Here is a 72,089-nt window from a genome sequence, read left to right as displayed (position 1 = left end):
GGCTAGCTCCCACTTTAACAATGCTCGTCTTTCTCACTTTCGCTTTCCTTTTTGAAAAGTTTTGGGTTGACCTCTTTATTTTATTTATTTTTTGTTTTTAAACTATATAAAATCACTCAACAGAAATAAATGACTCTCTAAAACTTCCGGGTTGTCTCCCTGGCAGCGCTTTCTTTAAAGCCATTAAGATAGGCATATAGTGCTCAAGTAATGAATCCACCCGGATCCCAGGGTATATCAAAGCCAATTTTAATTTAGAATGATTTGTAATTTAGTAGTGAGCACAAAGTAACATATATCATGCAACAACAAAGTCTAACTCTCTTCCTATGCATCGATCATGTCATAAAAGAACAATTCATGCACACAAAGTAAAGGCCAATACATAGTATAAGCAGTTTCTTGCAATTTTATCATATTGGAAACATAGAGAGGTGACAGTATAGTTCCTCTCTCATAATAATTGCAAGCAGGAGCTGAAAGCACATGCATATTATATTTATCAAAATCATCATGTGTAGTAGTAAAACGCAACCCATCAATATAATCCTTTATAAGCACAAACTTCTCCGATATAGTGTAGTCGGGAGAATTCAAAAAGATAATAGGACTATCATGCGTGGGTGCAATAGAAACAATTTCATGTTTGACAAACTATAGCAAGTTCATCTCCATAAGCATAATTCGTATTGGCATCTTGGCCACAAGCATAGCAAGCATCATCAAAAAGGGATATTTCAAAAGAATCAATGGGATCATGACAATCATCAGAGCAATCATCCTCCGGTAAGCACGAAGGGAAATTAAACAATGTATGAGTTGAAGAGTTACTCTCATTAGAAGGTGGGCATGGGTAACTAACCCGCTCTTCCTCCTTTTGTTCTTTGTTCTCCTCATCATCTTTTTCATCCAATGAGCTCACAATTTCATCAACTTCTTCCTCCATAGACTCCTGCAAAATTTTAGTCTCTTCTTGGACAGCGGAGATTTCCTCAATAAATGCATCAATATCGGCATTATATTCATAATTATCATAGCAATATTTAAGTATAGCAAAATTTTCAGGTCTGTAGATAGCATCATCAAGATTTTCACACGTTTTAAACAAAGATTAAATTTCATAAGCACCCATAAAAGCAACAAATTATTCTGTTTGTTCCACATCATAGTAATCATATATACCATTAGCATAAGAAGCCAAGGTTTCATTATCATTAAATTTGCATGAAAAGGAAAGGTGTGGAGCCTTCATCCTAGAGCAACAAGTATAATCATATCTCAAGCATAGTTGCCTAGCATACCAATGCAACATATGAATTTGATCCCATAATAGTTTCCCTTTTTGAGTCAAGCGATAATCCCTAAAGTATTCACGTTGAACCAACGTGTCTCCCATAACATAATTGAATGGGGTTTTCTCAGGATTATCAAAGTAGTACATAATATCTTTCACATAATGAGCATAGAGGGTTTTAGGAGGTTCCCCATCTCCATGAGTAGCAAGTACACCTAATTTTTTTGGTATTTTGTGTTCAATATCCATAACTAAAATAGAGAACAACTTAGAACAGCAAATAAAAATTACTTAGTGATAAAGAAAACAAGCACACACGAGAATATTCACCCCACGCTATGACTCCCCAACAACGGCGCCAGAAAAAGGTCTTGATAACCCACAAGTATAGGGGATCAATTATAGCCTCTTTCGATAAGTAAGAGTGTCGAACCCAACAAGGAGCTAAAGGTAGAACAAATATTCCCTCAAGTTCTATCGACCACCGATACAACTCTACGCATGCTTGCCGTTCGCTTTACCTAGAACAAGTATGAAACTAGAAGGACTTTGTAGGTGTTGTTGGATAGGTTTGCAAGAATATAAAGAGCATGTATATAAAAAGTAGGGGCTGTTTAGATAAAGAAGAAATAAAGTTAGTTTTAGTAGAGAGCTTTTTATCACAAGAAAGTTATTTGTCCATAGGCAATCGATAACTAAACCGGTAATCACTATTGCAATTTTATTTGAGGGAGAGGCATAAGCTAACATACTTTCTCTTCTGGGATCATATACACTTATGATTGGAACTCTAGCAAGCATCCGCAACTACTAAATATCATTAAGGTAAAACCCAACCAAAGCATTAAAGCATCAAGTCCCCTTTATCCCATACGCCACAACCCCCTTACTCGGGTTTATGCTTCTGTCACTCAAGCAACCCACTATAAGCGAATCATGAACATATTGCAACACCCTACAACGGGAATCCCTCACGCTTGCGCGACATGGATGGCACAATAGGACATCACCAATAATAGAACATGCCACTCAAACCAATCACGATCATCAATTAACCCATAGGACAAAACGGATCTACTCAAACATCATAGGATAGCCATACATCATTGGGAAATAATATATAGCGTTGGGAACCTTGTTTACGTAGAGATTACATCGGGTAAAATAGGGGTTACACCGCTGCATAGAGGAGGGAAGAGTTGGTGATGAAGGCGGTGAAGTTGTTGGTGTAGATCGCGGTGATCATGATGGCCCTTGGCGGTGTTCCGGCGCCACCGGAAGCAAGGGGGAGAGAACCCCCCTTCTTCTTCTTCTTCCTTGACCTTCTCCCTAGATGGAAGAATGGTTTCCCCTCTGGTCCATGGCTCCCATGGCATAGGAGGGGCGAGAGCCCCTCCGATATTGGATCCGTCTCTCTGTCTCCCTCTGTTTCTGCGTTCTGGCATTCTGCCCTTTCACCATTTCTTATATATCCGGAGATCCGTAACTCCGATTGGATTGAAACCTTCGCCAATATTTTTTCCCGAAAATTAGCTTTCTTGCGGCCAAAGAAGAGCAGCAACCGCCTTACGGGGTGCCCACGAGGGTCAGGGGCGTGCCTGCCCCCTGGGGGCGCCCCTGCCTTTCGCCCCCCTCGGGCACCGTCTCGCATTGATTTTTCTTCCCAAAAATCATAAATATTCCAAAAATATTCTCTGTCCATTTTTATCCCGTCTGGACTCCGTTTGATATGGGTTTTCTGTGAAACATAAAACATGCAACAAACAGGAACTGGCACTGGGCACTGGATCAATATGTTAGTCCCAAAAATAGCATAAAAAGGTTCCAAAAGTATATGGAAGTTGAATAATATTGGCATGGAACAATAAAAAATTATAGATACGACGGATGCATATCATCGTGCAGAGGCGAAACGCCCCTTTAATAAAAATAAATGAGTTTCCCCGGCAAGCTACCTTGCCGGCGCCCTCTGTGCCTTCCGGAGAGTCACACCTACCAGGTTACACACGCAGGGTCCAGCCCCCCGCAAATCTCTTTTTACCAAAGGTTACTGCAACCACCCCGACCGAAGCAGCGTTCGAGTTGGGGATGGGAGCACCTAAGTCTTAAACAGAGTGGCAAGGTTTTCTAATGCACAAGTCACAAGTTACGAACATGGATGGGAAGGAGAGGAAAGGGGATGACATGTCGGGCAGTCTTCTCAATCTCTTATTGGAGCATTGTCACTGCGGCTGAAAGGAGGAGAGGAAAGGGGCACGGAATCTTGGCGGTCCCCCAGTACCTGCTAGGATCTAAGGTAGCAAAATATCCTGGACAAACATGCATGCATACATATATGTACTTAAACATGGAAACTAGCAGGAAACTGTACATACTAAAATTTATCTGACTGCGCACAGGGTCTGCGCCTGGCTCTGCACATAGGGTTACATGCCCTGTCGGCAAGGTTAGTACAAAAGGGGGTTGTCGGGGCTCCCGGCAACCGCTCCTTACGGTAAAACTTGTGAAGATGTTCGATATTCCAGGAGTTGCTCACCGGAATGCCATCTTCAGTCTCCAGGCGGACTGCACCGAGCCTGGTGACTCGTATTACCCGATAAGGGACTTCCCACTTTGGCGTCAACTTGTTTGAATTCTTGGTGGACTGAACACGCCGAAGAACAAGGTTGCCTTCCTCAAGGCTTCGGGCATGAACCTTGTGGCTATGGTAGCGGCGCAAAGCTTGCTGGTAGCGAGTGGCTCGCACAGCAGCCCGAAGACAATCTTCCTCAAGGAGCGTCGCCTCATGTTGGCACAACTTCTCTTGCTCAAGCTCATCATAAGCGAGCACTCAAGGTGACCTGTATATGAGCTCCATGGGGAGAACTGCTTCTGCCCCATTTACCAGGGCAAAGGGTGTCTGGCCAGTGGCTCGATTTGGAGTCACTCTGATTGACCAAAGAACTGTTGGCAATTCATCAATCCAGCATCTTCCACACTTGCACAACCTGTCGAAAGTTCTCGTTTTGAGGCCTCGCAACACTTCAGCATTTGCCCTTTCCGCTTGGCCATTGCTTCTTGGATGATCAATAGAAGCAAAGAAAACTTTGCTGCCAAGGTCTTGGATATACTGCATGAAGGTGCAGCTCGTGAACTGTGTCCCGTTGTCGGTGATGACTCTGTTTGGCACACCAAAATGGCAAATGAGTCCCTTGAAGAACTTGACAGCCGACTGTGCTGTCACCTTTCTCACTGGCTCTACTTCTGGCCACTTTGTGAACTTGTCAATCGCAACATGTGAGTACTCAAAGCCCCCGACAGCACGGGGAAAGGGGCCCAGTATGTCGAGCTGCCAGACCGAAAATGGCCAGGAAAAAGGAATTGCTTGAAGAGCCTGGGCTGGTTGATGAAGCTTCTTTGAATGAAACTGGCACGCTTCACACTTGGTTACTAGTGCCGTTGCATCCTGGAGGGCAGTGGGCCAGAAGAAACCTTGCCGGAATGCTTTGCCGGCAAGGGCTCTTGACCCTATGTGGGAGCCACATATGCCTCCGTGTATCTCTGCCAGCAGCTCCAGTCCGTCCTCCCGAGGAATGCACTTCAATTTCATGTCGTTCGGTCTCCTTCTGTATAGGACATCATCCCCAAACTGCTACATGCTGGACCGATGGGCTACTTTTTAGGCTTCTTCCTGCTCCTCAGGGAGCTCCCCTGTTAGGAGGAAACGAACTGTATGTTGCACCCATGCTGGAGCCTGAGGCTCGACGAGGAGGACTAAAGGCATGTCTTCTGCCACGGGGCAACCATCTCTACGGCAAAGGCTTGGGGCCCCACCAGAGGCTGCTGCTCCCTGGGAAGCTTGGGGTACCCGGCAACTTCCTTGTCGGTGGCTCCTGGGAGCTCAGCAGGAAAGTACTTGACGGGACCCGCTTTCCTTCACTTGTTCTGTCCTGCTGATGGTTCAATGGATGGCTGAGTTAACTGAAGCACAAAGGTACCTGCTTCCACAGGTAGCTTGAGGGCAGCGTGCTTTGACAAGTCATCGGCAATGTTGTTCTCTGCTCAAGGAACATGCTTTGCTTGAAGACTGTCAAAGCGCTCTTCCAACTTCCTCATTTCATCCATGTAAGCCTCCATCAACGGGATATGATAATCCTTGTTGACTTGTTTGACGACAACTTGTGAATCTCCTCTGACAATAAGCTTCCTGATTCTGAGGTCCGCCGTGATCCTGAGACCAACAAGCAGCCCCTCATACTCTACGGTGTTGTTTGTGACCTCTCCCGGGGAAAATGCATCTGGACTACGTACTTGAGGCGCTCCCCGGTGGGCGCGATGAGCAGCACACCGGCACCAACACCTTGTAATGAGAAAACGTACATAATCCAATGAATATTTGCCTCTTTTCCAGGAAGGGTGGTTTCTTGAACTTCTTCGTCGGGCGTGGATGTCCATTCTGCTATGAATTCTACCAAGCTCTGCTCTTGATCGTCAAAGTACTTTCAAACTTCAGCCCAAAGCTCGACAGCTCCAATGCGCACTCCACAATCCTCTCAGTTTCATCTGGGTTGTGCAAGATTCATTGCAACGGGAGGCGAGTGACGACGGTGATCTCATGTGCTTGAAAGTAGTGGCGCAGCTTTCTTGAGGCCATAAGAAGGCCAGAAAGCAACTTCTGCATTCCAGAATACCTTGACCTAGCCCCCTGCAAGAGGGAGCTGACAAAATAGACTGGGTGCTGCACCACCTTCTTCTTCTGCCTTACTTTGCTTACTTGCCCAAACTTTGTCTTGCTGGAACCAAACTCTGCCGGGGGTTCTGCCTTGCCCGCATCGAGCCCTGTCGGCCCTGGTTCCTCACCCGATGGCCTTGCTGCCGCTGTTGCCTCTTCCTCAACTTCTCTCTGCGCCACCAGCATAGCACTGACCAGTTGATTCGTCGCTGCTAAATATAGTAGCAATGGCTCTTGTGGTTTGGGTGCGACTAGTATCGGTGTAGAGCAGAGGTACCTCTTCAAATCTTGCAGCGCTACCTCTGCCTCCGGAATCCATTTCATTGGACCCGCCTTTTTCAAAATCTTGGAAAAGGGGAGGGCATGCTCAGCAGATTTAGAGATGAACCTGCTCAAGGCGGCAACACAACCAGCAAGCCAACGGAAATCCTTGACTCGCCTGGGTGCCTCAATCTGCTCAATCACTTTGATCTTGTGGGGGTTCGCTTTGATTCCGCGTTGAGACACAAAGAAACCGAGAAGTTTGCCGGATGGAACACCGAACACACACTTCTCTGGGTTGAGCTTGAGGTTGATCTTGTGTAAATTCGCAAGGTCTCTTCGAGGTCCTGCACGAGCGTAGTCCTGTTGCATTGTCGGCCCTTCTTCGCCGGGGCGACGACGTCTTCGTCTTTAGAGTTACTTCCTGCGTCAGCATCCTCGCCGGGGTACTTTCTCCGTTCCTCAGCTTGGGCACATCTGTCGGCCAGAACATATAGTTCAGCAACATCCGCAACCTTGTTCATCGCCAGCTCCTTGCGCATCTTACGATTGCGCATGTTCTGATGGAACACGCTGATGACAGCGGTGGGATGAACATCGGGGATGTTGTACTGCACATGGCTGAATCTCTGTATGTATATACGCAAGCATTCGTCGTCCCTCTGAGGGATCACATGCAAATCGCTTGCCTGGCCAGGAGCTACATCGCCACCCGTGAAGGCACCAACAAACTCGTGGCACAGATCGGACCAATAGGAGATGGAGTCTATCGGCAAATGCATCAACCATGACCTGACGTTGGGCTTGAGCGCCAATGGGAAATAGTTGGCGAGTACCTTGTCGTCTCGTGCTCCGACAGCTTGCAGCATGATGGTGTAAATGCTCAAGAACTCAGACGGATGGGTCTTGCCGTCGCACTTCTCCGGAACCTCCGGTTTGAACACGCGGGTGTTGGGCCACTGGAACTGCCACAGCTCATTGGTAAATGCTGGACAAGTTATTGCATAGGGCAAGTCGCCAGCGTCCCCCGGTGCAGGCCTATATGTAGTAGGCCTAGCACGCCTATCAGATTGATGACGTGCCTCCCATCGCCGCTCGATAGTGGTCCGGGTGTCTTCCTTGAGCCGCTCTCGAAGAACTTGACGTCGGTCACAATGCGCCCGAGGGTCAGACGACACCATGGACACGTTGTCGCGGGCGTCAACCCGACGGGCCGGCCGCGGTGGAGGGGAGTGCATCGTGGTTGCGACACATCCAACCCTTCCACTGCCTATATGCGCCGGCTCGTCGGCGCAACGCCGCGAGGGACTTGCTGTCGGATGTTGGGTTCCGGCAGACCCTTGAGGTTCAAACTCTGGGGTGCGTGTGAAGATCTTCCCCCTACCAATCCACGTCCGAATACCACGCGAGAATCTAAGCTAATGATGAACAACACAAGGGACACAAGATTTATACTGGTTCGGGCCACCGTTGTGGTGTAGTACCCTACTCCAGTGTGTGGTGTGGTGGATTGCCTCAGGGGCTAATGATGAGCAGTACAAGGGGAAGAACAGCCTCCCGAGAGGTGTTCTTGAGCAGGTGTGGTGTTCTCATAGGAAGGGATTCGATCCCTGTTGGCTTGGTGAGAACTTGATGCCTTTCTACTGTGGTGGCTATCTCTATTTATAGAGGCCCTGGTCCTCTTTCCAAATATTGAGCGGGAAGGGCGCCAACAATGGCCATTTTGAAGGGGAACATCTAGTACAAGCTATCCTGACTAAAGTTGGTCTTCGGCTGCCAAAGGCACTGGCGATGACGCCGTCTTGGGCTCCACGGTGACCTCCATGCTGCCGGTCTACTGGTCTTGGTCTCGTTGCACCGAAATGGTAACCTTTGCCTGATGCCTCGGTACTCCGCACCTCTACTTGCCCCCTTTGAACCAAAGAGGAAACAAGGACACTGTGCAGGCGGCGCCCGCCTGGTCTCGATCGTCATGGCTTGCGTCATGGGCACCTCGCGAGGTACCCTTGCCTTGATCTCTCCGCCTCCTCGCGAGCCTGCCTGGCGAGGCCGCTCCTAAGGAAGCTTTGCGTCATCCGCCCCGCGAAGCTTGGCCCCTCGTGAGGGTCTTGATTTTGTGTTGATGAAGATGGGCCGTACTGGGCCACCACTTGAGCCACGCCGCAGTCCGCATGCAGGCAAGTCTGGGGACCCCCATTCCCAGAACGCCTACAGTAGCCCCCGGGCCCAAGGCGCGCTCGGACTTGGCTTAGCAGAGAAGCGAAGGGGCAAGTGCGGAGTGCCGCGGGTCCCAACAACCTGCGGCCTTGGGCGTCATGTGGCGGTTAATTGGACGTGGGCGTCTCCACTTCCCCACGCCGCCTCAGCAACTGCCCGACTGACAAAAAGGCTGGCTTGGGTTAGTCTTACTTTCATTACTCTCATTCTCCTTGCTTCAGATCCCCTTTCTTGCTCCTCGCCCTCCTGCTTCTAAATCTCCAGATCTGCCTCAACCTTCCGCCTCCGGCGAGCAATGGCGCCCCGCAGGACCGTGGCCGGGGCTCCACCGACCTGGTACTCGCCGGCTCTGGATCCTCCAAACATGACGGAGAAGAATCTCGCCCTCACGCGCCACATGGCGGCGGCGGAGGGCAATGAGATGGGGGAGACTGCGCTTCGGCCCAGCTCCGCTCGGCCGGAGGACAAGGGGAGCACCTTCTACCCCCTCTTCATGAGCGTCGTCATCGCTGGCCTGGTGCCCCCTTTCTCTGAGTTCTTCTTTGCTGTCCTTTGCCAATATCAGCTGCATGCTCTGCATCTCCACCCCAACTCCGTTCTCCTCATGGCGATCTTTGCCTACTACTGTGAGGCACACGTTGGGGTGATGCCCTCTGTGGCCTTGCTACGCCACTTCTTTTCCCTCCGGGTCACTGGCGCCAATATCTCGGCGTGCGCAGGCTTTGTGGCGTACTCCAAAGCCAACGCGATCTCGAAGGCCGGGAAGAGGGCCGACGGCTTCTAGAGCAAGTGGGTCATGGTGGACGCCAGATGCAACAACTCCCTACTGGAGCTGCCCACGGAGCAGCCCTAGGCTGTCGAGGCGTGGTCTCACATGAAGATCGACGACCGGCGGGGGAAGCTGGTGCTGGAGAAGATGAACGTTAACCTGAGGCCGGGCAAGCTGAGGGCGGCGAAGCTGACCGGGGCCACGCTCCTGAGGGAATTCCTGTCGCACCGGGTGGCCCCTCTTCATGCGCACTCGCACCCACTGTGGAGGCTCCAGGATGCGGACGTCGTCCTCCACCTGAGCTCGGATGCCCTGGCTGATGAGGATCTAACCGCAACCCTCTGCTTCCTTGTCGGGGAGGACGAGGCGAGCCCGGAGGGCGCTCCGGTCCCCTTGTTCCTTCGTGACAACTAGGAGCGGGTGGTGGACACCATGCCCACCTTCGACGGGGTTTGTTTGGTGCCGGCAGAGGCCCCTGAGGGCCAGGCAACGACAGCGACGGTGGACTTGTCCTCTGATGATTCCGGCGAGGGAGGGGAGGAAGATGAAGAGGAGGAGCAGGAGCGTGACTCGAAGGCGACCATCAAGGGGATGGGGGAGACTTCCCCCTGGCGCAGGTCCAGCACCCTCCGCTCAATGTCGGATGACGACGAGGCCGGTGCCAGGAGAGGGGGAGAGGACCCGCCCTTGATCCCAAAGAAGGACAGGTCTGGGTTGATCTCCTGAGGGTCAACTCCAGCCCTGGCGCCGGCTAGAGCCAGCTCCAGCCATCCTGGTGCGCCTTCCTCCGCTGCTGGACCTCCCGAGGCTGAGCCCCGCAACAGGCTCTCGGGCTTCAAGCTCGGTCGGAGTCCGTGGGACCCGCATCAGCCAACCAGTAAGTACTCGAACTTCGCTTTGCCCCTGTTTTTGCCGTCGAGGCCTGACATCCTTATTTGGGTAGGCTGCCACCTGCGGCGAAGAGGCTGAAGGGAGATACAGCAACCCCTCTTGGGGCGGGCTCACCTGCCGTGGCCGCGTATTCACTTGTGGGAAAGGGAGGCAGCGGCGCCCGCATTTCCCCTGCCCGATCGTCCTCGCAAGGCCAGGAGGGACGCCCTGGTAGGGAGCCAGCCCCCGTGGCCCCGCTGACTCTGGAGGTGCCTACGCTTGATGCAGTCGCTGAAGTTGTCAAGGCTCAGGAGGACCCTGCCTCCCAAGCTGTGATCACGCTGCCGTCTTCCCCTCCTACTCCGCCGGTTCCCGTCTCCTCTGCCTCCTCCGTCGCCTTGGACCGCGCTGCCGATGAGCTGAGTCAGCTGCGAGAGGATCTCCGGGGCGCCGACCCCCAACTGGTGACCGGGCGCCTGGAGCTGGTCTCTGGCTGGGTTCGCTCTGATGCCTCCGTCCGAGCGGCGCTGAGCCAGGCTGTGACGGCTTCCGAGGAGGAGAAGCAAGTCACCTCCCTGGCCATAGCCGCTTGCGACGCGACATTGAAGGATGATTTAACTATCAAGGGCCACTGTAAGATGCTGGAGGGCGAGCTGCAAGGGCTGCGTGATGAGCTCACCAAGGAGGTTCGTGACCGTCAGGCAAAGGAGGAGATGAAGGCTCGGGAGGCTGCCATCATGGACTGCGATGCTGAACTCTCAGCTGACCGTGGCCGGCTGAAGATGCTGGCGCAGACACTGAAAGTGGAGGGGGTTGAGCTGACGCCAAGGCAAAGGTCTTAGCCGAGGACTGCGCGGCCTTCACGCGTTATGAGGAGAGGGCCCGCACGGCGCTGAAGACGCTTTATGAAGAGGGCCTGGAGAAACCGCTGGCCGGAGCCATGGAAGGCCCCGCCAAGCTGGTTCCCTTCCTGGTCGAGGCGCTTGAGGAGGTCGTGACCGGCATCGGCCCCATGGTCGAAGTTGAGGCTCGCGTCCTTTCGTCCGCAGCGCTGACGTGGATCCTCAGCCACATCTACCTCCGCGACCCCAATGCCAAACTTTGACGACCTGCTGGAGCCTGCGAATGCCAAGCGCTCCGCTACTGCTGCTGAGGCCATGAAGGGCCGAGCGGAGGCCTTGCTGGCGAAGTTCATGCCTTCAACACCGCGCCCAAGAGAGGCGCCGCTGGCTCCGCGGCCTCGGGGGGTGGAGCCGACAAGCGCAACTCCACCACGAGCGGCGGCGCGACCCAGGGGTGATCTTCTTGCGGTTTCCTTCCTGCTTCGTTTCCTACAACATGCACCGTGCCTTGTGGAGGCGTTTAAACTCGCGTTTGGTATTGTGAGAACAATTTATGGTCTGTAATATTTGCTTCTGAATTTGCAAGATTTTGCGGTTTCGTTCCTATTTGCATGTGTTCTACGTCGGCAGGGCCAGGCCCCGCGCATACCTCAGCCGCCGTTAGCCTCGACCGGATCACCAGGACGGGACTAAGGAGTGAGGGGCTATGTGGCAAGTTAGGCTCCTGAGTCGCGATGCTCAGGAGCCCCCCTTGACGTGCAAACAGCAAACATGGAGGGGGTGTAGGAGAGGATCTGTCATTCTACATCGGCAGGGCCCGGCCCCATGCATACCTCGACCGCCGTTAGCCTTTTGGAACTAAGGAGTGAGGGGCTACGTGACTAGTTAGGCTCCTGAGTCGCGATGCTCAGGAGTCCCCCTTGACGCGCAAACAGCAAACAGGGAGGGAGTGTAGGAGAGGATCTGTCGTTCTACGTCGGCAGGGCCCGGCCCCGCGCATACCTCGACCGTCGTTAGTCTTTTAGAACTAATGAGTGAGGGGCTACGTGACCAGTTAGGCTCCTGAGTCGCGATGCTCAGGAGTCCCCCTTGACGCTCAAACAGTCTTCATACCTTGGCTCCGCCCCGGGAGGGGCGCGCGACGACCAGGTCTGAGGGACCTGGCTGGGTGGCGTGCGCTCGGGCGTGACCCAGGCGCAGCCCCCGTGCCCAGCCCCTCGCGCGGCACTCCCGAGGGTAGGCGTTGCAATGAGGCGAGACATTGAGCTCTGGGCTCCCTGAGGTTCATGCAGCCGTGGGCTGCCCTCAGTTGTTTATCATCAGCGCGGAGCATAGCGCTTCCATATGTGTACGGGCATAGCCGCTCCTCGGCAGTGTCGTCAGCCAGCATAGAGCATGGTGCTTCCACTGGTACGTGGGAGGGGGCCCCCTCCGGGAGGAGCTCCTAGGGCGTGTACAACCCCGCCCTGACACGTGGCCGGCACAGTAGGGCTAGACAGGGTGTATTTGGGCACTCGTGAGCCAGAGAGGGACTCACGAGGCCCTACCTCAAAGTGGGTTGCGCCTAATCTTGAGCCTTGGGCGGCTGAGTGTTCCTGCATGAGGGTTAGATGCAAACGCTCTACGTCCTCAGGCCCCGGCCCTCGAGCAGTCTCAGCCGCTGCTGGTATGCCAGGTCGCGATGCCGTGGACAAGGCCAGAGGGTGAGGGCTGGAGAGCCAATAAGAGCTCTTGAGTCACGATGCTCAGGCGCCCCCCTTTTAACGTGCAAGCAATTTGCATGAGGGAGAAAAAGGGGCTGCGATGGGCGAGATGTGATAATCATAAGCAAGTTGAGCATGAAAAGGCAATCCAACTTAGATAGACGCAAGGAAAGGCACACGCCACTGAGTCAGGCCCGAGCGGCTTGGGGATGATGCGGCCCAAGGGGCGCCCCCAACAAGGTAAGCTAAAGACATAAGCAAAATGGATACATGCCGCGGGGACAGACCCATGCGACTTGGGAATGATGCAGCCCTGAGGATGCTCCCAGCTGAAATGAAACTCGAAAGATGTCACCTAATACCATTTGCAGAGCGATTGTTGGAGGCGACATGTGGTGAAGAAGCCAGTCCTCACGAGCCTTCGGGACTCTGAGCCTCGGGAGGCTCCGGAGGTCCGGGTGGCTCGGTGAGGTCCATCTCCATTTCCTCCAGGAATGCGTGGTGCCTGGCCACCTGAGCCTCCAGAATGCTCCTCATCAGACGCTGGTGAGCAGCAGCCGCGTTCGGCAGGCCGAAAGGCATGCGAACATAGCTGTGAGGTGGACCCTCGCAACGTCCCATGCGCGAAGGCCAAAAGCGCTCCTGAGATGCGACTCGGTTGAGCCCTGGGTAGTCGATGCAGACGCGCAGCCCGCCATCATCGCCTGGATGGGGAGCTACGCCGGGCAGGCGGCGGTTGCCGCGCATGACTCTCGACTCCTGCAGCTCCTGAGTGACCTTGGTGATGAACTCCTAAGGGTTGGGCCCTCCTTGCCTTATGCCTACCTAAGGGAAGCGTGCCAAGAAGCACGCTTCCAAGTGGTGCCCGAGCGCCTCCCTCGTGATCTTGGCAAAGTCAGTGACCCTCCCGGAGAGAGCCCCCGAGCCTTGCCCGAGGAGGGCGCCGGGTGCGCCTTCCTATGCGATGGAGGGCGGCGCCCCTTGGATGGGCGCAGATCCTGGTGCGGTGCCACCGGAGGTGCCTGCCTCCTGAGGCCTTGAGCTGGGTGATGTCTTCTTCTTCTTGGGAGCTGCTTCAGGGAGGTTTCCACTCTTGTTGTCTGGGCCTCGATTGATGCGGCTTGGAAGGCGCGCTCAAGAGAGCACACCGCATCCTTCTCTTCACAGGGGACTGTGATGACTCCGCCACTTCCTGGCATCTTGAGGACGTTGTAGCCATGGTGAATCACTACCATAAACTTGGCCAGTGCTGGATATCCGAGGATGGCATTGTATGGCAGGCGAATGTGGGCAACGTCGAAGTCAATGAGCTCGATATGGTAGTTCTTGCGCTGCCCAAAGGTGACAGGGAGGCGGACCTGCCCTATCGGGACAGTGGAACCATCAGTGACTCCTCACAAAGGCTTGGTCGGTTGAAGCTAATCATATGGCACTTGGACATTGTTGAACGTCTCGACGGACAGGACGTTGAGCCCTGCTCCGTTGTCGATGAGGGTCCTGGTAACTTGTACATTGCTGATGACTGGGGAACAGAGCATTGGGAGGACACCGGCTGTTGCCGCGCACTTGAGCTGATCCGCTGAGCTGAACGTGATGGCGCACATGGACCACCTGAGAGGGCGCGTGGCCTCAAGCTTGGGGAGGACTGCATTCACCTCGCGAACGAACTGCTTGAAGACGCGCTGAGAGGCTGGGGCCTGGGCACCGCCCAAGATGCAAGCGATAGCACGCGGCTCCTGGAAGCCCCCAGCCCCCTCGTCCTGATGGTGGTCGTCATTCCTTCTTGGCGGTGGTGGCAGAGGAGGAAGGCCTGCGTTGCCTTGCGGGCGATCCTCACGAGGCTGATCCCTCCAAGCCCCCTCGCGAGGTTGGTCCTGCCAGCGGTCCTCGTGAGGCCGGTCACGCCACCCTTGGCGAGGGCCACGGTCGTCCCATCTTCCTCCACCTATTCCTCCGCCTCGGACGTAGCCCCAATCGTTGCGCTCGGGGCGTCGACCGACATGGCCTTCTCACATGGCTCTGAGCTCTAGGCATTCATTGGTGTTGTGGGTATGGAGATCGTGCTACACGCAGTACTGGCTGCCCTTGGACGACTCCGGCCGGTCCCTGCCGTCCTTCGTATCCGGCTCTGTTGCGAGCACAGCTGCTCCTTTGCGCTTCACATCCTTGGCCTTGGCTTTCTTCTCTTCTGGATCTGCAGCTGGGAGCTCGAGAAGGGAGAGGCATCCCTCCTCAGCCCTTGCGCACTTGGTCGCCAGGTTGAACAGCTCTAGAGATGTGCACAGATCTTCATGGATCGTCAGTTCCTCCTTCATCTTGACATCGCGGACGCCGTCGGAGAACGCTAAGATGATGGCCTCCTCGGTCACCTTGGGAATCTTGAGGCGAGCGCTGTTGAAGCGCTAGATGTACTTCTGCAAGGTCTCTCCGGGTTGCTGCTTGATGCGGCATAGGTCACCCACGGCCGGTGGACTGTCGCGAGTGCCCTGAAAGTTGGCGATGAAGCGGGTGTATATCTCATCCGAGGAGGAGATCATGCCAGGAGGCAGGTTCAGGAGCCAGGTGCAGGCACCATCCTTGAGCGCCATGGGAAACCAGTTCACCATGACCTTTTCATCCCCGTTGGTGGCTTCGATACCCAGCTCGTAGAGCTGCAGGAACTCCACGGGGTCTGTAGTGCCGTCGTAGCGAGGAGGCAGGTCCAGCTTGAACTTGCCTGGCCAGGCGACACTGCGTAGCTCGGTGGTGAAGGCGCGGCAGCCTGCGATGGCCACCGGAGCTCTCTGCTGACACGGGGCTTGCTCCTGGGGATTCCCGCGCGCCGATGCAAGGAGCAGCACGGGGTCTTGACGTGCTGGCGTAGGGATGCGGTCATGGCGTGCCGATGTAGGAAGCACGCGAGCACCTTCTTGGGGACAAGGGATTTATTGGCAGCTCCTTTCTTGTCGCGCGGGTGCTGGACGCGGTGGATCTCGTCTAGGTGCCGCGCGCCTTGGAGCCAGGGCGCCTTCTTGGGGAGGAGGTGGCGGAGGCACCTCCTGAGTTGCATCACCCGCACAGGATGGAGGGCGAGGCAGCGAGAGGGACGGTGCGGGGGAGCCCCCTGCGGCACTGACAAGCTCGCTGATGCAAGGGAGACACTCCTCGTTGAGGTCGTCGACGGGACTGTAGTGCAGGAGCTCACGCGCCAGGAGCAACGCGGTGTGCGCGTCCATGGGAGCATGACGGGCGTGCGATGACGAACCAGCTGGCGTCAGCGACAGGGTGGCGGTGCGGCCCTCCCGCCGCACCGAGGGATGCAGCGACGAGGCCTGCTGCTCGTTCCCCGCCAGGCTGGTGGCGGCGTTGGCGGCAGGCGACGGGGAACGACGGGGACACCCGCCGACGGGAGCCATCTGGGCGATGCGGGCAACGAGAGCGGCCCGACGTTCGGCGCGAGCCCGGCGAGCGTCAGCCATGGACACGACGGACGATCAAACGCGGAACAGCGAGAGCGGCCCGACGCTTGGTGCGAGCCCGGCGAGCGTCAGCCATGGACACGACGGACGATCGAACGCGGAACAACGGAAGAAAGATTCCAGCGGACCCCTACCTGGCGTGCCAAATGTTGGATGTTGGGTTCCGGCGTTCGAACTTTGGGGTGCGCGCGAAGATCTTCCCCCTACCAATCCATGTCCGAATGCCACGCGAGAATCTAAGCTAACGATGAACAAAACGAGGGACATAAGATTTATACTGGTTCGGGCCACCGTTGTGGTGTAATACCCTACTCCAGTGTGTGGTGTGGTGGATTTCCTCGGGGGCTGATGATGAGCAGTACAAGGGGAAGAACAGCCTCGTGAGAGGTGTTCTTGAGCTGATGTGGTGTTCTCATAGGAAGGGGTTCGATCCCTGTTGGCTGGGTGAGAACTCGATGCCTTCCTACTGTGGTGGCTATCTCTATTTATAGAGGCACTGGTCCTCTTCCCAAATATTGAGCGGGAAGGGCGCCAACAACGACCAGTTTGAAGGGGAACATCTAGTACAAGCTATCCTGCCTAAAGTTGGTCTTCGGCTGCCAAAGGCACTGGCGATGACGCCGTCTTGGGCTCCAGGGTGACCTCCATCCTGCCACTCTGCTGGTCTTGGTATCGTTGCACCGAAATGGTAACCTTTGCCTGATGCCTCGGTACTCCGCGCCTGTGCTTGCCCCCTTTGCACCAAAGAGGAAACAAGGACACTGCACAGGCCGGCGCCCGCCTGGTCTCGATTGTCATGGCTTGCATCACGGGCACCTCGTGAGGTACCCTTGCCTTGATCTCTCCGCCTCCTTGCGAGCCTGCCTGGCGAGGCCGCTCCTGAGGAAGCTTTGCATCGTCCGCCCCGCCAGGCTTGGCCCCTCGCGAGGGTCTTGAGTTTGTGTTGATGAAGATGGGACGTACTGGGCCACCACTTGAGCCACGCCGCAGGCCGCAGGCAAACAAGTCTGGGGACCACCGTTCCCAGAACGCCGACACTTGCTTCCCGGTGGCCATCCCTGTTGGCATGGCCAATAAGGCTTTGGATGGCAGCTCTCCACTCTTCTTGCTTCTCCAAGGTAAGAGGAAAGTCGAGGAGTAGCTGCGCCCGCACCAATGCTTTTGCTCGTGTGGGTGGCAGCGACAAGTGCAAGGAATGGGAGGAACTCGAACTTCTAACTATGTTAGAGGACTCCCATTGTCGGTGTCAAAACCGGCGGATCTCGGGTAGGGGGTCCCGAACTGTGCGTCTAAGGCTAATGGTAACATGAGATTAGGGACACGATGTTTACCCGGGTTCGGGCCCTCTCGATGGAGGTAATACCCTACTTCATGCTTGATTGATCTTGATGATATGAATATTACAAGAGTTGATCTACCACGAGATCGTAGAGGCTAAACCCTAGAAGCTAGCCTATGGTATGATTGTTGTTGTTGTGTCCTACGGACTAAACCCTCTGGATTATATAGACACCAGAGGGGGCTAGGGTTACACAGGGTCGGTTACAGAGAAGGAGATCTACATCCGAATCGCCAAGCTTGCCTTCCACGCCAAGGAGAGTCCCATCCACACACGGGATGAAGTCTTTAATCTTGTATCTTCATAGTCCAATAGTCCGGCCAAAGTACATAGTCCGGCTGTCCGGATACCCCCTTATCCAGGACTCCCTCACCCATCACGATTCCGCGGTCGCGCGCCCTTTTCGCCAGCATCATGGCGTGCATGTTGGCCCTACGCGTCTTGAGAGTGACGCTGAAGGCTTTTGCCGCGGCGACGCCCAGGGTCTTCCACATTGCGGCACTGTTCATCGCAGCTGAGAGGACTATGGCGCATGCGCTGGCGGGGTCGTCTTCCTGCCCTTGGAGGTCCCCGCGCCACCCGCAGGTAGCGCAGCTCCATCCTTGGGCGCGGCGGTGTGCGGACCATCGTCGCCGCTACGGACGACGCCGCTCGCCTAGCTTCTCGTATCTGGGTGGCATGGATGGTCTTGATCTCCTCCACCACTAGCATCTTCCATGTAGCCCGTTCGTGCTGGTATGGGCGGAGCGGCTCCGGACGGGCCGACCGCTGCGATCGTAATCTTCTTCGGAGCCATGGCGATGAAGAAACTGTCGTGCTAACTAACATACCAGATCCTCACAACTAATTACCCCTACCGGGCGCGCCAAAGATGTCGGGGAAACGAACACCTATGAGATCACAAGAATCCCTTCTACGTTCGGTGGGGAGAGTAGCTGCACGAGGAGCAGGTCTAGCAGTCAGCACAAGGGGATTTTAACCAGGTTCGGGCCGCAAAGATGCGTAATACCCTAGTCCTGCTTGTTTCGTTATATGTGTTCTTGAGCTTTTGAACTAGTTGCGGTGCATGCATAGTCCAAAAAGTCTGAATCCTCTCTCGGTATGCCTTGGGCCTCCTTTTATGCGTAAAAGGGGTTGCCACAGTGGCACACAGGAGGTGGAAAGCAAGCTACAGTGTACGAGCTATCGCTCGGCATCGTAGGACAAACACATTTAATGCATTGCCTACGTGCCCTCTTACTTTATCAGGATGGCAACAAAAGCTATCTCGTTCGTCACCGCCCCTCCTCGCTTGAACACACGTCCAGGCTGACAAGGCATGAAGTGCCATGCTGGCTAACTAGCTACTGTGTTGGCGCGATGGTAAAGCCTTCACGGAGATCTGCATGCCGCCACAGAGGCGCCTGCTTAGTTGGCACACTGGTCATCACACTGGAGTGGTGATGAGGTGGAAAATCCTTGCCGGGCACGGGCCTGGCCGCAACCCAGCAGTCTTCCCCGGCAAGGTTTGCCGGGGGCCTCGTTGTCGTCCCTGGCAAGGGTCTTCCTGGGGGTCTTCGCCTTCTGGTCCCACGCGGACCCGAAGGCTATCAATCTTCATGAAGATCTACATGCTACCATGCATGCGTTCCCAAATCTTGGTCTTTAACATTGTCAATGGTGTCAGAACTCTCAGCCTCAAGGGTGATGGGCTTGCTGGTGCTGCGTAGGTTGCTGATGTCGCTTGAAGCTACGTCGGTATTTCCCCAAAGAGGAAGGGATGATGCAGCACATCGGCGGTAGGTATTTCCCTCCGATATGAAACCAAGGTTATCGAACCAGTAGGAGAACCAAGCAACACAACGTAAACAGCCCCTGCACATAAATGACAACACCTCGCAACCCGACGTGTTAAAGGGGTTGTCAATCCCTTTCGGGGTACGGCACCTCAAGATAGGCAAGACATGTGGTAAATTTGTAGTAGATTGATAGATCGAACGCCAAATAAAATAAATAAGAATAAATTGCAGCAAGGTATTTTTTGTACTTTTGGTTTACTAGATCTAAAAATAAACACAAGGAAAAAGTACATCACAAGGAAAATATATGAGAAAGAAGACCCGGGGGTCGTAGGTTTCACTAGTGGCTTCTCTCGAAAAAGATAGCAAATGGTGGGTAAACAAATTACAGTTGGGCAATTGATAGAACTTCAAATAATTATGACGATATCCAGGCAATGATCATTACATAGGCATCATGTCCAAGATTAGTAGATCGACTCCTGCCTGCATCTACTACTATTACTCCATACATCGACCGCTATCCAGCATGCATCTAGTGTATTAAGTTCATGGAAAAACAGAGTAATGCAATAAGAACGATGCCATGATGTAGACAAGATCCGTTTATCTATTGCGTAGACATAGATCCCATCCTTTTATCCTTAATGGCAACGATACATACGTGTTGGTTTCCTTTCTGTCACTGGGATCCAGCACCGTAAGATCGAACCCACTACCGGGCACCTCTTCCGATTGCAAGATAAATCGATCAAGTTGGCCAAACAAAACCCAAACATCGGAGAATAAATACGAGGCTATAAGAGATCATGCATATAAGAGATCAAAGAAACTCAAATAACTTTCATCGATATAAAAAGATATAACTGATCATAAATTCAAAGTTCATCAGATCCCAACAAACACACCGCAAAAAGAGTTACATCATATGGATCTCCAAGAGACCATTGTATTGAGAATTCAGTGAGAGAGAGAAATCCATCTAGCTACTAATACGGACCCGAAGGTCTAGGAAGAACTACTCACGCATCATCAGAGAGGCACGAATGGAAGTGGTGAACCCCTCCGTGATGGTGTCTAGATTGGATCTTGTGGTTCTGGACTCTGCAGCGGCTAGATGAATATTTCGTTGACTCCCCTAGGGTTTCTGTAATATTGGGGTATTTATAGAGCAAAGAGGCGGTCCGGGGGGCACCCGAGGTGGGCACAACCCACCAGGGCGCGCCTGGGCCTCCTGGCGTGCCCTGGTGGGTTGTCCCTTCCTCGGGACTCCCCCCAGGTGCAACCAGGGCCCAACTTCTTCCTTTTGGTCCATAAAAAATCATCGTAAAGTTTCATGGCATTTGGACTCCGTCTCATATTGATTTCCTAGGATGTAAAATACATGCAGAAAACAGCAACTGGCACTTGTCACTATGTCAATAGGTTAGTACCAAAAAATGATATAAATGACTATAAAACATCCAAGATTTATAATAAAACAACATGGAATAATCAAAAATTATAGATATGTTGGAGACGTATCAGCATCCCCAAGCTTAACTCTTGCTCGTCCTCGAGTAGGTACGTGTAAAACAGAATTTTTGATGTGGAGTGCTTTTTATCATGTCATATCATATTATTTTCTTTATAGCATGGACATTTGGACTTTTATGTGATTCAAAGCAATAGTCTAGTTTTGACATAATAATTTAGTTACTCAAGCGTATCAACAAGTAACCATGTATTTCAAAATATCATTGCTAAAACAAGTTATCCCTAGCCCATCATGCTGAAACATTGATCCATTCATGAAACACACTCGAATATTAGCTACACCCAATACTGAAGTACGATCATATTGCCTCCTAGTTGGTGCTTTTATAAGATAGGATGGAGACTAAATTCAAAAATAAAAATTGCATAAAGTAAAAGGAAGGCCCTTCGCAGAGGGAAGTAGGGATTTGTAGAGGTGCCAGAGCTCAAAGCGAAAAATTAGAGATAAAAACATTTTGGGAGGTGTATCCATCCCACCAACGAAAACGACACAGAGTTCCCAACACTTTCCATGCTAGATATATCATAGGCGGTTCCCAAACAGAAAATAAAGTTTATTCCTTTTTCCACCATACTTTCACTTTCCATGGCTAGCCGTATCCACGGTTGCCCTCCATACCAACAATTTCAAAGGAATTTATTATTTGACAACATAAAGTAAATTCATTTTTGCATTTCGGGACTGGGAATCCCTAAAACCTTTGCCTTACTCTTGTGCAATGAAAAGTGAAAATAAACACTCATCATGAGAATAACACATCCAGCATGGAAAATATTAGCCACCCGTTACCGTTCCGCGAGCGAAACAAACCCACGAAAAGAGAAGTTTATTTTGAAAATTAGAGATGGCACATCCAATTTTTCTTAGAACGGCAAAAGAATACTGCATATATGTAGATGTAGTGGACTCATATGGCAAAATTGGTTTAAAGGATTTTGGATGCACAAGTAGAGGTCATACTTGGTGCAAAATGAAGGCTAGCAAAAAGATTGAGAAGCGACCAACCAAGAAACGAATAATCTCATAAGCAAACATTAAGCTTATTAACACCGAATAATGCACCACAAGTAGGATATAATTTTCATTGCACGATTGTTGATTTTCGTGCATGCATAGGGAATCACAAACCTGAACACCAATATTCTTACTAGAGCACAATTACTCATCAACATAACTCACATATCACATCATCATATCTCAAAACTATTACTAAGAATCAAGTTTATTTTGTCCAATGATCTTCATGAAATATATATTTTTCTTTCTTTATCCTTCTTGGATATCTATCACTTTGGGACTAATTTTCATGTGTTGCTTTTCATAAGCTCAAACAAATATAAGTGAAGACCATGAGCATAACATATTTTCTTTCTCTCAAAATAAATTAAGTGAAGCAAGAGAGAATTTATTCAAAATTTTACTAACTCTCAAATAAATCTAAGTGAAGCAAGAGAGAATTTCTTCAAAAATACTAAGCACACCGTGCTCAAAAATATATAAGTGAAGCACTAGAGCAAGTCCATTGCTCATAAAAATTTAATTGAAGCATAGAGAGAAATTCTAATAGGTCATGACATAATTTTGGCTCTCTCAAATAGGTCTGTCCAGCAAGGATTGATGACTTAAAACACAAAATAAAACAAGCAAAGACACATATCATACAAGACGCTCCAAGCAAAACACATATCATGTGATGAATAAAAATATAGCCTCGAGTAAAATACCGATTGTCATTAGAAGAAAGAGGGGATGCCACTCGGGGGCATCCCCAAGCTTAGTTGGTTGCTCATTCTTGGATAATATCTTGGAATGCCGGGGCATCCCCAAGCTTAGGCTCATCTATCCTTCTTTCATCAATCGTAAGATAACCCAATACTTGAAAACTTCAATCACACAAAACTCAACAAAACCCTTGTGAGATCCGTTAGTAAAAGAAAGCAAACCACTACTATAGGTGATGTGTCAAACCAATTCTTATTTTTTGTACTATATCTATTGTATTCCAACTTTTCTATGGCAAAAACGCATCAAAGAAAACAATAGAGGCATAAAAATAAGCACACCACACAAAGAAAATAGAATCTATCAAAACAGAACAGTTTGTAGTAATCTGGATCTCTCGAATACTTATGTAACTCCAAAAATTCTATCCAATTAGGAATACCAGTGTAATTTGTATATTAATCTTCTGCAGAACGAATCAGGGCAAAATCTCTTTTTTGTGATTTATGAAAATTATTTTCATGAGCGCAAAGTTTTTGTCTTTTTCAGCAAGATCAAACAACTATCACCCCGGAAGATCCTAAAGGCTTTACTTGGCACAAACCCTAATTAAAACACAAAAAACACAATCATACCAGTATCATAATTGTGTTAACACACAAGAACATAAAGCAAAAAGCAAAAATAAATTTTATTCATTGGGTTGCCTCCCAACAAGCGCTATAGTTTTACGCCCTTAGCTAGGCATAAAGCAAGGATCTAAGTTTTGTCATCCTTTTTCTTCTTAATTTTCTTAGAGGTATTTTCATCATGGGGTTTTGTAACCACAACATAAAACATATTATCCATGGAAACTTTAGCATTCCTTAGTTGGTTTTCATCATAACCCCTTTGATTACCCGCAACAATGCAAGAGTAGTGTTGATTAACATTATTAAAAACTTGTTGGATTATATCTAGAACGGGGACTTCATTTTTAAGATTCTCATCAAAGATCTTATTATCCTCAAGCAAATGCCTTAGTGCATAATCACTAATGTAAAGAATTTCATCTATCACGGTTTTTTCACGATTCATACCATAAAAATCAAAGATTTCCCTAGCTTCTCGTATTATGTAGTCAAATTCATTTATAAGAACGAGAGTGGCCAACCTTTTGGCCCTAGGACTCTTTATGTCGGGGAGCTCAAAAAACAATCTTTGCAAAGTAGGATGGTTACAAATAAATTTACTTTCAAGTTTCAGAACTAGTGCTGAAATAGCACCCGCATAAGATCTAGTAGTTTTAAGTATAGGAGCATCATCAAGACTTAGATTCCCAACACAGTTGAAAAATTCTTGAATATGTTCTTTTCCCATAACATTGCCTTGCCCCAAGATAAAAGATTTAGCATCCAGATTGCCCGTACGTCCAAATTTAGGAGTTAGTGAAGGAAATATACCCTAGAGGCAATAATAAAGTTATTATTTATTTCCTTATTTCATGGTAAATGTTTATTATTCATGCTAGAATTGTATTAACCGGAAACTTAATTAGTACATGTGTGAATACATAGACAAAGAAAGTGTCACTAGTATGCCTCTACTTGACTAGCTCGTTAAATCAAAGATGGTTAAGTTTCCTAAGCAGAGACATGAGTTGTCATTTGATTAACGGGATCACATCATTAGGAGAATAATGTGATTGACTAAACCCATTCCGTTAGCTTAGCACTTGATCGTTTAGTATGTTATTGCTTTCTTCATGACTTATACATGTTCCTATGACTATGAGATTATGCAACTCCCGTTTACCGGAGGAACACTTTGTGTGCTACCAAACGTCACAACGTAACTGGGTGATTATAAAGGTGCTCTACAGGTGTCTCCGAAGGTACTTGTTGAGTTGGCGTATTTCAAGATTAGGATTTGTCACTCCGATTGTCGGAGAGGTATCTTTGGGCCCTCTCGGTAATGCACATCACTATAAGCCTTGCAAGCAGTGTGACTAATGAGTTAGTTACGGGATGATGCATTACATAACGAGTAAAGAGACTTGCCAGTAACGAGATTGAACTAGGTATTGAGATACCAATGATCGAATCCCGGGCAAGTAACATACCGATGACAAAGGGAACAACGTATGTTGTTATGCGGTTTCACCGACAAAGATCTTCGTAGAATATGTGGGAGCCAATATGAGCATCAAGATTCCGCTATTGGTTATTGATCGAAGACATGTCTCGGTCATGTCTACATCATTCTCGAACCCGTAGGGTCCGCACGCTTAATTTTCGGTGATGATTTATATTATGAGTTATGTGTTTTAATGTACCGAAGTTAGTTAGGAGTCCCGGATGAGATCGGGGACATGATGAGGAGTCTCTAAATGGTCGATACGTAAAGATCGATATATTGGACGACTATATTCGGACATCGGAAAGGTTCCGAGTGATTCGGGTATTTATCGCAGTGCCGGAGGGTTATCGGAACCCCCGGGGGAACTATTGGGCCTACATGGGCCATAGGGAAGAGGTAAGGCAGACCACAAGGGGCAGCTGCGCCCCCTCCCTATAGGGGGTCCGAATTGGACTAGGGAGGGGGGCATGAGCCCCCTTTCCTTCTCCTTTCCCTCTCCTTCCTTCCCCCTTCCTCCTCCTAGTTGGACTAGGAAAGAGGGGAGTCCTACTCCTACTAGGAGGATGACTCCTCCCCCCCTTGGTGCGCCCCAAGGCTGGCTGTCCTCCCCCCTTGCTCCTTTGTATACCGGGGCAGGGGGCACCCCAAGACACAACAATTGATCTCTTGATCTCTTAGCCGTGTGCGGTGCCCCCCTCCACCATATTCCACCTCGGTAATATCGTAGTGGTGCTTAGGCGAAGCCCTGCATTGGTAGCATCATCAACACCATCATCACGCCGTCGTACTGACGGAACTCTCCCGCAAAGCTCTGCTGGATCGGAGTTCATGGGACATCATCGAGTTGAACGTTTGCTGAACTCGGAGGTGCCGTACTTGATCAGTCGGATTGTGAAGATGTACGACTACATCAACCGCGTTGTGCTAACGCTTCCGCTTTCGGTCTACGAGGGTACATGGACAACACTCTCCCCTCTCATTGCTATGCATCACCATGATCTTGCGTGTGCGTAGGATTTTTTTTTGAAATTACTACGTTCCCCTATAGTTAGTCCATTATCTGTTGGTGCCATACCGAAATCACTCATGATTGCAAGCAAAGGATAGATCTGTGGCGAACGGAAAAAGAGAGGCGAATAAAACGACAAACTTTTGTGAAGTGAGGGAGAGGAAAACAAGAGGCAAATGGCGAATAATGTAAATTGCAAGGAGATGAGATTTGTGATTAGGAACCTGGTTCTGTTGAAGATCCTCCTCGGCAACGGTGCCAGAAATTCCTTTTGATGTCGCTTGAAGCTACGTCGGTATTTCCCCAAAGAGGAAGGGATGATGCAGCACAGCGGCGATAGGTATTTCCCTCAGATATGAAACTAAGGTTATCGAACTAGTAGGAGAACCAAGCAACACAATGTAAACAGCCCCTGCACACAAATAACAACACCTCACAACCCAACGTGTTAAAGGGGTTGCCAATCCCTTTCGGGGTACGGTGCCTCAAGATAGGCAAAGGACGTGAGGTAAATTTGTAGTAGATTGATAGATCGAACGCCAATACAATAAATAAGACTAAATTGCAGCAAGGTATTTTGTATTTTTCGTTTAATAGATCTGAAAATAAACGTAAGGAAAAAGTAGATCGCAAGGCAAATATATGAGAAAGAAGACCCGGGGCCGTAGGTTTCACTAGTGGCTTCTCTCGAAAAAGATAGCAAACGGTGGGTAAACAAACTACTGTTGGGAAATTGATAGAACTCCAAATAACTATGATGATATCCAGGAAATGATCATTACATAGGCATCACATCCAAGATTAGTAGACTGACTCCTGCCTGCATCTGCTACTATTACTCCACACATCGACCGCTATCCAGCATGCATCTAGTGTATTAAGTTCATGGGAAAATGGAGTAATGCAATAAGAGCGATGACATAATGTAGACAAGATCGGTTTATCTATTGCGTAGATATAGGTCCCATCTTTTTATCCTTAGTAGCAACGATACATACGTGTCGGTTTCCTTTCTGTCACTAGGATTAAGCACAGTAAGATCAAACCCACTACAGGGCACCTCTTCCCATTGCAAGATAAACAGATCAGGTTGGCCAAACAACACCCAAATATCGGAGAAGAAATATGAGGCTATAAGAGATCAAAGAAACTCAAATAACTTTCATGGATATAAAAAGATATAACTGATCATAAACTCGAAGTTCATCGGATCCCAACAAACACACCGCAAAAAGAGTTACATCATATAGATCTCCAAGAGACCATTGTATTGAGAATTCAGTGAGAGAGAGAAAGCCATCTAGCTACTAACTATGGACCCGAAGGTCTAGAAAGAACTACTCACGCATCATCAGAGAGGCACAAATGGAAGTGGTGAACCCCTCTATGATGGTGTCTAGATTGGATCGGGTGGTTCTGGACTCTGCGGCGACTGGATGAAATTTCGTCGACTCCCCTAGGGTTTCTAGAATATTGGGGTATTTATAGAGGAAAGAGGCGGTCCGGGGGCACTCGAGGTTGGCACAACCCACCAGGGCGCGCCTGGGCCTCCTGGCGTGCCCTAGTGGGTTGTCCCCTCCTCGGGACTCCCCCCATGTGCAACCAGGGCCCAACTTCTTCCTTTTGGTCCATAAAAAGTCATCGTAAAGTTTCGTGGCATTTGGACTCCATCTGATATTGATTTCCTGTGATGTAAAAAAGATGCAGAAAATAGCAACTGTCACTTGTCACTATGTCAATAGGTTAGTACCAAAAAATGATATAAAATGACTATAAAATGATTGTAAAGCATCCAAGATTGATAATAAAACAGCATGGAATAATCAAAAATTATAGATACGTTGGAGACGTATCAGTTACCCGGCAAGGATGTTGCCGGTGGAGGTCCAGCTTGCTTTGTGCCCTTTGCTTCTTGACTTGATTATAAACCTTGGTAGTCTTCGTGTTTTATCTTCTACTACCCTGCTGGGCCCGGCCACAGGCGCGGCTACAACTGCCCGTGCACAAGTAAGGGGTACAGAAGAGCCCATACTTTTGTACACCGATAGAATCCTACTAGGAGTGGATTCCTAGTAAGACTCCCCCCTCCTTGGCACACCCCTTGTGGCCGGCCTCCTCCCCTCCTCCTTTATATATGGGGCAGGGGGCACCCCAAAGTACATCAATTGTTTAGCCGTGTGCGGTGCCCCCTCCACCATTTACTCCTCCGGTCATATTGTCGTAATGCTTAGGCAAAGTCCTGCACGGGTCACTTCACCAACACCTTCATCACGCCGTCGTGCTGACGGAACTCATCGACGCCTTCGTGCCTCTACTGGATCAAGAGTTCAAGGGACGTCATCGAGCTAAACGTGTGTAGAACTCGGAGGTGCCGTATGTTTGGTACTTTATCGGTTGATTTGAAAAGACGTTCGACTACATCAACCGCGTTAAGTTAACGCTTTTTCTTTCGGTCTACAAGGGTACGAGGACACACTCTCCCCTCTCGTTGCTATGCATCTCCTAGATAGATCTTGCGTGAGCGTAGGATTTTTTTTGAAATTGCATGGTACGTTTCCTAACACGAGGTTCGATAGTAACTTGATATGAAGCTTTATGATCATCATCATTAGCTTCCTCTACAACTGACGTAGGTGCCACAAAAACATCTTTCTATGCCGCACTACTCTCTGGTTGAAGTAAAGGTTCAACAACCTCACCAAGTTATATCTTCCTCCCACTCAATTCTTTCGAGAGAAACTCTTTCTCGAGAAAGGACCCTTTCTTAGAGACAAACACTTTGCCCTCGGATTTGAGATAGAAGGTATACCCAACCGTCTCTTTTGGGTATCCTATGAATACGCACTTGTCTGCTTTGAGCTTATTAGGTTGAAGCCTTTTCACATAAGCATCGCAGCCCCAAACCTTAAGAAACGACAACTTAGGTTTCTTGCTAAACCATAATTCATACGGTGTCGCCTCAACGGATTTAGATGGTGCCCTATTTAAAGTGAATGTAGCTGTCTCTAATGCATAACCTCAAAACAATAGTGGTAGATCGGCAAGAGACATCATAGAACGCACCATATCCAATAAGGTACAATCACGACGTTCGGACACACCATTACAGTGTGGTGTTCCAGGTGGCGTCAACTGTGAAACAATTCCACATTGTCTTAAGTGATTGCCAAAATCATAACTCAGATATTCTCCCCTTAGATAAGATCATGGAAATTTAATCTTCTTGTTACGATGATTCTCAACTTCACTCTAAAATTGCTTGAACTTCTCAAACGTTTCAGACTTGTGCTTCATTAAGTAAACATACCCATATCTACTTAAATCATCGCTGAAGGTGAGGAAATTATGATATCCACTGCACGCGTCAACACTCATGGACTGCACACATCAGTATGTATGATTTCCAACAAGTCACTTGCCCGTTCCACTATTTTGAAAAACAGGGTTTTAGTAATCTTGCCAATGAGGCATGGTTCACATGTGTCAAGTGATTCAAAATCAAGTGACTCCAAAAGTCCAACAACATGGAGTTTCTTCATGCGCTTTACACCAATATGACTTAAGCAGCAGTTCCACAAGTATGTGGTACTATCATTATTAACTTCGCATCTTTTGGCATCAATATTGTCAACATGTGTATCACTATGATTGAGATTTAATAAACCATCCACATTAGGTGCATGACCATAGAAGATATTATTCATGTAAACAGAATAACCATTATTCTCTGACTTAAATGATTAACCGCATTACAATAAACATGATCTCATCATGTTCAAGCTCAACGCAGACACCAAATAACATTTATTTAGGTTTAATACTAATCCCAAAGGTAGAGGGAGCATGCGATGGTGATCACATCAACCTTGGAAACACTTCCAACACACATCATCACCTCACCCTTAGCTAGTCTCCGTTTATTCCGCAGCTTTTGTTTTGAGTTACCAATATTACCAACTGAACCCATATCTAATACCCAGGTGCTACTAGGAGTACTAGTAAGGTACACATCAATAACACGTATATCAAATATACTTTTTTTGAAGTTGAAACCTTTCTTATCTACCAAGTATTTGGGGTAGCTCTGCTACTAGTGATCGTTCCCCTTACAATAGAATCACTTAGTCTTGGGTTTGGGTTCAACCTTGGTTTTCTTCACTGGAGCGGAAACTGGCTTGCCATTCATGAAGTTTTCCCTTCTTGCCCTTCTTGAAACCAGTGGTCTTGTTAACCATCAATAGTTGATGCTCCTTCTTGATTTCTACATCTGCCGCCTACCGCGAACAGCTCCGAGATCATCTCCATCCCTTGCATGTTATAGTTCATCACGAAGTTCTAGTAGCTTGGTGATAGTGTCTGGAGAACTTTTTCAATAACTATCTTATCTGGAAGATTAACTCCCACTTGATTCAAGCGATTGTAGCACCCAGACATTCTGAGCACATGCTCACTGGCTGAGCTATTCTCCTCCATCTTGTAGGCAAATAACTTGTCAAAGGTCTCATACCTCTCAACACGGGCATGAGCCTAAAATACCAATTTCAGCTCTTGGAACATCTCATATGTTCCATGGCATTCAAAACGTCTTTGGAGCCCCGATTCTAAGCCGTAAATCATGGCACACTAAACTATGAAGTAGTCATCAGAACGTGTCTGCTAGATGTTCACAACATCCACAAATGATGCTAGAGGGGTTGGCACACCGAGCGGTGCATCAAGGACATAAGACTTCTGTGTAGCAGTGAGGACAATCCTAAGACTACGAACCTAGTCCGCATAATTGCTCACAATATCTTTCAACTTAGTCTTTCTCTAGGAATGTATTAAAACAGGGAGCTATAGCGTGAGCTATTGATCTACAACATAATTTGCAAAGACAATTTAGACTATGTTCATGATAATGAGTTCAACTACTTAAGAACTGCCACTCAAATTTACATACCTCCAGTCATCCGAGTGTAACATGATCCAAATTCACCAACCCAAGTCCGATCATTACGTGAGATGAGGTGGTTTCAATGGTGAACTTCTCCATGTTGATCATATCTACTATATGACTCATGTTTGACCTTTCGGTCTCGTGTTCCGAGGCCATGTCTGTACATGCTAGGCTCATCAAGTTTAACCTAAGTGTTCCTCATGTGCAAAACTGGCTTGCACCCGTTGTATGTGAACGTAGAGTCTATCACACCCGATAATCACGTGGTGCCTCAAAACAACGAACTTTCGCAACGGTGCACACTTGGGGAGAACACAATTTTATCTTGAAATTTTAGTGAGGGATCACCTTATAATGCTACCATCGTCCTAAGAAAATAAGATGCATAAAAGGACTAACATCACGTGCAAGTCACATCATCCTAAGAAAATAAGAGGCATAAAAGGATTAACATCACGTGCAAATCATAAGTGACATGATATGGCCATCAACTTGTGCTTTTGATCTCCATCTCCAAAGCACCGGCATGATCTCCATCGTCACCGGCATGATACCATGATCTCCATCATCATGATCTACATCATCGTGTCACCATCGGGGTTGTCACGCCAACCATGCTTCTACTAACATCGCTACCTCTTAGCGATAAAGTAAAGCATTACATAGCTTGTAATGGTTGGCACGCAGGTCATACAATAATTAAAGACAACCCTATGGCTCCTGCTGGTTGCCGTATGCATCGACATCCAAGTCAATATAAACTATTACAAACATGATCATCTCATACATCAAATATATCTCATCATGTCTTTGGCCATATCATATCACAACATACCCTGCAAAAACAAGTTAGCGTCCTCTAATTGTTGTTGCATGTTTTCTGTGGCTGCTATGGGTATCTAGCAAGAATGATTCTTACATACACAAAGCCACAATGGTGATATGCAAGTTGCTATTTAACCTTCTACAAGGACCGCCTTTGTCGAATCCGATTCAACTAAGCTAGGAGAGACAAACACCCGCCAGCCATCTTTATGCAACAAAGTCACATGTGTGTCGATGGAACCGGTCTCATGTACGTGGACATGTAAGGTTGGTCTGGGCCGTTTCATCCCACAATACCGCCGAATGAAGAAAATACCAAGGAAGGAAGCAATCTGAATATCAACGACCACAAACTCCTTTGCGTTCTACTCATGATGTCATCTAAGCATAGACCTAGCTCTGATACCACTGTTAGGGAATGTTGCATGGGAAACAAAAAATTTCCTACGCTCACCAAGATCAATCTAGGATATGAACATCTACGAGAGGAGAGATTTCTTCTACATACCCATGTAGATTGCTAAGCAGAAGCGTTAAGAAATGTGGTTGATGTAGTCGAATGTCTTCATGATCCAATCACGATCCGTCCCGCGAACTCAGATCTAGTACCGAACGGACGACACCTCCGCGTTCAACACACATACGGCTTGATGATGCATTCACCTCCTCTATCCAGCGAGTGAGGGTGAAGTATTAGCGCGAGTCCTCTGGCAACACGACGGTGTGGTGGCTGTGGTGGTGGCGGAATCTCAACAGAGTTTCGCTAAGCACTATGGAGAGGAAGAGGGATCCGAGGGAGAGGAGAGTCAGCGCTGTGGCATGGAGATGTGCTCTAGGGGGTAAGGCTTCCCTCTCTCTACCTCTCTATATATAGGGGAAGGGAGGAGGGGTGGGCGCCCCTAGGGTTTCCCCTAAGGGGGCTCGGTGGCCAGGGCAGATGGCATCTCCCCTAGGGTGACTTGCCCCCCAAGGCGGGAGGAGGGAAGCCCTAGGGGGCGCCCCAACCCTCGTGGTTGCATGAGATGGGGTGAGGGGGGCTCTTAGCCCCTTAGTGGGCTGGTTTCCCCCTCCCCATGGCCCATGCCCCCTCAACACTTGTCAGGGGCCCCCCGAAACCCCTTTCGGTGATGCTAGTCATCACCCGGTACCCCCGGGACAATTCCGGACTCCAATACCCTTCGTCCAATATATCAATCTTCACCTCCGGACCATTCCGGAGTTCCTAGTCATGTACGAGATCTCATCCGGGACTCCGAACAACCTTCGGTAACCACCATAATGACTCAACTATACTTATATCGTCACCAAACGTTGAGTGTGTAGACCCTGCGGGTTCGAGAACTATGCAGACATGACCGAGATACCTCTACGGTCAATAACTGATAGCGGGACCTGGATGCCCATAATGGTTCCTACATATTCTACTAATATCTTATCAGTCGAACCTCGATGTCAAGGATTCAGCTAATCATGTATGTAGTTCCCTTTATTTATCGGTATGTTACTTGCTCGAGATTCGATCATCGGTATTTCCATACCTAGTTCAAGCTCGTTAGTGGCAAGTCTCTTTACTCGTTCTGTAATACAAGATCCCATGACTAACTCATTGGTCACGTCACTTGCAAGCTTCTTGTGATGTTGTGTTACCGAGAGGGCCCAGAGATACCTCTTCGTCATACGGAGTGACAAAACCCAGTCTTGATCCATGCCAACTCAACAGACACCCTCGGAGATACCTGTAGAGCACCTTTATAGTCACCAGTTATGTTGCAACGTTTGGTACACACAAGGTATTCCTCCGATGTTAGTGAGTTGCATGATCTCATGGTCGTAGGAACATATATACTTGACATGCAGAAAACGATAGGAATAAACTTGACATGAGCATATGCTTCGTTTATAGTTTGGGTCTTGTCCATCATATCATTCTCCTAATGATGTGATCCCGTTATCAAATGACAACTCATGTCCATGGCTAGGAAACAATAGCCATCTTTGATCAACGAGCTAGTCCAGTAGAGGCTTACTAGGGACATGTTGTTGTCTCTGTATCCACACATGTATCTACGTTTCCGATCAATACAATTCTAGCATAACGATTATCATGAACAAGGAAATATGATAATAACTAATTTATTATTGCCTCTAGGGCATATTTCCAACAAAACCCAAACCTATGAAAGCTGTGAGAGAAATCTCTTTGTGCTCCGATCAAATACTTGCTAGCAAGAAACTGTGATCTTCTTCGCTGCGAGAGATTAGCTTCGGACCAAGGAGTTAGCATTACTTGTTTCTCAAGTAATATTACTGTTGCTCCAAAATCCGACCATTGTGAACGTATCGGCTGGCCATTTGCTGGACCTCCTGTCCAAAATGGTCATTTCCCACCTAGGAAGGCTGCAGCTATAGATAGCCACCCCGCACCGGCTTTGTCCGGTGGCTTCTCTATTTGATTCTGAGAAGATTGTTGAGCAACCCCCTGTCTGAGCGATTTGAGTTTAAAATCCACCGAGAGAAAAACTCTAGAGCCGAAGAATTAGATAGTGGTTCAGCATCACTAGAATCTAAGTTTAGTATCCTCCGCCTATTATTCTTGAGAGCTGCAAACTCTCTAGACGGTTAGGTGTCAAGTTCTTCAGAGACCATGAGTAATGTGGTTCTCGAAGATGAAGTCTCTAAAGGTTCGGAGATCGCCTTCAAGTATCTTCCATGAGTGATCGGCATTGGTTGACGAATCGATTGTTGAGGAGAATAGGGTGAAGAGAGTTTATCTTCCTTGTTAAGTCATAGCCCCTCCAACCACACGTAGTCCTTGTGCAGAAGGACGAACTGGTCGAACAAATACCTTGTCGCCATCGAGCACCTTCGGTCATCTCTGTTACTCAAGTTTACTTTCTATGCATTCCATTCATGTAATTTACTTTGATACATGTACTAGTTTTTGCTTCGGTTCTCTGTTGTAGTTCATCTTCGCTTGTTTATTGCTTATTCCGTTGTTGGGTTGTGAGAGATTTAAGTTTTCCGAAGAAAATTTAAAACTCCCATTCACCCCCCCCCCCCTCTGCTAGACATACTTCATTCCTACACATCTATCCTCAATGGGCGGCGTTTGTGAAGACCATATCCGAACCGCATGGCAAGAAACAAAGCCACTTTGCAACAATGCAGGAAGGGTCTAGGAAGAATGTGGAGAGGGCATTTGGAGTGCTTCAAGCTCGTTGGAGAATTGTTCGTGGGGATGCAATGATGTGGGAATCAGAAACTTTGTGGCATCTCGTGACATGTGTTACTTTGCACAATATGATTGTTGAAAATGAGGGTGCTAGTGTAGACCAAACCAGTGGTTTTGAAGCACTTGGAGAACAAGTAGAAATACTGGAAGATGAAGATGCAACTCAGCTTATGAACTTTCTACAGATGCATCGTAATCTTCGAGATCATCAGGTGCACGTGCATCTGCTCAATGATCTTGTGGAGCATATGTGGACCCATAGTGAAAACCAAAGAGCTGATGTTTGAGTTGTGCACTTAAAATAAATTTTATGTAAAAACTATTTATGTTCGGTAACAAATGTTATTTACGTGCGACATTGGCTTGTATGATTGACGTGCATGGATTTGCATGGATTTGATATCTGTGGATGCCGGGAGCAAAATATGAGGGCATGTCCGGATGCCTCTGTGGGCATGCCCGGGCATGTCTGCGAACATGTAGGGCCCGAATTTGCCAAGTTCGGTTGTAGATTCCCAAATATAAGATATTTTAACTTATTTCTGAATTGGATGTATACATGTTTTGATGTGTTTGTTCACTTATTTCAATCTGTATGTAGTCTATATTAAAAATATCTTATATTTGTGATTAGAGGGAGTATGTTTTGTTGGATTCTTAATACTTTTAATTTAGTATTTCAGATTTCAAAATTCTATATGTACTTTCCCGCAAAAATAAAATAAAATCCTAGATGTTCAGTACATCACATTCGCCCAACTGAATGAAACTTCTCCACAAAGATGGTGCACAGACGATGTCCACCTTAAACGATGTTGATGCGAAAAGAGGCAATCTAAGAGCACCTTCAATAAATGATGTAAATTTGGAGATATACAAGATGTCAAATTTGGAGATTTAAAAGATGTAAAATTTACATCATCAAAAAGTGCATTTTACATCTTCAAAAAAGAGGCAGCTCCAAAACATAATGTATATAGGTGATGTAAAAGTCTAACTCCAATGGATGATGCAAATGCGAAGATGTAAAAACTAAAAACTTTAACTACTACATCCAACAAACTAGTTTTCCTCCTCCGAGGGCATCCAATACTCCTCGCTATCCTCCTCCGGGGTCCCCCAGAACTTCTCGGCCTTGTGCTTCTAGTAGAACTCGCACTCAGTCTGAACATATACTCCGGATGCTCCCGCGTGAACCCCGACATTGCCGCCTCGTAGCTATAGCGGGGAGCAACAGCAATGGTCGGCCTCTTCTTCTTCATCGTTGTCATCTCCTCCATCCGAATACCCCGTGGCATGAGGAACTCCACTTCCACTTGTGTCTCAATCTCTGGGAAGTTGAGTTCTATCCTCAACCTCCCGGCATGCCATGCGACCATGTCATACGCACGCGCGATCTCCTCGATGGCCGGGTATGTGATGAGCCAGAAGCGGCGGCCTGATGTCTACTACAAAATTTATTCTTGTAAACTTGTGTTGGGCCTCCAAGCACAAAGTTTTGTAGGACAATAGTAATTTTCCCTCAAGTGGATGACCTAAGGTTTATCAATGAGTGGGAGGCATAGGATGAAGAAGGTCTCTCTCAAACAACCATGCAACCAAATAACAAAGAGTCTCTTGTGTCCCCAGCGCGCCAAATAAAATGGTAATTTGTATAGGTGCACTATTTCAGTGAAGAGATGGTGATACAAGTGTAGTAATGATAATAGATACTGATTTTTGTACTAGGAACAATAAAAACAACAAGGTCATGAGTAGCAAAAGTGAGCACAAATGGTATTGCAATACTTGAAAATGAGGCCTAGGGTCCATACTTTCGCTAGTGAAATCTCTCAACAATGCTAATATAATAGGATCCTATAACCATCCCTCAACGTGCGGTGAAGAATCACTCCAAAGTTCTTATCTAGTGGAGAACATAAGAAGAAATTGTTTGTAGCTATTCTTTTCGATCAATCTATCCAAGAGTTCGTACTAAAATAATACAAAGTTATTCTTTCTGATTGGATCTATCAAGAGTTTGTACTAAAATAATACCGAGTTATTCTTTGCGATCGATCTATCAAGAGTTCGTACTAAAATAATACCAAGTTATTCTTTCCGATCGACCTATCAAGATTTCGTACTAAAATAACACCAAAGCAAATTCAGATTCATAATACTCAATCCAACATGAAGAACCTCAAAGAGTGCCCCAAGATTTCTACTGGAGAAACAAAAGACGAGAACTTGCATCAACCCCTATTCATAGATTACCCCAATGTCACGTCGGGAATCGGCGAGTTGAGTGCCAAAACATATATCAAGTGAATCAATATAATATCCCATTGTCACCACGAGTACTCATATTCAAGACATATATCAAGTGCTCTCAAATCCATCAAAATATTTTATCCGAATAAGAACAAAATCTCAAAGGGAAAACTCAATTCATCACAACAAGAGAGAGAGAGAGGGAAACACCATATGATCCAACTATATTAACAAAGCATGCGATACATCAAGATCGTGCCATCTCAAGAACACGAGAGAGAGAGAGAGAGATTAAACACATAGCTACTGGTACAAACCCTTAGCCCCGAGGGTGGACTACTCCCTCCTAATCATGGTGGCTGCCGGGATGATGAAGATGGCCTACGGTGATGATTTCCCCCTTCTACAGGGTGCCAGAACATGGTCCAGATTGGTTTTTCATGGATACAGAGGCCCGCGACAGCGGAACTTCTGATCTATCGACTCCTAATAAACCACAAGTATAGGGGATCGCAACAGTTTTCGAGGGTAGAGTATTCAACCCAAATTTATTGATTCGACACAAGGGTTGCCAAAGAATATTCTTAACTATTAGCAACTTAGTTGTCAATTCAACCACACCTGAAAGACTTATTATCTACAGCAAAGTATTTAGTAGCAAAGTAGTATGGAGTAACGGTAACGGTGGCAAAAGGAACATTTGCAGTTTTGTAGCAATCGTAACAGTGGCAATGGAGAAGTAACTAAGCAAAGATCAATATGAAACGAGCTCATAGGCAATGGATCAATGATGGATAATTATGTCGGATGCAATTCATCATACAATAGTTATAACATAGGGTGACACAGAACTAGCTCCAGTTCATCAATGTAATGTAGGCATGTATTCCGAATATAGTCATACGTGCTTATGGAAAAGAACTTGGATGCCATCTTTTGTCCTACCCTCCTGTGGTAGCAGCGTCCTATTGGAAACTAAGGGATATTAAGGCCTCTTTTTAATAGAGTACCGGACCAAAGCATTAGGACTTAGTGAATACGCGAACTCCTCAAACTACCGTCATCACTGGTAAGTGTCCCGACTATTGTTACTCCGGGGTTTGCCGGATCATAACACGTAGTAGGTGACTATAACTTGCAAGATAGGATCAAGAACTCACACATATTCATGAAAACATAATAGGTTCAGATCAGAATTCATGGCACTCGGGCCCTAGTGATAAGCATTAAGCATGGCAAAGTCATAGCAACATCAATCTTAGAACATAATGGATACTAGGGATCACACCCTAAAAAAACTAACTCGATTACATGGTAAATCTCATCCAACCCATCACCATCCAGCAAGCCTATGATGGGATTACTCACGCACGGCGGTGAGCATCATGAAATTGGTGATGGAGGATGGTTGATGATGATGATGATGGTGACAGATTCCCCTGTCAGGAGCCCCGAACGGACTCTAGATCAGCCCTTCCGAGGAAGATTTGGGCTTCGCGGCGGCTCCTTCTCTCTCATTTTTTTCTCCCCGAACATGAATATATAGAGTTGGAGTTGAGGTCGGTGGAGGTCCAGGGGACCCATGAGGCAGGGGCGCGCCCCAGGGGGTGGGCGTGCCCTGCACCCTCATGGACAGGGTGTGGGTCCCCTTCTGTTGATTTGTTCACCAATATTTTTTATTAATTCCAAAACATGACTCCGTGAAGTTTCAGGTCATTCCGAGAACTTTTATTTCTGCACAAAAATAACACCATGGCAATTCTGCTGAAAACATCGTTAGTCCGGGTTAGTTCCACTCAAATCATGCAAGTTAGAGTCCAAAACAAGGGCAAAAGTGTTTGTAAAAGTAGATACGTTGGAGACGTATAACCCCCCCCCCCAGGGTTTTTGGAATATTTGGAAATTTATAGGGTGAAGAGGTGGTGCGGGAGGCCACCGAGGTGGGCACAACCCACCTGGGCGCGCCTGGGCCCCCATACGCGCCCTGTTGGGTTGTGCTCCCCTCGGAGCTCCCCTGTGGTACTTCTTTGGCCCACCAGGTGTCTTTTGGTCAATAAAATATCTCCAAAAAGTTTCGCCGCGTTTGGACTCCGCTTGGTATTGATTTCATGCGATGTAAAAAACAAGCAACTGGCACTGGGCACTATGTCAATAGGTTAGTCCCAAAAATGATATAAAGTTGCTACAAAATGACCGTAAACCATCCAAGAATTATAATATAACATCATGAATACTTCAAAAATTATAGATACGTTGGAGACATATCAGCATCCCCAAGCTTAATTCCTACTCGTCCTCGAGTTGGTAAATGATAAAAGAAATAATTTATGAAGTGTGAATGGTAGCAAAGTGCACAAGTTTGATCAATGATAATTTCAATCACTTTTCCTAGCATCATAACAACAACTCTTTCTTATAAAACTCATCATTTTAAAGTAGCAACCAATTCACATGTTAAGGTTCAAACAATGAATTCTCTTGAAACTCAACAACCTATATTCTTAGTCACCAAACAATTGCAATTCAACTTATTCAACAGAGTCTAAGTAAGAGCTCCACATACTCAATCATCATATAGTCTTCCATGATTGCTACTACTCAAAGCATATTCTTAGAACAAATGGTATCCATCAAACACAGAGAAAGATAGGGGCTTAATGTTTCGCCTCCCAACTCATTTATCATAGAGATAATTGTGATCAATAATAAATCATGATCAAATATATTTGACTGGTCATATGTGCCTAGATATTTCCCCAACACATGATGCTTGCTAACTAGAGAATAGTTGAGGTTGAAATGAGAATTCATTCTATTGACTCTTTGCATAAAAGTAAATACTGAAAAGTAAAAGGTAGGCCCTTCATAGAGGGAAGGAAAGGTTGCCATGCGCTTTTTATTGTTGGATACCCAAGATCTTAATGCAAAGGAAAGTCACATTATATTGCCCCTTATGATTGCAACCTTTATTATGCAGTTCGTCGCTTTTATTACTTTGCCATCACAAGTTTGTACAATGCTCAATTTTCCTTTACAATGAAAGGTCAACATATTTAGAAGAAATTTTTATTGCCTTATTGCACCAATGACAACTTACTTGAAGGATCTTACTCAATCCATAGGTAGGTATGGTGGACTCTCATGGCAAGAAATTGGGTTTAAGGGTTTTTGGATGCACAAGTAGTATCTCTACTTAGTACTAATTTTTGTCTAGCAAAAGATCCTAAGCAAACACCACATGTTGGAGGATCCATAACAATATAACTTATATGCAAATATACTCAAACATATTGTATTCCTTGTCCAACTTTAGCTAATTTGCTCAAGTTTGAAAATAATTAATGGGTATTCACAATCATAGAAGATGTCCAAGATAATATATTTGTATGTGAAATTTCTCTTCCTTATACTAATCATTCATGAATTGCTTGTATGACCAATATTGTGATTGTCAAGCTTCAAAAGATTTCACTTTCTAAACCCAATGTGAAGCTACTACTAGGCATGATATGAACATATAATTTCAACTTCATGATATTCAGTTCATTCAATAATTTACTCATAGGATATAAGTGAAGCACAAGAGTAAATGACAAACTACTCCAAAAAGATATAAGTGAAGATCAAGCAAGTAGTCATGTAAATGGGTAGCTATTTGAGGATTCTCTTTTATTTAAAAACTTTCAAATCTAAGTATCTTATAAAAACAGCAAGCAAAACAAAATAAAATCACATTCCAAGAATAGCACACATCATGTGAAGAAGCAAAAACTTAGGCTCAACCGAGGCTAACCAATAATTGTTGATGAAGAAAGGTGGGATTCCTACCGGGCATACCCATGCTTAGATGCTTGAGACTTCTTGGAATATTATCTTGGGATGCCTTGGGCATCCCCAAGCTTGAGCTTTTGTGTCTCCTTAGATCCTTTTATATCACGGTTTTCCTAAATCATAAAAACTTCATCCACACAAAACTCAACAAGAACTCGTGAGATAAGTTAGTATAAATCAATGCAAAAACCTTGTCTTTCTCTACTATAGAGAATCACTAAAATTATTATTCAACATTGCATACTAAATGCCTCTGCATATTTAATACTCCTATCCTCAAATAGAATCATTAAACCATCAAACATATGCAAACATAACAGCAATCTGCCAAAACAGGATAGTCCGTAAAGAATGCAAGAGTATTCATACTTATATAACTCCAAAAATTCTTAAAATTTAGCACACTGTATAAAATTTATCAGATCTTATTGTGCAAAAAGTTTCAACATTTTATCACATTCTGAATTTTGTATAGAATTTTTGCAACATCAATAAACTTTTTTTTTTGAAATAACAACATGTAGACTTGCAAAATAAGCATGACAAAGGCTATCATTGCCACTTTTATTGAAATAAAAGATGCAAAAAATTATTCTAAATAACATCAAACAAATAAAAACAAAATAAAATGATACTCCAAGCAAAACACATATCATGTGACGAATGAAAATATAGCCCCAAGTGAGGTTACTGATAATGTTGGAGACGAAAGAGGGGATGCCTTCCGGGGCATCCCCAAGCTTAGATACTTGGATATTCCTTGAATATTACCTTGGGGGTGCCTTGGGCATCCCCAAGCTTAGGTTCTTATCACAACTTATTCTCCTCATATTGATATCTCACCCAAAACTTGAAAACTTCAATCACACAAAACTCAATGGACCTTCGTGAGATAGGTTAGTATGATAAAGAGCAAACCGTTCACTTTGTTAATGTCAAATACAAGATTCATAATTTTTCTAACACAATTCCTATTTTCCACAATTTATGTTGAGCAATATAAGGCATAGAAACTAGGAAACAAGCAAACTATGCATTGAAAACAGAATCTGTCAAAAACAGAATAGTTTGTAGTAATCTGGACTCTAACCATACTTCTGTTACTCAAAAAATTCTAAAAATTTAGAAAAACGTATACAATTTGTATATCAATCAGCTGTAAAAAGTTCAGATCAAAATCCTGTTCGAGTGAATTTTAAAAATTCTTGGATTGAGCGCAAAAGTTTTGGTTTTGGACAGAATCAAGTCAACTATCATCCACACTATCCCAAAGGCTTTACTTGGCACTTTATTGAAACACAATCTACAAAAAAAATTACAATAGTAGCTTAATCATGTGAACACATAAAAATAGTAGTGGAAAAGTTTGGGTTGTCTCCTAACAAGTGCTTTTCTTTAATGCCTTTTAGCTAGGCATGAAGATTTCAATGATGCTCACATAGAAGTTAAGAATTGAAACACAAAGAGAGCATCATGAAGCATATGACTAGCACAATTAAGTCTAACCCACTTCCTATGCATAGGGATTTTGTGAACAAACAAATTATAGCAGCAAAAATCAACTAGCATAGGAAGGCAAAACAAGTATAACTTCAAGATTTTCAACACATAGAGAGGAAACTTGATATTATTGAGATATGTAGAAGCATATGTTCCTCCCTCATAGTAATTTTCAGTAGCATCATGAATGAATTCAACAATATAACTATCACATAAAGCATTATTCTCATGATCCACAAGCATAGAAATTTTATTACTCCCCACATACGCAAATTTATTCTCATGAATAATAGTGGTGGGAGCAGACTCAACAAAATAACTATCATGAGATTGAAAATTAAAATCATGATGACAAGTTTCATGGTTATCGTTATTCGATATAGCATACATGTCATCACCATAATCATCATAGATGGAAACTCTGTGATCATAGTCAATTGTAACCTATTCCAAAATAGTGGATTCATCATAAAATAAAGTCATGACCTCTCCAAATCCACTATCATCGATATAATAATCATAAATAGGAGTCATGCTTTCATGATAATGAACTTGCTCATCAAAACTTGGGGGACAAAAAAATATCGTCTTCATTAAACATAGCATCCCCAAGCTTATGGCTCTGCATATCATTAGCATCATGGATATTCAAAGAGTTCATACTAACAACATTCCAATCATGCTCATCATTTATGCCGAACATTTTATATTAAATTCTTCTCCTATAACTTGGCACAATTTTCCTTTCCATCATTTTCAAGAAAGACATGATAAAGATGAACAATATGAGACCACCTCAATTCATTTTTTGTTGTTTTATTTTTATAAACCAACTAGTGATAAAGCAAGAAACTAAAAGATTCGATTGCAAGAACTAAAGATATACATTCAAGCACTCACCTCCCAGGCAACGGCGCCAGAAAAGAGCTTGATGTCTACTACACAACTTATTCTTGTAGACTCGTGCTGGGCCTCCAAGCGCAGAGTTTTGTAGGACAGTAGCAATTTTCCCTCAAGTGGATGACCTAAGATTTATCAATCCATGGGAGGCGTAGAATGAATATGGTATCTCTCAAACAACCCTGCAACCAAATAACAAAGAGTCTCTTGTGTCCCCAACACACAAAATACGATGGTAATTTGTATAGGTGCACTAGTTTGATGAAGAGATGGTGATACAATTGTAGTAATGATAGTAGATAATGATTTTTGTAATAGGAACAACAGAAAACAACAAGGTAACGAGTAGAAAAGCTGGGCACAAATGGTATTACAATGCTTGAAAATGAGGCCTAGGGTCCGTACTTTCGCTAGTGCAATCTCTCAACAATACTAATCTAATTGGATCATATAACCATCCCTCAACGTGCGATGAAGAATCACCCCAAAGTTCTTATCTAGCAGAGAACATAAGAAGAAATTGTTTGTAGCTATTCTTTCCGATTGGTCTATCCAAGAGTTCGTACTAAAATAATACCAAGTTATTCTTTCCGATCGGTCTATCAAGAGTTCGTACTTAAATAATACCAAGTTATTCTTTTCGATCGATCTATCAATAGTTCGTACTAAAATAACACCAAAGCAAATTCAGATTCATAATACTCAATCCAACACGAAGAAACTCAAAGAGTGCCCCAAGATTTCTACCAGAGAAACAAAAGAGGAGAACGTGCATCAAGCCCCATGCATAGATTACCCCAATGTCACCTCGAGAATCGGCGTGTTGAGTGCCAAAACATATATCAAGTGAATCAATATAATACCCAATTGTCACCATGAGTATTCATATGCAAGACATATATCAAGTGTTGTCAAATCCATAAAAATATTCAATCCGAATAAGAACAAAATCTCAAAGGGAAAACTCAATTCATCACTACATGATAGAGAAGGGGAAACACCATATGATCCAACTATATTAACAAAGTCCGCGATACATCAAGATCATGCCATCTCAAGAACATGAGAGAGAGAGAGATTAAACACATAGCTACTGGTACAAACCCTCAGCCCCGAGGGTGGACTACTCCCTCTTCATCATGGTGACCATCGGGATGATGAAGATGGCCTTCGGTGATGATTTCCCCCTTCTGCAGGGTTCCGAAATAGGGTCCATATTGGTTTTTCGTGGATACAGAGGCCTGCGGTGGCGGAACTTCTAATCTATCGACTCCCCCAGGGTTTTTGGAATATTTGGGAATTTATAGGGCGAAGAGGCGGTGAGGGAAGTCACCGAGGTGGGCACAACCCACCTGGGCGCGCCTGGGCCCCCAGGCGCGCCCTGGTGGGTTGTGTTCCCCTCTGGTACTTCTTTGGCCCACCGGGTGTCTTCTGGTCCATAAAAAATCTCCGAAAAGGTTTGCTGTGTTTGGACTCCGTTTGTCATTGATTTCCTACGATGTAAAAAAACAAGCAGAAAATAACAAGTGGCACTAGGCACTATGTCAATAGGTTAGTCCCAACAAATGATATAAAGTTGCTATAAAATGATTGTAAAACATCCAAGAATGATAATATAACAGCATGAATACTTCATAAATTATAGATACGTTGGAGACGTATCACGGCCCTCGTCAAAGAACTCGACGTGGTACTTGCCTGAAGTCCTCACCCTGTAACGCACCCCTAGGAATCGGATTTGGAAGGAGGAGGAGAGGGGATAAGAACAACAAGGGGAAGTAGTTGGATAGCTAACGGGGAGGCCAAGCAAGATTAGCTTCTGGTCCAAGTTGATACAATAATCGATACCCCTCCATGCCACACACACCACCCACTTATACGACTCCACCCACGCACGCTACAGCTGTCGATAGACGACTCGGTCCGTTGATTCGCTTCTTAGGCTTCCATCAGCTTCTGTGTCTCTGGTCTTAGGACCCACTAGTCCTCCTGATCCTTTTGGTTCGGTGCGGCACTCCCAGGTGACGTGACAATCTCCCCCCCCCTTGAGCCACGGCTTGCCGCCAAGCCGTTGATGTTGGAAAACGCCGCTGAAGCTCCGCTGGGTCCTCCCAAGTGGCAAGGGACCTGGGCAATCCTGACCAGTGAACCAAGTAGCAGGGGGTTGTTACCTGTGCTGGTTCTCACCTTTTTTCTTGCCAAGATCTGGAACGGTTCATGTTGCAATTGTAGCAGCACTGGCTGTGGCGGAAGATCGGCTTCCACTGTAGTGTCCACCCCAACAGCTTGCTTATGTCACGAAATGTGCACAACAGGGTGTATCTGACTCGTCTCAGGCAGCGCAAGACCATATGCCACCTTTCCCACCTTAGTAGTCACCTGATATGGACCATAGTAATGGAAGGCGAGCTTCTGAAATGGCCTTCGAGCCACTGAGCTTTGTATGAACAGTTGCAGCTTGAGATAAACCCAATCACCTACCGCAAATTCCTTGTCAATATGCTTCTTGTCTGCTTGCCTCTTCATCCTGTCTTGGGCATTCTTGAGTTTTGTTGTAGCAGATCTAGCATGACCTCCCTATCTTTCAACCACGTTGCCAAGTCTGGGACAGTGCACTGATCAACTTGAGTTACCCCAAACTCGCATGGCAACGTACCATAGATAACTTCAAACGGTGTTCGTTCCAATGCAGAGTCGAAGGTGGTATTGTACCAGTACTCCGCAAGGAACAGCCACTTGCACCAGTTGTGCGGACAAGAGTTGTCGGCGTCCTGGACTTGGGGGTATCCATTCCTGCCTGCCTGCAGCCCACCACGTGGCTCCATTAACGGCCTGGTATGGCCCAGCTTCAACAACAACACAGCAAGACCCTCACGAGGATCCAAGCCTCACGAGGCGGACGACGCCGAAGCCCCCGAAGGAGTTGGACTCCTCCGGAGGGCTCCTAAGGGGCGGAGATATCTATGCAGCTACCTCATGAGGTTCAGCTGACATGAGCCATGACGGCCAAGGCCAGGCGGGTGCCAGGAGGGCGCAGAGCGCAGGTTTCCTCTTCGATGCAAGGAAGGCAAGCCACAGGCGCAGAGTCCCGGGGAATCAGCCAAATGTTTCCATTGTAGTGCAACAAGACCAAGACCGCCAGGACGACAAGACGGAGGTCATCACCGAGCCCACCGTAGCGTCACAGCCAGAGGATTTTCGCAGGCGAAGACTACTTTTGTCAGGATAGACTGTACTGCTTGTCCCCTTTCAAATCCCGCCGTTGTGGAATCCCTCCCCACTCATATTTGGGAGGAGGACCAAGGCACTATATATAGGGCTTAGCCACCACCATAGAGAGGGATCGATTCCTTAAAAAGCAACATGCCAGCTCAAGAACACGTCAACTCCTGAGGCTTGTTTGTCCCTGTACTAGTTCATCCATAGCCCCTCGAGGCAATCCACCACACCACACTAGAGTAGGGTATTACACCACAACGGTGGCCCGAAAAATTATAAATCTATGTGTCCTTGTGTCTCTGTGAGCTCTTCGCGCTAGGCTAGGGAGGATCGCGAGTAGGCAGGCTGAGCAGGTTGAGATCTCCGCACGCACCCCAGTGTTCGAACCTCTCATGGGTTGCCGGATCCCGAAATCTGACATTTGGCGCGCCAGGTAGGGCTGCGTCGGAATCTTCTTCCTCGACCTCCAGATTGTACCACTGCCCCGTATGGCGGGTGCTCCTCCGTCAGCCTCATCGACGCGCGAAGCACGGGGGCTGTGCTGCTTCGCCCTCCCCCTGCGGCAAGTACAATGGCCGCACAAGTTCCGACCGGAGATGCCACCGTGCTACGACGGCGCGGCAGATCCAGCCCCCTTCCTTCGGGCATACGAGGAAGCGGTTTGGGCGGCTAGTGGATACGACAAGGTGAAAGCCAACTAGTTCCCCATGGCCCTCACGGGCGCGCCGCATGCTTAGCTGCTCAACCTGCCGGCATCTTCTATGTCCTCCTGGGAGGAGCTGCACGACCTCTTCCTCACCCACTACATGGCGCCGGCGCCCTTGGTCGTCATGGCTCTCCTGGGAAGCTTGCAGGCGCCACCATCCGGTCGCCATGTCAAGCAGTTCTACCGGCGGGCAGGCAACACTCAGGCGGGCTCGGGGGCTCCCCTGGGCTGGACGGCGCCACAAGCTGACCTCGCCTTTGGCCCCGAAGATCACCCTGCTGCCATGACAGGAGCGGGCGCGCTCCCGATGCTCTGCACCCCCACCATATGCCACGTGGCGATCACCAAGACCCTCATCGACGGCAGAGCCAGCCTCAACATGCTCTCCCCGGAGGCGTTCGACCTCCTCCATGTACCGTCCAGCTGGCTCCGCCCCTCCAAGCCCTTCTCTGGAGTTGAAGATGGTTCTACCAGTCCCTAGGGGCAGTTCTGCCTCGCCATCACCTTTGGGACCCGCGATAACTACCGTGCCAAGCTCGTAGACTTCGACATCGCCAAGATCAACCTGCCATACAACACTATTATAGGATACCCAACCTTGGCGCAGTTTATGGCCACGACCTATCCCGCATAAAACCTCATGATGATACCAGGAAGCAACGGTGTCCTCATGGTGGCAGGGGACTCCAAAGGCGCGCTGCAGGACCTCAAGCTCACCTTCAAGACAGTCGCAACCGCGGTACCCGGCGGGGAGGAGGATCAGGAGGCCCCAGAGGTAGTGCCTGCCAAGAAGAAGCAGTTGTTCTCCCAGGACCGAGCCGAGATGAAGCAAGTGCTGGTCTGCGAGGATGGGACGGCCAGCGCCACCTTCACCATAGGGGCTGGCCTTCCACAGGATCTAGAGGAGGCATTGATCAACTTTCTGCGAGCCAACAAGGATGTGTTCGCCTGGGAACCCAAAGATTTGGCCGGGGTCCCGAGGGGGATAATCCAGCACCATCTGAGAGTATGCCCAAATGTGCGACCAGTAAAGCAGAAGGCTCGCCGGCAGTCCACCGAGAAGCATGCCTTCATCGTTCAAGAAACTTGTAAGCTGCAAGCCGCGGGGGTCATCAGAGAGGTGCGGTACCCAGAGTGGCTGGCGAACCCTGTCATCGTCCCCAAGAAAGGAGGGAAGGAGCGCATGTGTGTCGACTTCACCAACCTCAACAAGGCCTGCCCTCAAGATCCCTTTCCGCTTCCTCGCATCGACCAGATCGTTGACTCCACCGCCGAGTGCGACCTGTTGTGCTTCCTGGATGCCTTCTCCGGCTACCACCAGATCAAGATGGCCATGGAGGATGTGGAGAAGATGGCATTCCTCACCCAATGTAGGGTGTACTGCTACACCTGCATGCCCTTCGGACTGCGCAATGCCAGAGCAACATTCCAGCGGTTGATGCACATCGCCCTGGGTTCGCAGCTCGGGAGGAACGCGGAGGCGTACGTCAATGACATAGTGGTGAAGTCTCTATCGGATATCGGGTTCCGGCAAAACCCTTAAGATTTGAACACTGGGGTGCGCACGAAGATTTCCTCCTACCGAAACACGCCCTCAACCTCGTGCGATCTCTAAGCTAGCGTGATGAACTCACAGCATAAGGGACACAAGATTTATATACCACCATTGTGGTGTAATACCCTACTCCTGTGTGTGGTGGTGGATTGCCTCTCGGGGAGTCCTGGATAAGGGGAGGAACAGCCTCGAGAGGAGAGGTGTTCTTGAGGTGGTGTGGTGTGCGGATGAACTTCCCTTGTCCCTTCTACTGTGGTGGCTAGCCCTATTTATAGAGGCCCTCGTCGTCTACCCAAATATTGAGCAGGAAGGGATCCAACAACGGCCATTTTGAAAGGGGGCAACTAGTATAGGCTATCCTGACTAAAGGTGGTCTTTGCCTGCCAAAGGCACTGGTGGTGACACCGTCTTGGGCTCCATGGTGACCTCCGTCCTGCCGTCCCGCTGGTCTTGATCCTATTGCACCGATATGGAAACCTTTGCCTGATGCCTCGGTACTCCGCTCCTGCGCTTGCCTACTTAGCACCAAAGGGGAAACAAGGACACTGTACGGCTGGCGCCCGCCTGGCGCCCGCCTGGTCTTGATCGTCATGGCTTGCGTCATGGGCACCTCGCGTGATACCCCTTGCCTTGATCTCTCCGCCTCCTCGCGAGCCTTCTTGGTGAGGCCACTCCTGAGGGGGCCTTGTGTCGTCCGACCGCGAGGCTTGGCCCCTCGCGAGGGTCTTCAGTGTTGTTTTGATGAAGACGGGCCGTACCGGGCCACTGGTGGAGCCACGCAACAGGCCGTAGGCAGGCAAGTGTGGGGACCCCCTGAGGGAGTCCTGGATAAGGGGGTATCTAGACAGCCGGACTATATACATCGTCCAAACTATTGAAGCGTGAAGATACAAGACTCAAAGACTTCGGCCCGTGTCCGGATGGGACTCTCCTTTGCATGGAAGACAAGCTTGGCGATCCGAATATTATATTTCCTTCCTTGTAACCGACTCCATGTAAACCCTATCCCTCTCCGGTGTCTATATAAACCGGAGAGGATGGTCCTTAGAAGGCCGATCACAATTACAATCATACCATCATAGGCTAGCTCTTCGGGTTTAGCCTCTACGATCTCGTGGTAGATCTACTCTTGTATTACTCATATCTTCAATATTAATCAAGCAGGAATTAGGGTTTTACCTCCATCGAGAGGGCCCGAACCTGGGTAAATATTGTGTCCCTTGCTTCCTGTTACCATCAGCCTAAGACGCACAGATCGGGACCCCCTACCCGAGATCCGCCGGTTTTGACACTGACATTGGTGCTTTCATTGAGAGTTCCTCTGTGTCGTCGCTTCGAGGCTTGATGGTGTATTCAAGCGTCAACAACACGGTCCAGGGTGAGACTTTTCTCCCCGAACAGATCTTTGTGTTTGGCGGCTTCGCACTGCGGGCCAATTTGCTTGGCCATCTGGAGCAGATCGACAGCTACGCCCCTGGACACCAGATCAGGTTCGGAAACTTGAACTACACGGCAGATGTTCGCGGAGACTTAATCTTCGACGGATTTGGCCCTGTGCGAGGAGCGCAGGACAGTCACGACGAGCACGGCCTAGACCTGCTGTCGGACAATGCTCGGAACATCATCCCTGCAATAGCCCCGGATCTAAATCCGGAACAGGTTGCGTTGCCCAAGGACGGAGTGGTAGACCCTGCCCCGCAGGCCGCATACACATCGGCGGTGGAGCCGAACATAGGTCTCACCTCTGTGGAGGCATGTAACCCCGGGCCCCCGGACTCGTATCCGGTCGTTGGTCCCGGTCCGCTCACTCTTGAGCCAGCCGAGCCATGTTGGGCTCTGGTAATGGAGTTTACCGCTGCGGACATCTTTCAGCACTCGCCCTTTGGCGACATGGTGAACTCATTAAAGTCTCTCTCTTTGTCAGGAGGCTCTGGGCCGAACTATGTCCGGCCCGAGTGGGAAGCAGGCGACGAAGGAATTCGTTGCCCACCCACCACCCACTTCATTGCCACGATCGAAGATTTAACCGACGTGCTTGACTTCGACTCCGAAGACATCGACGGTATGGATGAGATGCAGGAGGAGCTCCAGAATCCCTGGGGCGCGGGACTACTACCTTGTCACACGATATATACATGGTAGATACACCCAATAAGGACGACAGCGATCATCCGGAAGATAAAACACCCGGGCAAAAGCCAAAAAGGCGGCGCAGACGCCGCTCAAAGTACAACAATTGCAAAAATAGCGACAAGAGTGCAAGAAGGGTCGATATACCCGTAAACTCCGAAAGCAACAACGACCACATGGACCTAGCGATGGAGCAGGATGAGCCAGGTCACGCCAAACCAAGTTCGGAGCAAATATCAGATCACCATGATCCGGAGGGACGAGCTCATTAAACCGCCCCAGAACGGGAAGACAGTCCGGACAACGATGCATTCATCATCCAGACGAACAAGTGGAACGAGACAACCTCCACAGAAAGCTTATGGCCACCGCAAGAAGTCTAAAAAAGCAGAAGCAACGGCTCAAGGCCGCACAGGAAAAGCTCAGTCACAGATGGAATAAAGTGCTAGACACTGAAGAAAGATATGGCGACGATCACCATACGAAAAGCTATCCGAAGCGCAAGCTACTGCCAGAATTCGACGACGAGGCCATTCCACCAAAGAATAATACGACCGGGAGACCAGACGTACCTCTCCACAACCACAACAGAACGGCCACAGACACCGTGCACGATCTACGTGAGCATCTGGATAAGAAAGCCGGTGCAGCCAGGTCCATCTATGGATCTAAAAGACACACCCCGGCGAGGGACTATGGTCACCCAAACACTCATACAAGCCAAAGACCAGTCCGCTGAACAAACTCCGGACACAGCAATAGCCGATTGCATGCCACAGCACGTCCAGATACAGAGGGGCTGCTCACCCCCTGTGCTTCATTGAAGAAGTACTGGACCATGAATTCCCACAAGGCTTCAAACCTATGAACATAGAAGCATACGACGGCACGACAGACCCAGGGGTCTGGATTGAGGATTTTATCCTGCATATTCACATGGCTCGTGCAGATGACCTCCACGCCATCAAATAGCTTCCCTTAAAATTGAAGGGACCAGCTAGACACTGGTTGAAAAGCCTCCCCGAAAACTCAATTGGGAATTGGGAGGAACTCGAAGATGCTTTCAGGGCCAATTTTCAAGGGACTTATGTCCGGCCTCCGCATGGAGACGACCTAGGTCACATAGTCCAACAGCCCGGAGAGTCCGCCCGCAAGTTTTGGAACAGATTCCTCACTAAGAAGAATCAAATTGTCGATTGTCCGGACGCCGAAGCCTTAGCGGCATTCAAATACAGCATCCATGACGAATGGCTCGCCCGACACCTCGGCCAAGAAAAGCCAAGGACAATGGCAGCCTTAACAAGCCTTATGACCCGCTTTTGCGCGGGTGAAGATAGCTGGCTGGCCCGTAAAGGTACTAGCGACCCCATCACATCCGAAATAAGGGATGGCAACGGGAAGCCATGGCGTAATAAAACAAACGCCAAAACAAGGAAGAGAGCCTGGATAACACGAAGGTCAACGCCGGATTCAAGGCTCTCGACCTAATCAGCAAAAGAAGCCATTTAAAGGCAGTAAAGAGGGACCGTCCGGTCTAAACAGAGTTCTGGACAGACTATGCCAAATTCATGGCACCCTAGAGAAACCTGCGAACCACACCCATAGAGAGTGCTGGGTCTTCAAGCAGGCCGGCAAATTAAATGCCGAACACAAAAGGAGGGAAACACCAAGTGAAGACGAGGACGAACCTCGCCAGCCGAACACTGGGGGACAGAAAAAATTCCCGCCAGATGTTAAGACAGTAAACATGATCCATGTGACTCACACATTCACAAGAAGGCAAGAACGCGTGCTCAAAGATGCACACGATGAAAAGCCCACCGTACCAACATCTGACTACTGGATGTCTCGTTCGATCACTTTCGATCACATGGACGGCCGAACTAATATTCGGCGCGGAGGATCACAGGCCTTGGTGCTTGACCCAATAATCAACGGATACCGTCTCACCCGTGTCCTCATGGACGGCGGCAGTAGTCTCAATTTAATATACGAGGACACTGTTCGCAGAATGGGGATAAACCCATCCAGAATTAGCCAAAGCAACACCGCCTTCGAAGGGGTGATACCAGGCGTTGAAGCCTATGGCAGGGGCTCCGTCGAGCTGGAAGTAAAATTCGCCCCCCAGGCAACTCCAGAAGCGAAGAATTGCTTTCACCATCGCACCCTTCCAAAGCAGCTATCATGCATTGCTAGCAAGAACGGCCTTCGCCCGCTTCAACGCATTGACGCACTATGGATACCTTACACGCAGGATGCCCGGTCCCCGTGGCGTCATCACCGTTAGCGGAATCACAAAGCGCCCTTGACGTGCAGAGGAACACGCGACGGCCCTCGCGGCCGGACTATAAGTGGCCTCTAATATCATAAAACATGACTGGTCATTAAGACCACAAACACGGTTAGACGAGTCCGGTAGCCCGGATAAAATTCAACCGGGCACCGTATATGTAATCCCATAGCGGAAACCAGGGGCTATAAATATTTAATACAGCCACACACGTGGCTCAACCTAATCGGCAGGCCAACATCTTACACCTTTACTATCCATCGCATACTTACGTTGTACTCTCCTATGAGTTTTCCTTTTTTTCAGAAAACGTTTGCGCGATACCCTTCCAGGATACGACACAACGGAGACAAAGGCGCAGACGTGCAGCAGGGCCCCGTTCAACATGTTTCTTTTTAGATTAAGCCCCTGTGTAAACCTTTTCTATTGCCTCTTGTTGTTTCAATCATCCCATGGGTTCCATACCCATAGAGGATACTGTCGTTATTAGCATTTCGCCACGACAAAGTACCACACGTACCTGGAAATACATGGTTCATAATGAATGGGCATTCTTGAGCCCATCTTCTATTATAAATCCCGAACACCTTCGGGAGTGTTCGGCGTCACGAGTTTGGCCTTATATGCATCAGCTCCGAATCATGTCTTTGATCAAATGTTGGGTTTGCCCGGCTCCTGGGTTTGCCGCCTTATGTTCCGTTATTATCGGCTAAGGCAGGCCAAAGGAGAACTACTACGATTGTGCCCTGGTTATCCCGGATGAGCACCTCAGTAGAGAAAGCCGAAAACTGACTGTCATGATACAGTGAGAGACTGTTCAACCACTCGAAGACTCACCGGAATCTTTAAAGATTCCTCCGCATTAATGAAGGGTCGTTTCCTAGCCATGTACACACGCACCCGTATACGGATGCACGCGCATGTACCAGGGGCTACATAGTAGCCCCACCATTAGACTCCCATGGCTAAGCGAAAGTGTTACACCTATATAGTCCGGTTGCCTAGTTCGGCGTGCGATCACCTCCTTAACGTACCAAGACGTTGGATCAAGTGTGATCATGCATATTTTTCGCGAACACCCCCGCATTGTATGCGTGGGGGCTGAAGCCAACGACTGCTATCTTTCGGACTACCTATACATATAAAAACTGCCGTATAGGGGACACAATCATATTTTCAGGCAAAACGTATAAATATAGCCTTGTATTCAAAATAAACATTGTTTTTTACAATGATTCGACTTATCACTCGAACAAGACATTCTTCGAGCACTGCGCCTCTATTAGGCGGGCACCTTCTGTGACTTGCGCCAAGTAGTGCTCGGCCGGATATTGGCCTCCCGCCGGATCCTGGGTCGCTATTACAGTGGCCTCCATATCCGTCCAATAGGCTTTAATGTGGGCTAGATGTTGGAAATATGCCCTAGAGGCAATAATAAAAGTGTTATTATTATATTTCTTTGTTCATGATAATAGTCTTTTATTCATGCTATAACTGTATTATCCGGAAATCGTAATACATGTGTGAATACATAGACCACAATATGTCCCTAGTGAGCCTCTAGTTGACTAGCTCGTTGTGATCAACAGATAGTCATGGTTTCCTGGCTATGGACATTGGATGTCGTTGATAACGGGATCACATCATTAGGAGAATGATGTGATGGACAAGACCCAATCCTAAGCCTAGCACAAAGATCGTGTAGTTCGTATGCTAAAGCTTTTCTAATGTCAAGTATATTTTCCTTAGACCATGAGATTGTGCAACTCCCGGATACCGTAGGAATGCTTTGGGTGTATCAAACGTCACAACGTAACTGGGTGGCTATAAAGGTGCATTACAGGTATCTCCGAAAGTGTCTGTTGGGTTGGCACGAATCGACACTGGGATTTGTCACTCAGTGTAAGCGGAGAGGTATCTCTGGGCCCACTCAGTAGGACATCATCAGAATGTGCACAATGTGACCAAGGGGTTGATCACGGGATGATGTGTTACGGAACGAGTAAAGAGACTTGCCGGTAACGAGATTGAACAAGGTATCGGTATACCGATGATCGAATCTCGGGCTAGTAAAATACCGCTAGACAAAGGGAATTGTATACGGGATCGATTGAGTCCTTGACATCGTGGTTCATCCGATGAGATCATCGTGGAACATGTGGGAGCCAACATGGGTATCCAGATCCCGCTGTTGGTTATTGACCGGAGAACGTCTCGGTCATGTCTGCATGTCTCCCGAACCCGTAGGGTCTACACACTTAAGGTTCGATGATGCTAGGGTTATAAAGGAAGTTTGTATGTGGTTACCGAATGTTGTTCGGAGTCCCGGATGAGATCCCGGACGACATGAGGAGTTCCGGAATGGTCCGGAGGTAAAGATTTATATATAGGAAGTCCTATTTCGGCCATCGGGACAAGTTTCGGGGTCATCGGTATTGTACCGGGACCACCGGAAGGGTCCCGGGGGTCCACCGGGTGGGGCCACCTATCCCGGAGGGTCCCATGGGCTGAAGTGGGAAGGGATCCAGCCCAAAGTGGGCTGGGGCGCCACTTCCCTCATGGCCCATGCGCCTAGGGTGAAGGGGGAACCCTAAGGAAGAGTCCTAGGAGGGGAAGGCACCTCCTAGGTGCCTTTGGGGGGAGGGAATCCTCCCTTGGCCGCCGCCCCTTTCCCATCTAGGGCTGCCGCACCCCCTAGGGTGGGAACCCTAGAGGGGGCGCACCCTCCTCCCTCTTCCCTATATATAGTGAGGCCTGGGGCTGCACATAACACATGATTCGATCTCTGCCTGTTGGTGCAGCCCTCCCTCTCTTTCTCCTCATATCTCGCGGTGCTTGGCGAAGCCCTGCAGGATTGCCACGCTCCTCCATCACCACCACGCCGTTGTGCTGCTGCTGGATGGAGTCTTCCTCAACCTCTCCCTCTCTCCTTGCTGGATCAAGGCATGGGAGACGTCACCGGGCTGTACGTGTGTTGAACGCGGAGGTGCCATCCTTTCGGTACTTGTTCATCGGTGATTTGAATCACGACGAGTACGACTCCATCAACCCCGTTCACTTGAACGCTTCCGCTTAGCGATCTACAAGGGTATGTAGATGCACTCTCCTTCCCCTCGTTGCTGGTTTCTCCATAGATAGATCTTGGTGACACGTAGGAAAATTTTGAATTTCTGCTACGTTCCCCAACAGTGGCATCATGAGCTAGGTCTATTGCGTAGATTCTTTGCACGAGTAGAACACAAAGTATTTGTGGGCATTGATGTTGTTCAATATGCTTACCGTTACTAGTCCAATCTTGTTTCAACGGTATTGTGGGATGAAGCGGCCCGGACCGACCTTACACGTACTCTTACGTGAGACAGGTTCCACCGATTGACATGCACTTGGTGCATAAGGTGGCTAGCGGGTGCCAGTCTCTCCCACTTTAGTCGGAACAGATTCGATGAAAAGGGTCCTTATGAAGGGTAAATAGCAATTGGCATATCACGTTGTGGTTTTGCGTAGGTAAAAAACGTTCTTGCTAGAAACCCATAGCAGCCACGTAAAACATGCAAACAACAATTAGAGGACGTCTAACTTGTTTTTGCAGGGTATGCTATGTGATGTGATATGGCCAAGAAGAATGTGATGAATATATGTGATGTATGAGATTGATCATGTTCTTGTAATAGGATTCACGACTTGCATGTCGATGAGTATGACAACCGGCAGGAGCCATAGGAGTTGTGTTAAATTTATTGTATGACTTGCGTGTCATTGAACAATGCCATGTAATTACTTTACTTTATTGCTAACCGGTAGCCATAGTAGTAGAAGTAATAGTTGGCGAGACAACTTCATGAAGACACGATGATGGAGATCATGATGATGGAGATCATGGTGTCATGCCGGTGACGATGATGATCATAGAGCCCCGAAGATGGAGATCAAAAGGAGAAAAAATGATATTGGCCATATCATGTCACTATTTGATTGCATGTGATGTTTATTATGTTTATGCATCTTGTTTACTTAGAATGACGGTAGTAAATAAGATGATCCCTTACACCAATTTCAAGAAGTGTTCTCCCCTAACTGTGCACCGTTGCTACAGTTCGTCGTTTCGAAGCACCACGTGATGATCGGGTGTGATAGATCCTTACGTTCACATACAACGGGTGTAAGACAGATTTACACATGCAATACACTTAGGGTTAACTTGACGAGCCTAGCATGTACAGACATGGCCTCGGAACACGGAGACCGAAAGGTCGAGCATGAGTCGTATAGTAGATACGATCAACATGAAGATGTTCACCGATGATGACTAGTCCGTCTCACGTGATGATCGGACACGGCCTAGTTGACTCGGATCATGTTATCACTTAGATGACCAGAGGGATGTCTATCTGAGTGGGAGTTCATAAGATGAACTTAATTATCTTGAACATAGTCAAAAGACCTTTTGCAAATTATGTCGTAGCTCGCGCTTTAGTTCTACTGTTTTAGATATGTTCCTAGAGAAAATATAGTTGAAAGTTGAAAGTAGCAATTATGCGGACAGTAGAAAGCTTATGTCCTTAATGCACTGCTCCGTGTGCTGAACCCCAAACGTCGTTTGTGGATGTTGCGAACATCGGACATACACGTTTTGATAACTACGTGATAGTTCAGTTAAATGGTTTAAGTAGAGGCACCAAAGACGTTTTCGAAACATCGCGGAACATATAAGATGTTTCGAGGGCTGAAATTGGGATTTCAGGCTCGTGCCCACGTCAAGAGGTATGAGACCTCCGACGATTTTCTTAGCCTGCAAACTGAGGGAGAAAAGCTCAATCGTTGAGCTTGTGCTCAGATTGTCTGAGTGCAACAATCACTTGAATCGAGTGGGAGTTGATCTTCCAGATGAGATAGTGATGTTTCCCCAAAGTCATTGCCACCAAGCTGCTAGAGCTTCGTGATGAACTATAACATATCAGGGATAGATATGATGATCCTTGAAATATTCGTGATGTTTGACACCGCGAAAGTAGAAATCAAGAAGGAGCATCAATTGTTGATGGTTGGTGAAACCACTAGTTTCAAGAAGGGCAAGGGAACAAAGGGATACTTCATGAAACGGAAAATCAGCTGCTGCTCTAGTGAAGAAACCCAAGGTTGAACCCAAATCCGAGACTAAGTGCTTCTGTAATAAAGGGAACAGCCACTGGAGCAGAATTACCCTAGATACTTGGTAGATGAGAAGGCTGGCAAGGTCGATAGAAGTATATTGGATATACATTGTGTTGATGTGTACTTTACTAGTACTCCTAGTAGCACCAGGGTATTAGATACCGGTTCAGTAACTCGAAATAAAAGCTACGGAATAAACGGAGACTAGCTAAAGGTGAGCTGACGATATGTGTTGGAAATGTTTCCAATATTGATATGATCAAGCATCGCACGCTCCCTCTACCATCGAGATTGGTGTTAAAACCTGAATAATTGTTATTTGGTGTTTGCGTTGAGCATAGACATGATTGGATTATGACTATCGCAATACGGTTATTCATTTAAAGAGAATAATGGTTACTCTATTTATTTGAATAATACCTTCAATGGTCTTGCACCTAAAATGAATGGTTCATTGAAATCTCGATCGTAGTGATACACATGTTCATGCCAAAAGATAGTAATGATAGTACCACTTACTTGTGGCACTGCCATGTAAGTCATATTGGTATAAAATGCATGAAGAAGCTCCATGTTGATGGATCTTTGGACTCACTCGTTTTTGAAAAGTTTGAGACATGCGAACCATGTCTATTGGTATATATGCATGAAGAAACTCCATGCAAATGGACTGTTTGAACTCACTTGATTTTGAATCACTTGAGACATGCAAATCATACCACATGGGCAAGATGACTGAAAAGCCTCGGTTTTAGTAAGATGGAACAAGATAGCAACTTGTTGGAAGTAACACATTTTGATGTGTGCAGTCCAATGAGTGCTGAGGCATACAGTGAATATCGTTATGTTCTTACTTCATAGATGATTCGAGTAGATGTTGAGAATATTTACTTGATGAAACACAAGTCTGAATTATTGAATGATTCAAGTAATTTCAGAGTGAAGTAGAAGATCATTGTGACAAGAGGATAAAATGTCTATGATATGATCATAGAGATGAATATCTGAGTTACGAGTTTTGGCACACAATTAAGACATTGTGGAAATTGTTTCGCAATTAATACCGCCTGGAACACCATAGTGTGATGGTGTGTCCGAACATCATAGTTGCACCCTATTGGATATGGTGGGTACCATGATGTCTCTTATCGAATTACCACTATCGTTCATGGGTTAGGCATTAGAGACACCCACACTCACTTTAATAGGGTACCACATAATTCCGTTGAGATGACACAATATGAACAATGGTTTTGAGAAACCTAAGCTGTCATTTCTTAAAGGTTTGGGGCTGCGACGCTTATGTGAAAAAGTTTCAGGTTGATAAGATCGAACCCAAAGCGGATAAAATGCATCTTCATAGGACACCCAAAACAGTTGGGTATACCTCCTAATTCAGATCCGAAAGCAATAAGGATTGTTTCTTGAATCGGGTCCTTTCTCGAGAAAAGTTTGTCTCGGAAAGTTGAGTGGGAGGATGGTGGAGACTTGATGAGGTTATTGAACCATCACTTCAACTAGTGTGTAGCAGGGCACAGGAAGTTGTTCCTATGGCACCTACACCAATTGAAGCAGAAGCTTGTGATAGTGATCATGAAACTTCGGATCAAGTCACTACCGTACCTCGTAGGGTGACAAGGATGCGTACTACTTAAGAGTGGTACGGTAATCCTGTCTTGAAGGTCATGTTGCTAGACAACAATGAACCTACGAGCTATGGAGAAGCGATGGTGGGCCCAAATTCCGATAAATGGTTAGAAACCATGAAATCCGAGATAGGATCCATGTATCAGAACAAAGCATGGACTTTGGTGGACTTGCCCGATGATCGGCAAGCCATTGAGATAAGTGGATATTTAAGAAGAAGACGAACATGGACGGTAATGTCACCGTCCATGAAGCTCGACTTGTGGCGAAGAGTTTTTCACAAGTTCAAGGAGTTGACTACGATGAGATTTTCTCATCTGTAGCGATGCTTAAAGTCCGTCGGAATCACGTTAGCACAAGCTGCATTTATGAAATCTGGCAGATGGATGTCAAAACGAGTTTCCTTACCAATTTACGTAAGGAAAGGTTGTATGCGATACAATCAGAAAGGTTTTGTCGATCCTAAGGATGCTAAAAGGTATGCTAGCTCCAGCGATCCTTCTATGGACTGGAGTAAGCATCTCGGAGTTGGAATATGCACTTTGATAAGATGATCAAAGATTTTAGGTTTATACAAAGTTTATGAGAAACTTGTATTTCCAAAGAAGTGAGTGGGAGCACTATAGAATTTCTGATGAGTATATGTTGTTGACATATTGATGATCAGAAATGATGTAGAATTTTCTGGAAAGCATATAGGGTTATTTGGAAAGTGTTTTTCAATGGAAAGCCTGGATTAAGCTACTTGAGCATTGAGCATCAAGATCTATAAGGATAGATCAAAACGTTTAATGGTACTTTCAAATGAGCACATACCTTGATATGATCTTGAAGGTGTTCAAGATGGATCAGTCAAAGAAGGAGTTCTTGCCTGAGTCGTAAGGTATGAAGTTAAGACTTAAAGCTCGACCATGGCAGAATAGAGAGAAAGGACGAAGGTCGTCCCCTATGCTTAAGACGTAGGCTCTACAGTATGCTATGCTGTGTACCGCACCTGAAGTGTGCCTTGCCATGAGTCGGTCAAGGGGTGCAAGAGTGATCCAAGAATGGATCACAGGACAGCGGTCAAGGTTATCCTTAGTAACTAGTGGACTAAGGAATTTTCTCGATTATGGAGGTGGTAAAAGAGTTCGTCGTAAAGGGTTACGTCGATGCAAGCTTAACACCTATCCGGATAGCTCTAAGTAGAGATACCGGATACGTATAATGGAGCAACAATTTAGAATAGCTCCAAGTAGAATAGTTATTTGGAATAGCTCCAAATAGAACATGGTAGCTACATCTAGGAGATGACATAGAGATTTGTAAAGCACACACGGATCTGAAAGGTTCAGACCCGTTGACTAAAACCTCTCTCATAAGCAACATGATCAAACCCAGAACTCATTGAGTGCTAATCACATAGTGATGTGAACTAGATTATTGACTCTAGTGCAAGTGGGAGACTGTTGGAAATAAGCCCTAGAGGCAATAATAAAAGTGTTATTATTATATTTCTTTGTTCATGATAATAGTCTTTTATTCATGCTATAACTGTATTATCCGGAAATCGTAATACACGTGTGAATACATAGACCACAATATGTCCCTAGTGAGCCTCTAGTTGACTAGCTCGTTGGGATCAACAGATAGTCATGGTTTCCTGGCTATGGACATTGGATGTCATTGATAACGGGATCACATCATTAGGAGAATGATGTGATGGACAAGACCCAATCCTAAGCCTAGCACAAAGATCGTGTAGTTCGTATGCTAAAGCTTTTCTAATGTCAAGTATCTTTTCCTTAGACCATGAGATTGTGCAACTCCCGGATACCGTAGGAATGCTTTGGGTGTATCAAACGTCACAACGTAACTGGGTGGCTATAAAGGTGCATTACAGGTATCTCCGAAAGTGTCTGTTGGTTTGGCACGAATCGAGACTAGGATTTGTCACTCCGTGTAAGCGGAGAGGTATCTCTGGGCCCACTCGGTAGGACATCATCAGAATGTGCACAATGTGACCAAGGGGTTGATCACGGGATGATGTGTTACGGAACGAGTAAAGAGACTTGCCGGTAACGAGATTGAACAAGGTATCGGTATACCGACGATCGAATCTCGGGCAAGTAAAATACCGCTAGACAAAGGGAATTGTATACGGGATCGATTGAGTCCTTGACATCATGGTTCATCCGATGAGATCATCGTGGAACATGTGGGAGCCAACATGGGTATCCAGATCCCGCTGTTGGTTATTGACCGGAGAACGTCTCGGTCATGTCTGCATATCTCCCGAACCCGTAGGGTCTACACACTTAAGGTTCGATGACGCTAGGGTTATAAAGGAAGTTTGTATGTGGTTACCGAATGTTGTTCGGAGTCCCGGATGAGATCCCGGACGTCACGAGGAGTTCCGGAATGGTCCGGAGGTAAAGATTTATATATAGAAAGTCCTATTTCGGCCATCGGGACAAGTTTCGGGGTCATCGGTATTGTACCGGGACCACCGGAAGGGTCCCGGGGGTCCACCGGGTGGGGCCACCTATCCCGGAGGGTCCCATGGGCTGAAGTGGGAAGGGATCCAGCCCAAAGTGGGCTGGGGCGCCACTTCCCTCATGGCCCATGCGCCTAGGGTGAAGGGGGAACCCTAAGGAAGAGTCCTAGGAGGGGAAGGCACCTCCTAGGTGCCTTTGGGGGGAGGGAATCCTCCCTTGGCCGCCGCCCCTTTCCCATCTAGGGCTGCCGCACCCCCTAGGGTGGGAACCCTAGAGGGGGCGCACCCTCCTCCCTCTTCCCTATATATAGTGAGGCCTAGGGCTGCACATAACACGTGATTCGATCTCTGCCTGTTGGTGCAGCCCTCCCTCTCTTTCTCCTCATATCTCGCGGTGCTTGGCAAAGCCCTGCAGGATTGCCACGCTCCTCCATCACCACCACGCCGTTGTGCTGCTGCTGGATGGAGTCTTCCTCAACCTCTCCCTCTCTCCTTGCTGGATCAAGGCATGGGAGACGTCACCAGGCTGTACGTGTGTTGAACGCGAAGGTGCCGTCCTTTCGGTACTTGATCATCGGTGATTTGAATCACGACGAGTACGACTCCATCAACCCCGTTCACTTGAACGCTTCCGCTTAGCGATCTACAAGGGTATGTAGATGCACTCTCCTTCCCCTCATTGCTGGTTTCTCCATAGATAGATCTTGGTGACACGTAGGAAAATTTTGAATTTCTGCTACGTTCCCCAACACTAGAGCCAGCCGCGCACCCTCTATGCACGCCGACCTGCTCATGGCGTCAATCTGAGACACGACTCCAAGGAATTGCTGCAACAAACCAAAGTAGCTGTCCGGCTTAGGCCCCTTCGGCCAAAGATGGTCTATTACAAACAGCATTGCAAGCCCGGACAGCCTGTGGAGCTCCGCCATCGCAGCCACCTTCTCATTCAGCGACAGCGGGCGAGTGGGAGCATTGAACTATGACCAGAAAAGCTCCTCCACTTCTTCATCACCTTGACCCTCGAAGAACTTGACAGCGTCAGCTGTACTATTCGCCAAGTCCGCATATGCGTCTGCAGGACTCAAGCGCCCAGCCATGGGAGCATACTTCGGATCCAAGAACTTCGTCCGCAGTAAGTATGAGCCCCCAACCACGATTTTGTCGGCCTGTTGGAGCTTCTCCCGCATAATGCGGATCTCGGTTCGCATCTCCTTGGCGGCATTAAGTGCCTTATCCAGCTCGGCCGAACTAGCCTTATTCTCCTTTTCGAGGAGTGCGTACCGGTCGGCGGCATTTTTTAACTCCCCAGCCATTTTGGCTATCTTTTCCTTGCCTCGACGATGAGCAGCCTGTTCGGCTCTCAATTCTTCGGCCGCCTTTAGGGCAGCCGCATTGCTAGCCCGAGCTTGTTCCTTGGCTTGAGCTAGTTCTGCCCTCAGGGCTTCCACGGCAGCAGCACCATCTGCAGTGCAAACACATTGCATTAATATTATGCCCCTCTTGCATTTTCCTATACATCATAATAAGGGAAGCCGAGCACATACCCTGTGACTCCTCCAGCCGTTTATTCACCAGCGTGATATCGGCATCAATGGATTCGATCTGCCTCCTTAGTTCGGCCACTTCAACAGACTGGTCGGCTACCGGATCCTTGTATATCTGCGCACATGTACGGCGCAGACATTAGTATATGATCCCCCGTTTGCCACCTATGGCGGGTAACCAGAGTGTCAGGGGCTACTATCTATAGGGAGCACACCTAGCGCGTGCTTCATAATCAAAAAATTGTGCATTTTTCACTACATACCTCCAAGCCTTTGAGCAGGCTTGTAAATGCCTCATTCAAACCGATAGTAGCGGATGAAATCTTCGTGAGCATCGTTCTCATTAAAGAGCGGTGCTCCTCCAAGAGCGTGGCTCGCTCCAGACGGCCTATCAGTACGTCCGGCTGGACACTAAACTGTGTCGGACCCTTCTCATCGCCCCCCGTGGGAGCCAAATGCTCCAGGCTCAGGGCGGCTGACGTGTTAGCCTCCGGCTTCGGCAGGTCCGGACTCCTCCGTGATGACACCTCGGTGTCGCCCACCTCATGAGGCGGAGAGGGGGGTGGAGTCTCACTCTCCATCATCTCCGGAAGTAGGTCCCCCGAAGACGAACTCTGTTGAGAAGAGCTGCTCGCCAGACTGCAAAAGACGAAGTCCCGGTTATGGATCTCGGAGTAACACCATACCTTCGAATTAATGAATAACTTACGGCTCGGTGGAGGGCTGGCCCGTTGGTGGGCACGACGCGGTGAGGGTGCCCGTCGCGGCAGAGCCCCTGGTGATGCTTTCTTCCCTTGCTTGGGCGTCTCCGCCTCCAAATCTTCGGAGGCGGCCCTCTTCTTCCCGCGTGGGGAGCAGGCTTTGACCTCCCCTTCGCGGCTATCCTCCATAGGATGGGTACCGATTTTCCCTGTCTGGATGCATAGCGCGTGAAGTTCGGCTTCATTGCCCTTTCCTTCGCCTTTCCCTGAAGGGATTTTGCTGAGCGCCCGGCCCAGCATCTTTGCAATGGTTGGACTAGGCGAGCCTTCAGGAAGTGGCGCCGGACACCTGATTCTCTCCGCCTTGTTGAGCCATTCTTGGCCACGGAAGGATTTTCAGAATAATAGTTATGATAAATATAAATGAAGTGACCGGCTTTAATGTTACTTACTTGGGCATCTAGGCGATTGCAGCTTAGGCCCGCATCCTCGGTGGTGTCTGAACACTTTACTTGAGGTCCAAAGAATAATTTACACATTCTTCGAGCTTCAGGCCGAAGAAGTGCTTAATAGTCCGTGGACCCTCCGGATTAAACTCCCACATCCGGAGAGGCCGATGTTTGCACGGCAACATCCGCCAGATTAGCATCACTTGAATTATGCTGACAAGATTTATGTCCCTCTCAATAAGATCCCGGATACGATTCTGCAGTTCTGGTACATCGCCAGCAGGCCCATAATTCCGTCCTACGTCGGTCCAAGACGCTAACTGTGACGGAGGGCCTGAGCAGAACTCGGGGGCAGCTACCCACTTTCTGCCTCTGGGAGCTGTGACATAAAACCACCTCCGTTGCCACACATCGGATACTTCCGGAAAAGAACCCTCTGGCCATGGGGCATCGGCGTTCTTGCTTATTATGGCACCTACGCACTCCACATGTCGCCCCTCGATCATCTTCGGCTTCACATTGAAGGTCTTGAGCCATAAGCCGAAGTGTGGGTTGACGTGGAGAAAAGCCTCGCACATGATAATGAACGATGAGATATGGAGGACGGCATCTAGAGCCAGATCATGGAAATCGAAGCCATAGTAGAACATGAGCCCCCTCACAAAGGGGTCGAGGGTGAGGCCTAGGCCTCGGAGGAAGTGAGGGACAAACACGACGCTCTCTTTGGTCTCCGACGCGGGGATAACTTGCCCCGGAGCAGGAAGCCTGTGCTGGATATCGGCGGTCAGGTATCCGACCTCCCTAAGCTTTGCAATGTCCTCCTCTTGAATCGAGGAGGCCACCCACCGGCCTGTTACATCGGATCCGGACATATTGGAGGATCTGGGGTGTTGGAGCTTAGGTTTTGAGTGTTGGAGCTCGAGGTGCGAGAAGGAGAAGGAGAGGTGGAAAAGAGGTGTAGGCCTTGACCCCTTTATAAAAGGGATGAATACCAAGAGTCCTCAGCATGACCGCTTGAGACTTATCTAAAATACATGGAATCATACCAACAGTCGCCATGGGGTCACATATGCCCATATTGATGAAAGATCCCGTATTAAGAGGAACACGATCTCTACTTTGGCAGGATGTGCCAATAAAACCGCCTCGCAACGCGAGTCAAGGTGGAGCAGGAGACGCCGGTTCGTGTTAGACCTGGCCATGATGCAAGGGCACGACATACAAAGATTGTTAGCAGAAAGAATTTATGCTAGGGTATGTGAAGATCATCTTGCAGATCCGGACACGGCCTATGTGTTCGATAATAACCTTGGAGTATTCAGAAGTAGGAACCCGCCTTGCAATGCCGAAGACAAGACTGCGCGCCGGACTCATCATCATTGAAGCCTGGTTCAGGGGCTACTGAGGGAGTCCTGGATAAGGGGGTATCTGAACAGCCGGACTATATACATCGTCCGGACTATTGAAGCGTGAAGATACAAGACTCAAAGACTTCGGCCCGTGTCCGGATGGGACTCTCCTTTGCGTGGAAGACAAGCTTGGCGATCTGGATATTATATTTCCTTCCTTGTAACCGACTCCATGTAAACCCTAACCCTCTCCGGTGACTATATAAACCGGAGAGGATGGTCCTTAGAAGGCCGATCACAATTACAATCATACCATCATAGGCTAGCTCTTAGGGTTTAGCCTCTACGATCTTGTGGTAGATCTACTCTTGTATTACTCATATCTTCAATATTAATCAAGCAGGAAGTAGGGTTTTACCTCCATCGAGAGGGCCTGAACCTGGGTAAACATTGTGTCCCTTGCTTCCTGTTACCATCATCCTAAGACACACAGATCGGGACCCCCTACCCAAGATCCGCCGGTTTTGACACCGACACCCCCGTTCCCAGAATGCCGAGAGTAGCCCCCGGGCCCAAGGCACGCTCGGACTTGGCTTAGCAGCGAAGCCAAAGGGCAAGGGCGGAGCACCACGTGCCCCAACAGCCTGCGGCCTTGGTTGACGCTTGGCGACTGATTGGACATGGGCGTCTCCGCTTCCCCACGCTGCCCCAATATCCGCCGGCCTAGGCGGCCACGGCGCCCTACACAATTATTTCCTACTTGCAGGCAGCGTGCTTCCTATTCCCCCTCTTTCCTCGGGCTCCTGCTTCCGCTCCCAATCTAAATTGAGCTCTACCCCCTCCATTGCCATGGCACCGACTAGTGCGGAAAAGGGGAAGAAGCCTATGTCCTCAGCCAGTCCGCCCCTGACAATCGAGCCCGTCATCGGCCGGTCGCTGGTGCTCAACCTGGAGGCCATGGGCAAGGTTTACCCCGCGCTCGCTACCAGCTTCAACGAGTGTGGAAAGACGGTGGCTTGGCCTGCATCACGCGCCTCCATTGACAGGACAGTCGCTGAGGTTCGATTCTTTGTTGACGCCCTGTGGGCTGGCATGGTCCCCCCTTTCTCCGCCTTCTTCAATGTGATGCTTTCCCATTATCAGATCCACATGATGCATCTTGATCCCCAATCCGTTGCCCTTCTCGCCGTCTTCGCCTTTGTTTGCGAAGCTATGGTGGGCACTACTCCTTCCGTCGCCCTCTTGCGCCACTTCTTCTCGCTGCGCCTGACCAACCCCTCGCAGTGCTCGGGGTGCGTGAGCTTCCAGGCCGTGGCAGAGACGACTGCCTCTGGGATTGATTTTGACCTCCCGCCGTCCATGAGCGGGTTCCAGACGTGATGGATATATGTGGATGTCGGAGTGCTCGGCCACCTACCCTCGCCTCCATTGCCGTCTGCTGTCCCGAACCCCGGCTGGGGCCATGAGAGGCTCGTGAGCCCTCGCCTTTCCTTTGTTTGGTTCCGACTAAAGAGGTTGAGAGATCTTGGCGTGACCGCGCCCCGGGTGGTAAAGGAGTTCCTCCGGTGTCGTATTGCTCCTGTCCGGCGCCATTCCCGGCCGATATGGGCCCTGTCTAGTGACCAGGATCACATGAGGCTTCAGGAGTCGGAACTTTCACCTGAAGCGCTGAGTACGATGCTCGAGGTCTTGACTGGCAACTCCTCGCCAGGTGATATGCCGCAAGAGGGTAGCCTCTTGTATCTCTGCTCGAACAGGGTCGAGTTCGCGGGACAGATGCCTTCCTTTGACAAGTGGGGGCTGCGCCCGGTTGGCCTTGCGGGTCCTCGCAAGAATCATGTCGCCGTGGCTCCCCTGCTTGCCGCCGGCACTGAGCTTGCCCCGAGAGTGGTCGCAGGGGAGCAAGCATCGCTTGACGCTGGAGGCTCGGGTGCCGAGGCACCAACCCCGCCTGGGGCTCCCAAGGCGTTATCCTCCGGAACCCATGAAGCTCGCCCTGGGACGGTTGTTGAGGGGGCGATGCAGCCAGCTGCTCCTGAGGCCGGAGCTCCTGAGGTCGACTGCCTGGGTGCTTGTCCAGCCATGCCCCATGCTGGACCTCACGTTCAGTGCCTTGGTTGGTTCCGCGTGGACTTCGCCGCGCTCTGCACGAGGAAGGAGTCTTCGAGCTGCAGTGGTCGCACCTTCCGGCCGTTGAAGCATAGAAAGTACACCGCCATAGACAAGTAAGTACCTTGTCCTTGTAATTCATCAATTGCCGCTTTCCTTCCTGACTGTGGCTCTTTAGGATCCCTCCTGCCAAGCCCGCGGGGTCACCCGAGAAGCAACCTCCTCCGGCCTTGCCTTCATCTCTTGGCTTGAGCGTACCGAGCTTACAAGCTGCCCCTGACACGGGGTCAGCCGGAGAAGCAAGCCTGCCTGCAAGGTGTCTTGAGCCCGTGCCCTTGCCGCCTTTGCTTTACAACCCTTCCTGGAGAGCAGTCAGCCTGCCCAGGGCTCCTCCTCTGGTCGTGGACGGCGAATGGTTGGCGTCAATCCTGGGCGCCTCTTCAAGTGGCGAGCCCCCGGCAGTCCGGGTCCCTGGCGGGGCCTGGCTGGCGACTGTGGGGGCGCCAGCCCCCATCCCCCTGCTGAGAAAGGGCGAACCTCTTATGGTCCCACAGACAACACCAGCGACGAGGGACGACATCAGCAGCATGCTCGAGCTTGCACGCGAATGAAGCATTGTCCGCCACGAGTTCCTCCAGAAGGCAATGGACGCGATGGGTCAGCTTGGTGGAGAGCTTGCAGATGTGGACACGCGCCTTGAAGCTGAGGGCCTACGACTGATTGAGGAGCGATGCAAGCTGAAGGTGGCCATAAACCACGCGCGCCACCAATGCGAGCTTGACAATGCGAAGGCTGAGGCGTCCCTTGCAGCCTCGCCAGAGGCCTGCTCCAGAGCTCTGGAGGAGGCTCGGGATGCAGATCATCATCATGAGATCACAGAGAAACGCGCGTGGGAGCTCCAAGCCTGGAGCACCACCCTGGAGCAGCAAGTGGAGTTGCGCCAGGCCTCCCTTGCATCGCTGAAGGGGACGCTTGTCGAGGAGGAGGAGCTCCATAGGCGTGAGGAAGCGCTGACGCTGGAGGCCGCCGAGCAAAATCTTGATCTTGAGCGGTTGGAGACGAGGGAGCGCCAGGTTACCCAGGCGGAGGATGATGTTGGCGAGCGCGAGGCTCGAGTCCAGGAAGAGGTCAACCGCCGCGTGGCGGAGGCTCGCGCAGATCTTGTGAGCAGGTATGACCTGAAGCTGGAGCTGGTTGAAGCCGAGGCTGCGGGCAGGACTACCGCCCTTAGGTCCAAGCTGACTGAAGCGGAGCAGCGCGCAGAAGCTGCCGCAGCCGCCTTGGTATCGATGCAGGCTGAGCTGACCTCCGCCCGTGCCGAGCTGCTTTTTCTTCAACAGCGGGTTTACGACGCTGAGTCCATTGCACAGCAGAACAGAGAGGAAGTGCTTCAGTGGCAGACACTAGGGAACATGCACAGACCCATGCTCCAGGAACTTAGGAACGGGGCCAACGCGGCCCTGGGCAACATCTGTGATGAGGACACCCCGCATCCTCACGTGACCAACTATGCCAGTCATCTCCGCTTCTTCACCGATGTGGTGATGCGCCTGGAGAACTGCTCCAGGAGAGCTCGCCAACTTGTCGAGGAGAGGAGCTGCAGCCTGCTTGGGCGTGCCTTTTCCCGCGCCTTCAGCCATCTTCAGAACACCGATCCCAACTTTGACTTTGACGTCATCATGGCCCCGGTGCCCTAGGCCATCCGGGGTGACCTGGCGCGGTGGTTGGAGGACAACGTGGATGCGCTTGTTAGGGCCTTCGCTTCTGACAATGATGGGGTGGTAGTCGTGGCGGATGGTGGAGACGTGGTCGATGGTGGTGACGGTGGCGCCGGTGATGGTGATGGCGATGCCAGCGACAGCGGCGCCAGCGATGCGTCTGGAGGCGACCAGGAGGATGCGGTGAGCGATATGTATGACTGATCCCGTGTTTCTCTGCTGTTTATCCTGCACACAAAAGCTCGGGCGCGGCCCCAAAGGTTGTAAGAGTATTTTGGGAGGGGAAGCCCCTCATGTAAAAAGGTTGCCATCCGTATGATTTTAGGAATGATGTTGAACATGTGCCTCCATGATCCTACGGGCCCTGCGATGAGCTTGTTGTTGTGGTTTACCTTTAGCTAGGACAAGTCCTGAATAGGCTCGCGAGGTCGTGAGCCCCCGAGGATCCCCTGAGGGACCTGTCGACCTAGTCGAGCGGGCCTCGCGAGAGCAAGTGCCGGACGTGGTATGGCATGCGCACAGCGTATGTGCGCTACGCCCAGCCTCGCCCACGAGGGGCTCGCGAGGGGGAGGCAGCTGGTGCCAACTCCAAATTGGGGCAGAAACCAGAACACAAGAAATCACACGAGCGAGAAAAGGCACCCCCCCCCCCCCGCACACACAAATGCAAATTCAACCTCAACTTAAATCCGAAGCAAGGAAGCTCGACCATAGAAAGGGAGGCAAAAAGCAAAAGGCTGCATCCGACACCTAGTCTTTTCTTCGACGTCTTCTCACCAGCACGGAGCTAAGTGCTGCCACTGGGCGTGGGAGGGAGCCCCCGAGGCCCAAGGGCGGCTCTCCAGAGACTCCGAGGCGTGTACAACCCCACTCATTATTACGTGAGAGTGTCATGGGCGGCGATCTTCACAGGCACCGGTCCTTCTTCATAGGCACCGGGCATTGCTTCATATCGCCAGACGAGGGCCCCACGTTGCGCCACCCTCGACCACCATTGACGGCGGCCAGAGACCAAGGACGACGCCAATGGGGTAAAGGGGACGCCAGCGGCACCCTCGGCAACCACGGGTCCTCTGCCAGGGGTAGGTTTTGCAGCACCTCCCCGACAGAGGTCCTACCTCCGGGGGACACCTTGCTCCATGCATCGTGGGGAGGGGCCTGGCTCCCGACCCCTCTCTTGCAGCCCCTAGTCTGCTCCTCCTGGCGGAAGGGAGGCTGCCGAGCTGGGGCAGCCGTCCACTGCTGTGAGCTGAACCTCCTGCGACCCATGGTTAGAATAAGCTTGCTCCTGAGGAATTAGCAGTACCCGGTAGCTGCTGCTGCTAGCATGATTGGTGAGTCTTCCTTGAGGCTCCTGAAAAGGCTTGGCTTCTGGCGTCTCTTCCTCCCAGCCTGACCCGAGGAACGAGCCAGGGTCGTCTTCCAGCGTGTACTCCCGATCCACCATGCGAGGCACGTAAGCCTCCGAGGCCGCCGCCTCAGAGACTTCGCCGTAGTGCCCCACGCTCCATGTGGCCTGGCCTAGCGCGCCGTCTTGAGGATGGCAGGGCAGCGGCCCGTCCGGGCCATAGGCGGTGATGCGCATGCCCTCGTTCATCAGAGGTGGTGCTGGTGCAGCCTGACGTCCGGCGCCGATGGTTGAGCTGGTGTCGACGATGCCTTGGGGTGTGCCTGAGGGCGCGCAGGCGCGGAGAGGCCCGTCGCGTGATCCGACCGGGGCCCGGGGTGGAAGCTGGAAGCAGAAGGGCGGTGATGTAACGCCCCAGATTCGATGCGCCAGGTGTCTGCCAGTTATTCGCCGTCGTTGCCATGTCATTTGCTTGCGTGTTGCATTTTATCATGTCATCATGTGCATTTCATTTTGCATGCGTGTTCGTCTCATGCATCCGAGCATTTTCCCCGTTGTCCGTTTCGCAATCCGGCACTCCTATGCCCTC

Source organism: Triticum dicoccoides, chromosome 3B (assembly GCF_002162155.2).
Source record: "Triticum dicoccoides isolate Atlit2015 ecotype Zavitan chromosome 3B, WEW_v2.0, whole genome shotgun sequence".
NCBI lineage: Eukaryota > Viridiplantae > Streptophyta > Magnoliopsida > Poales > Poaceae > Triticum > Triticum dicoccoides.
The sequence above is the reverse complement of the archived record's forward strand: the minus strand, read 5'-3'. Positions refer to the sequence as shown.